Below are 71,044 nucleotides of genomic sequence, written 5' to 3'. Positions count from 1 at the left end.
ACCTAAAGACTATACATGGACTGACCCTGGACTCTGACCTCATAGGTAGCAATGAATATCCTAGTAAGAGCACCAGTGGAAGGGGAAGCCCTGGGTCCTGCTAATACTGAACCCCCAGTGAACTAGACTGTTGCGGGGAGGGCGGCAATGGGGGGAGGGTCGGGAGGGGAACACCCATAAGGAAGGGGAGGGGGGAGGGATGTTTGCCCGGAAACCGGGAAAGGGAATAACACTCGAAATGTATATAAGAAATATTCAAGTTAATAAAAAAATAATAATTCTTACACAAAATTTTATCTGAGTAAAAGCACATCTTCATAACATAATAGTGTAATCACTGTTTTTGGTAGTATATTTATTGATAATATAGGAGAATGAATCTTATTTGACCTTAATTATAAGAAGTCATATCAATAACCAATAGTTGGGGAGATATGAGTAGGGTTCAGTGAGTGAACCCCTCCCTGATTGCTTTTGTAGTCAAAGTTATCTACTAGAACATCATTGGTAAAATGAAATATGAACACTAAGTTCATGAAAACACATTTTCTATCTTTATTACTGAGAAAAGAAAACTAAAAATACATAAAATTTATATACATTAAAATTAATAAAATTAAAAGAAACTTGAAATCATGTTTCAATATTAAAAGTAAAACAATTGTAACTCTTATTCATGTTTAAAATCCACCTCCTTCAGAAGCAAGTTGGCAGTTTGACGAACGAATAAGATCTCACTTAACATAATTTACACGCAATTCAACTATATATTTGTTTATTGTGGAACACATAAAAACTGATAGCATAGAAATGAAAGTAATTCTATTTGTAAGAACTAAAAGATCCTGAGTGATCATTAACTACTCAGTACATGTACCACCATAAGTCAATTAAATAGTATTCTAAGCAGTAAAATTGAATGTGCAGATAAACATTTAAATGATTTTTATGAATAGAGACATGCTATGCACATATTAATAAAATTTCTATTTACTTGAAATGGTAGAAATGTCAGTTGCAAGTCTACTGTGACAATGTGGAAATCAGCGATTGTATATGTGCAGACATCAAAATAAGACATAATCAAAGATTTTTCTCTTGTCTTCAGCAAATGTTCCATAATTTATAAATATGTCAAAATTAATTTGTATTTTCTTAAATATGTGAAGCTTCATGTACTTCAACTACCTCTGAATAAATTACTGTAGGATGATGTTTCCTTAAAGTAAAAATAAACGTCTCGAATCAGAAAAACTAATGTGCAATTTTTGTTAGTGTCTTATTAAATTTAGTAATTGATTGAAAAAATTAGTGTATTTAAATATTGAGTCATTCTATCCAAGTGCAAAGCTTCACAAGTTCAAATCTTGTGAATCTCTGAAATTTTCTTTTGTAAAAATTCATTATTTTTTCAGTGCATGTACATGAATTCTGTCATCTCCTCACTGCTTTACAGTGGAGATTATGTCTTATAGCGTCACATATTTCCTTCTGAATTCTGCTCGCTTATCTCTCTATAACTTACTGAAGTCTTAGTTTTTTTTTATCTCTGATTCTCTAGGGATTCGGGAGTAAGTTGTTATATTGTCTACAGCTAAATATAATGGTTTCCCTTCTTTTCTCACCCTTATACTCCTAGAGCATTTATTTCATAGCTAGTTCAATAAAAATAAACTTAATAATAAATCATGATAAGCCAGATACAAGCTTCCTTGACCTTGTCTTAGTATAAGGAGCTTTTGACACATGAAAGTTAGGACCAGATGGATATCATGGATCTTTAATACTCTGAAGAGAATAAAAATGGTAAGTCATGCTACAGACTGAAACTGCCAATCTTTTTTACAACTGTTATTTTCTGAGTTTCTTCTGTGCATTCTTCCTTCCTCTGACAGATTAATGAGTGGGACCACAACCGAGATCCATGTTTATAAACATTAAGTATTAGTGAGCAGACCACCACCTCTCACATTATAGGCTTTCTTTTGAAAAAATAAAACTTGTTCTTTGACAGTTTCTAAAAGTTTGTCACTTATTTTGGTTGTTCTTAAATTCAGAATGTCTTATCTGCTCTGTTCTTTGGTATTTCCTCTACCCTTTCCTATTCATCCTTTTTCATATTAATCTATTTTTCACATAGTCTGTCTATATATGTTTTTATCTCCTGATTATAGCCAGGTCATAGTCTTAGGAGTTAAAACTATGAGTTACAGTCATGTGGGCATTGTGGTAACACAACTAAAAATGTTCTCCAACTCCAGATTCTATCAGTAGTCTGTATATACTTCAGTTATGAGAATTGCTACTTTTGATTATCTCAATGGACATATATCCAAACTACATTCTAAATATTTCTCAACATCCTCAGTGAAAAGCTATTCTCAACACTAAAGAAAAAAGCTTCCATTTATACTTACCAATGATTAATTGAGAGTAAGAATTTGAGAATAAGTGATAGATAAGGTCTTTTATCTAAATAAGTCATTTGTGCTACTATCCCCTCTAAGGCTCAAGAAACATTGCAGGTGAGGAAAAAGAAAGAAATAGAAGACCGATAGGGAGAAATGCAGTAAAATTGTATTATTCAAATATAACAATATAACACAGGTATTGTAATCATGAAATACAAGAAGATGTGCCTACTGAAAACAGAGCCTGCAGAAAACAGAACCATTCAGTTATTCATGAATCATGGAAAGGTTTATGGGACCACAACCCTTCCTACAGACATAGAAAGGGTTCAAGATACAACTAGATATTAGGAAGAGAAAACAAATACTAGAGAAATATTTGAATTATCATTTAATTTATATAACAAAGAAAGATAAATTTTCCTGTCAAAGCACTATTACCTGCTTTACAAAATCATCTTTCATTTTTCTGGGAAAGTTAAATCAATGATATATGGTAAAGCACTTCATATATATGAATACTAAATGGAGCCCCATGATATAGTGCTTGGCTAAAATTGCAAGCTGATTTGAGATTAATCCTAGCACCACAATCATAGATACGCTACATGTTTCAAGAGATAAAAGTAAATATAGTGGATTTTCATTGGAACAATTCACTTCTACTGTGTATTGTTTGCAAAAAGTAAGACTTAACTCCCTACTGAGATTCTACCCAGTGCTTTCTTCACATCTTTGTTCCTCAAACTATATATTAATGGGTTCAACATGGGAATCACTGTGGTATAGAACACAGAAGACACCTTCTCTTGCTCCAGAGAGTTACTTGAAGAAACTTTGGGGTACATGAAGGTGATAGAACCCAAAGAAGATCCCACAGCCATGAGATGAGCTGCAGGTTCCAAATACTTAGACCTGCCCTCTGACGACCTGATGTGCAGGATGCTGTAGAAGATGAAGACATAGGAGATGGCAACAGCTAGGGTGGGCACAAAGGTGTTGATTCCTACGATAAGAAATATGAGAAGCTCACTGAGATGTGTGTTAGAACAGGAGAGTTTGAGGAGGGGAAGAGCATCACAGAAGTAATGGCTTATGATGTACGATTTACAGAAGCTCAGATTCATCATAGCACTTGTGTGTACCACAGCAGAAAAAAGGCCTAGGGCGAAGGCAGCAAGCACTAACAGTGAGCAGATTCTAGAGGACATGATCACATTATAGAGCAATGGTCTGCAGATGGCCACATAGCGATCATATGCCATAGCAGTCAGGAGGTAACACTCAGCTACCACAAAGATTGCAAAGAAAAAGAACTGGGCCATGCACTCCGAATAGGTAATGAAATTTTTCTTCCCAAGGAAGTTCACCAGCATTTTGGGTGTAATGACAGTGGAATAGCAGAGGTCAACCAAGGACAAACTGCTGAGGAAATAGTACATGGGAGTATGCAGCAGTGGGCTGACTATGATGAGCAGGATCATGCCCAGGTTCCCCACTACTGTCAACGCATAGAGGACCAGGAACAGGAAGAAGAGGGGTAGCAGGAGCTTAGGCTGCTGTGTTAATCCCACCAAGACAAACACAACTACTGCAGAATGATTCCCAGTGTCCATCATTTGTAGATCTCTGGGGAAATAGAAAATAATCATTTAATTTTCTAACACAGCACATGCCTGCTCTCATATGCAACTAAAATTACATTTTGGAAGACTTTTAGTCAATTTACAAATGAAAGTAAAATTCCAAAGCGAGATTACCAAAGTGTCAATATATTATTCTCTGGTCCATGAATATCTCATGTATCACTTTAAATTTGTCTCCAAGTTGGGGGTAAATTCAGATCCCAAGATAAATTTCTTTCTTACTGATTTAAAATAACCTGTGTTTCATATTCAGAAATCAAATTAAATTTTTGCCCCAAGGAGGCAGGTTTTTATCCCCAACAGACAGAATTTTTACTGAAAGATGAAGAGTAGAAATTCTTTGTGATTTTGTTCATGCATTTAACACACAACTCAAGGAGTTGAGACATGACTGTTATAGCTTGAAGCAAATTTAAGCTACCTAACATACATTACCAACCTCATTTCATTGTTTAATCCTTTCTCAAAAATGCAAAAGAATCTCTGTGAACCAACTCCACATTTCAATGAAAGAAACTCAGCAAGAGTAGAAAGTGGAAACAATTTTGCACAGTTTCTCCAGAATCTTTACATAGATGTAAAGGTAGGTTGATGCTTCAGCTCCCCTGCATTGGAAATAGTTTTATTTTTGTTTTGTTTTTAATCTCTAGCTGAAGGTGTGGTTGCTATTATACTTGTGTCAAAAGCATTGAGTCATTCTAAGAAGGAAACTGTCTCTAACCAAGAATATTCACCCAACACCCTTGGATAGTTACTATGTTGATAAAGCCTGAGACACAATCCTTTTCCCACTGTGCCATGGTAAAAGACAGCCGTCTTTGCTACAGTTGCTTAATCCAAGGTTCACAAGGTGTGTTTCCTCCCACTCAACCGTTCTCAAAAGTGTGAGGTGCTTAGTATCCTAATCATTACTAAAAATCTAATACTTATGAATCCATTAAATACAATGGACAATCACTATGAGACAAGAACATTTGCTTTTGCACATACTACAAAAACAATGCTGTAACTAAGTACCTGACCATTTTACAAGTGGAATCCCAAGGATGTTTTAATACTGCATCTAAAAAATAAAAGCATGTGTTGCATTTCTTTCCCTCAAGAAATACCACAGTCTAGTACATTCTTTTTCAGCTCGAAATGATTTTCTCATATAGCCTTGTTAGACAACAGTATGTGTAGTCAGGTTATAGTTATCGCTTCCATTTTGATGGTGATATTTATTTTCTTCTCTTTCCTTATTCTCTTTCCCTCTTGCCTATGAAGTCTTTTCACACATGTTACATATTGATTCCATGTGGTTTACCTAAATTATGACATTGAGTTCTCTAGGACACTTGAAGGAGTATATATTTCTGATGTAGAAATCCAAGTTAGAAAACTTGAGGAATAAATTCAAGAATTGAGTTGAGGGTATATGGTTCCAATAGAACACTTGCATTGGTTTTACCTAAGAGATAGTTGATATTTTACTATCATCCAACTAAATTACAAATCTGAGAGTATGAGAGATTGCCAGTATGAATTATTTTAGATATCAAAGGATGAACCAGATTTCTAAGCTCCCTTAAAAGGATAATTCTAGATGAAGTACATGAGGAGGGGCCTGGAGACTCCTTCCAGTAAACATAAAAGTCATCCTACATAAAACAGCAAGATACCAAATCCAGCAAAGGGTACATTAGCTCATAATTGTATCTATTCAGAGAAAATTAGAATAGGAGAAAAATAGAAAAGGGAAAATAGATGTTCCTGTGTTTAACAGAGATATTAAAGGTAATATTAAATATTTATGAAAAATGGTGGATATTAAATATTTATGGAAAAAACAAATAAGAGAATATACTCCCAAGCCATCCTTCAAAAAAGAAAAGCCCATGTGTGAATAGCTTTGAACTATTTTCACATATTATAATCTCAACTGATCCCTGAAAGCAAAGAACCAAATCAATGAACTGTTATTTATGATTTCAACTGAGTGTTTCCATTCTACTCCTATAGACATTCAGAAACAACCTATGTGGATTGAAATCATGTAACAGTCCACGTATAAATAAATTTCTCAGGAATTCCCATAACTTTTGGCAACAAAAAGATATATTTTATTAAGAAGCTGAAATTTTGGATAGATTTATCATAGAGAAAGGCTTAATTACAAAGGCCAAGTACATTGCTAATTGGATTGTGACTTCCAGTTTGTTATTTTGTGAGTTTTAATGTGAACTAAGCAGGAAAATATAGCATTCTGAGAATCCCTATGATGATCAAAATTTGTGAGTGCAAATATTCAGTATATAGAAGAGTAATCAATTCTTTATATAGATTTAAAACTTAAATATGGTCATTCAGTGTGGTTAGGTAAAAATAAACCAGCTTGGGATGAAGTATATAGTTTTGTATATTTCTTCTTCTTCTCAAAATCTTCTCCTAGATGTGGGTGATGGAAATATACTAATATTTAAGAATAGTTGGCTTTTATACAGTTTCAAACTATGGAAGTTCAGAGTGAGGTTAGAGGTACCAGGCACTATTCTGGAGGCCTGGGAAAAATTGTGATATAGACCTTTACCTTGTAGGGTATACCCTGACTGGTGCTTTTGAGGCAAAGGGGAAACTACGAAGTGGTACATGCAGTAGATAAATTAATAATCAATCTTCTCACGCTCAGGGATGATTCCTTCAAGTTAAAGGAGAAAGCAGGAATTTCTGTTTACCCAGATATATTTGGTATTGATTTTTCCTTTGCTTTCTTTCTTATGGAGATGTGTGTAGGTTAATGTGCAAGACACAATGTCCTAGTAAAAACATCCTATAGAAATATTTTTGGAAATTAAATGCTTCAGGCATGGATTCCCAGTAAGCTGGGACACACTGGTTAAATCTGAATTGGAATCTTTCTGTCAGATTGTGGGACCCAATCATAGTAAAGCAAGAGCAAAGAATGATAGAAAAGAGACAGGAGATATTCACTACTACAGAGAATACTGAAACAAATACTCCCAGGTAAAACTAAGATGTTGCATGTGCACACAAACGATTGTCAAGCCAACTGCTTCTCCACAAAGTATTATACTGCTGTCATAAATGACAATGAGAACTTACCTGGGTCTGGCACTGAAAACAAAGTTCTTATAAATTCCTTTGTTTCTTTTTCATGTAACAGATAATTATTATGATATTCAAGGAAATGCCCCCCTGCTTTCTTAAACATGCTGTGCCAAGTGCAGAAATAAAAATTTTGCCCAATTGGCTTATCAATATTCATCTAACTATCAGAGTCTTAAAGAAGATCACTTCTAGCTTCCCAGACCTATGAATGTGTTGTAACTTGGAGACTTTATGCAATGTTCCTGAGACTTGGGAATTATTATGAATTGAAAACACTAATAAGTTCACAAATCCCCTATAGACTAGAGCACTTAACAAGAGCCTCCAAGAATGACTTCTGAGTCTAGTGTTACCCTCTGTCCCAAGAGTAATGGTGATAGCTTCAAAGGAAACTGTTATGTATTCACACATCCTCTATCAAGATGGAAAACTAAGTAAGATGGCATTTTTTACTAAGTTTTTTATTGATTTAATTTATACAGAGAATTTCTTTTGTTTAGCTTTAGGTAACTCAAAAATATTCAAAAAACAAAACAAAAACTGCTTACACTGTAAGTGGGCCGCTTAAGAGAGGCACGATGTTTATGAGGAGTAACTAAACATGGTCTCATGTACTCAGGAACTCATCAATCACCATATGGCTGAGTCAGACATATGCGTGCTCTCCCCAGACTCAACCCCATATATTCCGTGTTCTTGAAGATGTTCTTTCAACAATGTATTCAGGGATTTGCCACCCCACCTTTAGATACAGAATTTCTTCAATTCCCTTATTCCTTCATGCTTTGTTTTGTTTTTGTTGTTTACTTTTGTTTTTTTTTATTGTTTGTTTGTTTGCTTATTCATGAGGTAGAATCTTGTTGTGCAGTCCAAGGACTCAAATGTACAGTCTTCTTACCTCAGTGAGTAGGAATTTGATCATACATGAGCCAACTGCTTTGGTTCTTCTTTAAAATTTCCATTTACTAAAAATATACTTTTCCCCGTATACTATATCCTGATAATGGTTTGCCTTCCCTCTGATCCTCTAAGTTCCTCCTCATAACCTGTTCAATCTGTATCTAATCACTTTCTGTCTCTCATTAGAAAACAACGAGTTTTATCAGGATTAATAATGAAATAAAATAACTTAGAAAAAACATAACACATCATATGAGAATAGGACAAAGTAAACAAGAAAGGACAAAAAAGAGAAATATACACTTGAGAAAGAGATATATACGCATAGATCCACTCAATTGCATACTCTGCATTCTCATAAAAACACTAATGGGAAGCTATAATATATATGCAGATGAACCATAGGGTAAATATATTATTGATTTTTTAAGATTAAAAAAATGCTGTCAAAATATAAGACAAGAATTTCTCAGATTTGCCACTGAATTTTTTTTTTATGTTGACCATCCAGGATGAGGCATGCAGCCTACCCTTAAAAGTAGTTTATTTTCCATTTGTCCATTGACAATTCCTTGAGGGTGGGAAACAATTTTCATATGCAAGCAGTTGTTGGTTGATAGCTTCTTAATTAAGTACAGAGACACATGTCCACTTCTCCTTTGAACTCTAGGACATCATCTATTGTAGACTGTACATGTCCTGTACATGCTACCTCATATTCTATGGTTCCACATGTAAGCCAAACACATTTATTTAGGGACCCCTGTCTCCTTGGAGTTCTCCATGCCCTCTGCATAATGTTCCACTTCCAAGATATTCTCCTAACAAGATTCTTTTTCGTGGTGTAAAGAGATATTTTATAGATATAGTTTTCTTAGAAAGCTTGGGGGGAATATTCAGTCTTAAATATAATTTTATTTGCAAAAATTCTGATTGAGTTTAACCAAAGTATATGCATACTTTTTCATTTTAAACAGAATTAGATGTCTTGTAAAACTGCAATGCATAACTCAAGTTAAACAACAGATATCAGATAACTAACAGAAAATTAAAGTATGTATTTGGTGAGTAATTTAACTTTTCTCAGTGTAAGGGATGTAGGTGTCCAGAGTCTTTTGATTTTGAGGACATCAAGATATTTTCCCCATATTTACCATTTCAATGTCATTATGTTGTATAATCTGTGAAGAATCTTCAAATATTGCAGCTGTTTTTGCGTAGACAGCATATATCAAGCTGTAAAATGAGAGAGAAACTACTTTTCCTAAGGAGTTAATGACAAAATGACAAGCATTCCCTGAATCTCTGCAGTGATTTTTTAGGGTTATTGTAATTATTTCCATAAATGGAGTGACTTAAGGTAACAGGAACTTGTTAAGTTACTATTCTATAAACATTATTTACAATAAATTTTAACCAACCCAATGGATGCCTGCATTGGACTTCCAGAAGTTCTAATAAAAAGAGATACTAATTGTTCTGAACTCCTTGCCACTCTTTGCATTCCTTTCTGTGTGCAGGCATCATCGCATGTTCTACATTGTAGACAGAAAGGAAAAAGTATGTGTATGAATTAGTTCATGTCCCCAATATTCAGGAAGATGTTTGTTCAAAAATAGCTCTTCTGTCTTTACCTTCCAACCAGTGATAGTAGGTTTTATTATGATCGTAACATTTTATTATATGTGAACCCTTCCTCTTCCACCATTTTCATTGCTCTTAACCATTTCCTCAAGAGACAGGAGGCCCCAGGGAGTTTAGATGTCCAGTGGAGTAGGGTTGAGGGAATAGGGACATCCTCATTGAGACAGGGACCTGAGGAGGAGGGGTATGGGATGGGGAATAGTTGGAGGGGTAGACTGGGAGAGGGGTAAAATCTGGAGTGTAAAATTTAAAAAGAGTAAATAAAACTTAAAATAATAAAAATTAAAAAAATCTGCAAAAACTCATTTCCAAATATACTACCCTTCAAAAAAGTGTATTACTTGATAATCTACAAAATATAAAAGGTAAAACAATCATTTCTCAAGAAGCAGGGACTATTTTCTCTGCAAGAAAGGAAGAATACAAAGAACCTATGAAAATATGTCATATTTCACTTTTTTCTTGTTTGGATTACTGCCTTTCCCCCACCATCTTCTTCAGTGCGTTCTTTACATCCTTATTACTCAGGCTGTATATGAGCGGCTTTAGCACTGGGAACATGACTGGCATATAGTATAGAGAGGACACTTTCTTTTGTTACATATTATTGCTAGAAGGTTGCTTGAAATACCTTAACATTATAGATCCGAGAGAAGATACCCACAGCTGTAATGCTGGAGCTAAATGTGACAAAAGCTGACAATGTGGTTTACAAAATGAGACCTACAGAAGGACAACATTGTTATATAGGTCGTACGGACAGTGGCACCAAAGAAACCCTATAAGTAAACCACAGCCATCATTATGGAACAGATCCTGTGGGACATGACAATGTTGTACAGCAGTGGGCTACAGATGAAGGAATAGCAGTCATATGCCATAGCTGCCAGCAGGTAACCTTCTGCAATGACAAAAATGAGGAAGAATTAGAGCTGAGTCCAGGAAAGAATTCGCGTTCTTCTCACGTACAAAATTCACCAACAATTTATGGGTAATGATAGAGGAATACTAGGGGTCAATGAAGGGTAAATGACTCAGAATAATACAGTGCAGTATGATGTTGAGACCTGCTTTTTTTTTTTTTTTTTTGGTTTTCTGTTTTTTTAAAGAATCATGCCCATGTTTCCCACCACTGTGATCATATTTATTACAAGAAACTGAGGAAGAGTTGGAGCTGAAGTTCTAGACATTTGGTTAGTCATTCAAAGATAAAGTCACGAGCTAAATGATAGCCTCTTTTTAATAAAATATTATCTATAAGCAAAGGTGAGGAAAAGGGTTAATGGTTTCTATTATATTCTGATTGTATTTTGGTGTATTCCATCTCTGGTAACCTTCTTTCCCCTGCCTTTCTGACATCCATTTTGTAAAATTACTTTTTATCCTTTGAATTTATAATGTAATGACACCAAATAGTATGTGAGACTGGGGTACTCCAAATCCTTCTAAGAAATATGACTGACTCATCTTTAGACTACTGTGGAAAGTTCCAAGGTAGATAAGGTGACACCTATCTGCAATTCCAGTGTCTATCACAAGTATTTTATGTAGATCAGCAGGGAGGGTTCTGACCTAAACTCAAACATGTTGGTGATGTACTTTAGTGCTATACACTTGTCTAATATGTCAAAGCCACTGGCAAGGACATTGAGGAACAAAGAAACTGTTCCCCAATTTTGGAGAAAAAATGGGAAAGTGTTTTTATTTTAACACTTTAAGTGTTTTCTCCTCTCAGTCTCATACTCACATGCCCTTCCCCCTATTGCCTGCTCCCTCTCTTCTAAAAGAAGGGGATGCTCACATCATAGGTACCAATACATGCTAGCACATCAAATCACAGCAGGACTAAGTTCATCTTCTCCCACTGAGGCCAGACAAGGCAGCCCAACTAGGGGAAGGGATCCAAGGAAACTTAACAGAATCAGAGAGAGCCCCTGCTCCAATCGTTAGGGAACTCACATGAACAGCAAGGTGTGCATCCATTACAAATGTGAGTGAGTTTGTGTATGTGTGTGGGGGGGTGGAGCTAGGTCCAGCCCACGCATGTTTTCTGGTCCGTTGGTCAGTCTTTCTAAGACCCCATGAACTCAGTTTAGTTTACTCTGTAGGTTTTCCTGTGGTGTCCTTGAACCTTCTGTCTCCCCCAATCCTTCCCTACAACTTTTCCACAAAACTCAAGAATTCTGCCTAATGTTTGGCTGTGGATCTCAGCATCTCTTTCCTTTAGCTGGTGGATGCAGCCTCTCCAAAGATAGTTTTGCTAATCTTCTGTCTGTAAGAATAGTAGAATGTCATTAATAGAGTCAGGGGTTGACACTTTCCTGTGGGGTGAGTTTCAAGTTGGGCTAGTCATTGGTTGGTAATTCCCTTAATCTCTGTTCCAATGTTATCCATGCAAGTCTTGAAGGAAGGACAAATTCTGGGTAGATGTTTTTGTGGGTTAGTTAGTATCATGTTCCTTCCACTCGAGTCTCACCTGGCTACAGGTGGTGACCATTTTGGTCTTCTTATCTCCAGTAGCTAGGAGTCTCAGCTAAAGTCACCTCATAGACTCCCAAGATCCTCCTTCATCCCAGGTCTCAGGCTAGTCTGAGAGATGCTCCTACCCCCAATCAATTTTTGTTATCTCTCCTAGCTCTCTCCCTATATTCCCCCAGCTTCTCCCCACTCCTATGTCATTGCAGTACCCACACAACATCCACTTCTGATATCTATTTTATATTCCTTTCTAAGTACTGTTCAAGTATCTTCACTTTAGTCCCTCAGTTTTAATTAGCTTCTTTGGGTCTGTGGCTTCTAACATGGTTATCGTCTACTTTACAACAAATATTCACTTGTGAGTACATACTATATGTATTTTGGAGGGTCTGGGTTATATCATTCAGGATGATATTTTCTAGTTCCAACAATTTGCCCACAAATTTCATGATATCTTTATTTTTATTAGCTATGTAGTATACTGTTATTATATTACCACATTTTCAATAAAGAAATTTCTACTGGCAGAAAAACACATAAAATATATAATATCCTTAGTCATCAGGGAAATGCAAATCAAAAACAACTCTGAGATTCCATACTACACCCATCAGAATAGCTAAGCTCAAAATGTCAAGTGACAGCAGATGCTGGTGAGGTAATAGGTCAATGGGAACACCCTCTCACTGTCGGTGGAAGTGCAAACTTGTACCATCAATTTGAACATCAATTTCGTAGTTTCTAAGAAATTTGCGAATATTCTTCATCAAGACCTAGCAACACCACTCTTGGGCATATACACAAAAGATGCTCCACTATACCACAAGGATATCTGTTCAACTATGTTCATAGAAGTTTTATTTTTAATAGTCATAAATTGGAAAAAAAGTAGACGTCCTATAGTTCTTAATTGTTTTGAGTTATTTTCCTAATTTTCATGACCTTTGCAAAATATTTTAATTTCAACTCTATTCAAATTATCCTATTGAGAGAAAATAATGAGTTGCCAGTAGGAATATCTAACAAACCAAGGTTACAAAGGAATGATTATTTTAATGATCAGAGAAATTGCATATTTTATATAAGCTATTAGGTATGGATATATAATGATTTTTTCTTTTACAGATGTTTAATTGTTCTAGAATTAAGGTTGAAAAGAATTTGTTGGTTGTGCAGGTTTTCAAAAGTCAAACATGTATTTGTAGGTATGTTCCAGAGTTTTCTATTCTTTTTTTTAAATTGCATTTATATTGTATACATTTATTTACATTTCAAATGTTATCCCCGTTCCTAGTTTTTCCATTCATAAACCTCTTATCCCATCCACCCTTCTGCTTCTTCAATGAGGCTGTTCCCCCTACCCAACCACCAACCCCATCCTGTCTCCCTGCCCTGACATTCCCCTACACTGGGGGGAGGGTTAATCCAGCCTTGGCAGAACCAAGGACTTCTCCTCCTATTGGTGCCCAATGAGGCCATCCTCTGCTACATATGCAGCTGGAGCCATGGGTCTGTCCATGTGTACTCTTTCGATGTTGGCATAGTCCCTGGGAACTCTGATTGGATGGTATTGTTCTTATGGGATTGTGAATCCCTTCAGCTCCTTTGATTCTTTAACTCCTCCAATGGAGACCCCATTCTCAGTTCACAGGTTGGCTGCGATCATCTGCCTCTGTATTTGTCATGCTCTGGCAGAGCGTCTCAGGGGACAACTATATCAGGCTCCTGTCAGCATGCTCTTCTTGGCATCAGCAATATTTTCTGGGTTTGGTGACTGTATGTATAAGGGCTGGGTTTCCAAGTGGGACAGTCTCTTGGTGGCCTTTCCTTCAGTCTCTGCTCCAAACTTTGTCTCCATATCTCCTCCTATGAATATTTTTGTTTCCCCTTCTAAGAAGGACTAAAGCATCTGCACTTTGGTTGTCCTTCTTCTTGAGCTTCATGTTGTCTGTGGATTGTATCTTGGGGAAACCATGAGTTTTCTAATATATCATACCTCTTCTTTCAGCAATGACATGTAATCTTAATAACTATATCATAGAAATATTAAAATATGATGATGTAAGCCTAAAGAAACTTTGTTTTATAAAGCTTCATTTCATACTATTTATTTCAGTAGAAACAAGAGAATCAGCTTGACGTTAACATTAATAACTGCACTATCTCTTAGCTTGGAAAAAAACTGATTTCTTATGAAAATTTAATTTTCTAATCCATGAACACTGCCTTCATTCCATTTGCAGAACACTGCTTTGGTTTTTGCCAAGATTTTAATATATGCTGATTCTGAACACATTTCTCCTCCTATTAACCAAAGAATCTTTTCTATACAAATTAATATAAATACAGGTTTATCTCCTTCTTCTCCTCTAATCTCCTCCCTGCTTCCTCTCTCCTTAGAATCCACTCACTTTTTGTTTCTCATGAGAAAATAGATAGGCTTTCAAGAGCTAGCAACAGAACATAACAGAATACAGTATAATAAGATAAAGTGAGAAACATCTTATCAGTTTTGGTCAAGGCAAGCCAACCAAAACTCAAACTCTTGGTGAAGAGAAGAGACAAGGGTAGGAGTCCCAAGAAAATTATGGAAGATATTTTAATATCTTTATTAATACTAACTTCTTTTAAAAGTTTCTCCATGTTCTTTTACTACAGAGCCAATAATATTTTTAGTTAATTTGTTTGTTTCTACACTGAATAATATCCATAAACTTGTAACTTCTCATATTATGTTACCAAGACTTCAAATTATGTAAAGATTTTCCAGAATAAAATAACCTATGTTTGTTTTTATGTTTTAATCAACACAATTTAAATCAAGCAAGCAGTTTGTCTCCTGGTTTCTATAGAAAATGATTCTAGATCAAACTCTAAGGTGTTAATATTCTGCAATATGCTTTTTCTTCAAGTGTTTCATTGTGAGGCTAGCATGAGACTTAATTGATATTAACATTCTCCGAATTTCTATAATAATACTTTTATGCCAATTACACAGGTGTGATGATGCTTAGAGTGAACCAGCATTGTTCACTTGTATGATTCCTTTGTCTATTTGCACACGTACATATATACATACACACACAAGCATAATCACAGCAGGAGATACACACTCACATACATACACACACACACATAGATACAGAGATAGATGATAGGTAGATAGATAGATAGATAGATAGATAGATAGATAGATAGATAGATAGATATTTTATAAAGCTGGAATTGTCTATTCAACAAGGTTCTATACAGTTTTTTACTTATATTGCTTTCATATTTCCCAAACCTATTTTGTTCCTAGAGCACAGCTGTGGGAAGAGGAGGGAGAAAATGAAAAGAAAAGTCGGTAGTATCTAACTGAGAAAAGAGTGAGAGAAAACAACATGATTCCTTTATACTATGGAAAAATGAAGCTTATAGTATCTAAGCACTGCTTAAATATTAGAGGGCCACTATTCTGAGCAGCCATGACATAGTTTATTTGAATGTCTTCATCTAAAAAAGCAAAACAAACAACATACAAGAAAAAACAAAACAAACAAAACAAAAATCAAGAGTACTGTGGATGGCAAAAGCAGATACTTCTGTATGTATAGGGTTTTTCCCTAGATTTTATTCTGTCTGCTTACTTTGGCATTCTAAGAAAAATAATGTTTGTTTCTTATCTAAATTTTTTATTATAAGCTATAAAAAATACAAACTCTACTGATCTTAATCTAATTTACTAAAAGCATCAAATTCTAAATTATAACCTGAAAGTGCATTGTGCTTATGTTTTATATCGAATGGCTGCATATAAAAAGATTAATTTTGAAAAAAAATTAAATAAATCCTTCCACTAGAGAGCAACTGCTTTTGACTTCAGGGTTTGTGTTCCTGGAATGTACATCTGTGTTCTGCTCTGAAGTCAGAGATTCTTAAAACTATGAGGAATCTCACAGTGATGATTCAGCTAATCCTGTTTGGCATTCTACATACAGAGTTTCCAGGGAACAAGCTCTTTGTTTTGTTTTTGTCTTTCTATATCTTACCCCTAGTAGTTAACTCTCTCATATTCTCATTTTCCTAATAATTGTCTTTCCCACTAGATTTCACAAACTCACATATTTCCTTATGTGCCAGCTGTCCATGTGTGACATATTTTCCCTTCAGTGAACTTCCCCCAGATGCTGTTCTGCATCTCAGGAAACAGTCATTCTGTAACATTTGCTGTCTATCCTCCGTAGGCTGGAAAAAATGCAGGCTCAAACAAAGTCTTGATTGGAACAATCGGAAAGGCTGTACCTAGTGAGCAAGTTGCTTTGAGGTTGTCCTGGAAGCAAGTTTTGATGAAATAGCAGGTGATGTAGTCTCTCCCGTGAGGCTGTATCACCTGGGCTTCATGTTTTGTCCTCATTGGTGACTGGTCTTTTTGCACTGAAAACACATAAACTCTCACTATATATATGAATATATATACATTTCTGTATTGACATATGTAAGGAGTGTTCAGTGTACGCAGATCAGTTAAAGATTAACTTCTGCTCTTTGAGTATGTGAAAGTTATCTATCATTCTTTAGTTTAGACTGTATAACCAAACTGCAATATAATTTTCCATACAGGACATATGAAAAGATGGCATGTAATAACAAGTCAAAAGAGCTCTTTAGCAAACAAGATTTATTGGCTGTATACAGATATTTAAATTTCAGCCAGTCTCAGAGCCATTGAAATGTAGATAGATCAGCATGTACATTACCTGCCTTGCTGATTTTGCAAATTTCTTTCTTCCTGTCTATAGCTAAGATCTTCAAGGTGTCTATCACTGTTAAATTTGATTCCCAAAAATTCTAATGTAGAACCAAACGTTTCTTTTCCTGTTGGAACAAATGCAATTATCTCCTCTTCAATGCAACAAACTTCCTTTTTGAATTCTGGAATTAGGACTTGTATAGGCCGAATCCCAAAATATTTGTAGAATTGAAGGGAAAAAGTTGACATGCTGCCCCAGGCAAACACTTTAATATGTGAGAAGGCAATAGACATTGTCTAGAAGTTTACAGTCTGAGGTTAGATACTCAGGCATACTGGCCCATGGGACATGTCTATTTCCAGGCTTCTATTGTTTTAAACTTGATGAGGAATGTAGTAAACCTGAGTATAATTGGTTCCCAGTAAAGCCAATGACTAAATCAGGAAAAATCCCCATGGGTATTTGAAAGAAATGATGGAGGGGACAATGAATGTGTTCAAAACTTCACAGCATGCACATGCCTTGAACATCACTATACAAACACCACATCTCAGATCCTGAGGTTGAGATACTTTGACTCGTCTTAATACCAAAATTAATAATTTTATTTTCCTTTGCAATACAGTAAAATACCCCATGTTGGGTAAAGTGGGAAGTATGTCCAGTTCCAATGTTCTTGCAGAGACTAGGTTGGACATCATCAGTAAGCGGGTGAAAGTGGATATCTATGTTTTGTGTCATTTGGTTTTCTCATTGTGAATTTTAACCTGAAGGTGCATAAGAGTGTCCCATTGAAATTTAATTTACATTTTTGGTTGACAGTGTTGAATATCTCCTATAACTATTTGCCATTTATTTAACAGCTTTGATGAAAAATGTATTCAATTAATTGCTTGCTTCTTTGAGCTAGAGGAATTAGCTGGGTATTATTTTGCATTAAAAATATTAAGGATATTATTTCCTGTTGGATATAAAACTTATAACATTTTTCTCAAGGTGAACTGAGTTTTTATATTTTTCATAGAGAAGAATAACAAAGTTTTTTTTCCTTCTGTGAATTCTCCCAAGATGCAGTTCTACTTCTCACTAAACGTGCCAGCCGTCTGCTACACATACAGTGTATGCCAGCAATTCTAGCATTTCCTGTATTGCATTGATTGTTTCCTAGACCCAGTAATGGCCTCGGATTATTTTGGTACCCTCTGTCACCCTCTAAGTTACACAATAATCATGAACCACAGAGTATATATTATCCTGGTCATGGGGTGTATTTTTTATATGTATGAAGGCAAAGATTTTAAATACTCCCACTTTTCAGTTTCACTACTTGCTTCAGTGATGTGGCAAATTCTCTTTGGGATGTGCTAGTGTTATTCAAGATAGACAGTGTAGATAAATCTGCTCTCGAAAGGTGGGATTCATCAGTCTTAGCCAGAGGCCTATAAGCTGCTTCTTATTTATCCTCACCTCCTACAACTGTACAGTCTATACTGTCCTGAAGACCAGCTATGCTAATAATAGACACAAAACTCTTCCTACCTGCAATGTCTTCCTCACTGTCATCCTGATTTACTTTGAGTCAATGGTCCTCATTTACCTAATAAAAACCTTAAGCCCTTGTTTATATGCAGCCATTTGAGTCTTTAACAACTTGGTTGCGCCCATTGCTGAAGCCTTTGAGCCACAGTTTAAGGAATAAGGAAATAAAAGTTTTTTTTGGATAAAGTTCTATGGAAAGTGCTATTCTTGAAAATGCTAAAGAAAGTTTCAGAAAATCATACTTTAATGTTGCATTTACTACACCGGTCATTTTATTTTGTGAGACACAGAACACAGATATTAACATGGCCTCATTCTCCCAATAATCAGAACTTTATGATCAAGGTCAAGTCACTAAAGATCATTAAAGTCACTAAAGTTACTAATAAATTCTGCTACCAGAAAAATATTTTTCTTTCTTTTCCTCTTCTTCCCTTAGGTTCATCATCCTATACATATTTTTGTAATTAACATGGTAATAATGCCTTAGACGTGTAAAAAAAAATAATACCTTAGTCAGGATCCCCAAGACACTGAAGTTTGTGCCTAAACCAGAACTTAGTGATATCACTCACTCAAGAAAATGAGACACTGTCCTGGAACACCACCTATGTAAGCAGAAGCCAATTGTGCACTTGTACCAGCAATTTAGGAGTCTTCCCCTTTCTTAATGTCCTCAGTAGGGTGAATTGTCTCTTCGGTTTTCGAGATTAGCCATTTTGAAGCCTGTGAGGTAGAACCTCTTAGTTGTTTTGATTTGCATTTTCCTGATTAATAAGGACTTTGAACATTCCTTTATGGGTTGCTTAGCCATTAGAGAGTCTTCTTGTGAAAATTCTCCCCTCAGCTTTGTACTCCATTCTTTAGTTGGGCCATTTTTGGTTAACACCTTCAGTTCTTCATATATTTTGGATATTAGGCTTCTGTGAGATGTAGGTTGGTGAAGATCTTCTTCCAATTCCAAAGCTAACATTTTGTCCTGTTGAAATTTTCCTTTGACTTACAGAAACTTTTAATTGGCATGAGGTCTCATTTACTAATTGTTGATCATTAGTGTCTGAGCCAATGCTGTTTTATTCAAGAAGTTTTCTCCTGTACCAATGAGTATAAGGCCATTCCCCAATTTCTGTTATATTAGATTTATTGTATCTAATTTAATGTGGAGGTCTTTGAAACACTTGGACTTGAGTTTTGGCAGGGTGATAAATATTGATCTATTTGCAGTCATCTACCTGCAGAGATCCAATTAGATCGGTACCATTTGTTGAAGATACACTCCCATTTCTATTGTATGTTTTGGGTATCTTTGTCAAAAATCAAGTGGCTATACGTATATGGGTTTATTTCTGGGTCTTTGATTCAATTCCATTCATCGACCTCTCTGTTTCTGTACCAATACCATGTAGGTTTATTACTATTTTTCTATAGTATAGCTTGAAGCTAGGCATGGTCATATATAAAAAATGTCTCCCGTTTTACATGATTGTTTTAGCTATTCTGGGTTTGTTTGTTTGTTTTTCAATATGAAGTTGTTTAACTAATTCCTTTCTCAGCCTATTTATTCCTTTATTAAGGAGGGCTACTGACTTCTTTCAGTTAATTTTGTATTCAGCCACTTTGTTGAAGGTGTTTATCAGCTGTAATAATCCGCTGGTAGTATATTTGGGGTCACTTATGTACACTGTATATCATCTCAGAATAGTGATACTTTGACTGGTTCCTTTCCAATTTGCATCCCCTTATATTCCTTTAATTGTCTTATTGCTCTGTCTAAGATTTCAAGTACCATATTGAAGAGATAAAGAGAGAGTAGACAGCCTTCGTCACTTCAAGACTTGAGATAATGAGGTACGGGATTTTACTAAAGACTTTTTTCAGCATCTACTCAAATCATCATGTATTTTTATTTTTTTCGGTTTATTTACATGGTGGATTATGTTGATGAGTTTTTATGTACCGAACTACCCCTGCATCTGCAGGATGAAGCCTATGTAATCAATATAGGCAATGTCTTTGATGTATTCTTAAAATTAATTTGCTAGTATTTTATTGAGTGTTTTGGCATGTTCATAGGTGAAATTGTTCTGAAATACTCTATTTTCTGGAATCTTTGTGTGGCTTAGGTATCGTGGTGATTGTGACCTCAAAGAATGATTTGGACACATTTCTTCCATTTCTATTTTGTGGAAGAGTTTGAGGAATATTGATATTAGCTCTTCTTTGAAACTCTGCTAGATTTCTATGCTGAATCTATCTGTCCCTGGGCTTTCATTGGTTGGGAAACTTTCAACGAATGTTTGTATCTTTTTAGAGATTATAGGCCTATATCGTTAATCAGTTAATTCCTGGGAATTCCGGGGGATCTGGTTGATTGATATTGTGGCTCTGCCTATAGGGCTGCAAACCCCTTCAGCTCCTTCAGTCCTTTCCCTAACTCCTCCATTGAAGTCCATATATTTAGACGAATGGTTGGCTGTGAAGATCTTTCTCTGTATTTGTCAGAGTCTGGCAGAGCCTCTCAGATGACAGCTATAGCAGGCTCCTGTCAGCAAGCACTTCTTGGCATCAGCAATAGTGTCTAGTTTGGTGTCTGAATATGGGCTGGATCCCCAGGAGGAGTAGTCTCTATGTGGCCTTTCCTTACGTCTCTGCTTCACACTTTGTCCCCATATTCCCTTTAGACAGGAGCAATTCTGGGTTAAAAATTTGTAGATGAATGTGTGGCCTCATTTGCAAACTGGAGGCCTTGCCTAAGCTCTAGATATGGTCTCCATAGATTATCATTCCCACTTTGTTGGGTATTTCAGCTAATCTCATCTGTGTTAGGTCCTAGGAGCATCTTGATTTCTTGGCATCTAGTACTTTTTGGTGGTTCCCACCAGTTCTTTATCCCCCATTGCTATGTACCTCTGTTCAAATTCTTAACCTCTATATATCACTTCTATCTCCTCTCATACAAGATTATAGCCACCTTTAATCACTACCACCTCCTCTCTTCCTTAGAAGTTACTATCACCCTTTCTTCCTTCCTCATTCTAAGAAGGACTGAAGCATCTACATTTTGAACTTCTTTTTTCTTGAACTTTATATGATCTGTGAGTTGTATCATGGATGTTCTGAGCTCTTAGCTTGATATCCAGTTTTCAGTGAGCATATACCATGTGTGTTCTTTTGTGATTGGGTTTCCTCACTCAGGATGCTATTTTCTAATTCTATTTATTTGCCTGCAAATTTCAAGAAGTAATTGTTATTAATAGCTGGCTTTCAGCATGTAGGAAAATGCAAATTGATCCATTCTTAGCGCCTTGTACAAAGCTCAAGTACAAGTGTATCAAGGACGTCCACATAAAACCAGATAACCTCAAACTTATAGAAGTGAAAGTGTGGAAGAGTCTCAAACACATGGGCACAAGAAAATTTTCCTGAATAGAACACCAATGCCCTAAGAACAACAATTGAAATTTGGGATCACATAAAATTGAAAAGCTTCTTTAAGGCAAAGGCCACTGTCAATAGGACAAAATGGCAACCAACAGATTGGGAAAAAATCTTTAGCAACCCTTCATTTATTACAGGGTTAATATCCAAGATATACAAGGAACTCAAGAAGTTAAACTCCAGAGAACCAAATAACCATATTAAAATGTGGTACAGAGCTAAACAAAACTTTCAACTGAGGGATCTCACATTGTTGAAAAGCACCTAAAGAAATGCTGGACATCCTTAGTCATCTCCTATGGTGTCTTCTATACCCGAGATACTCCTTTCTATCTTGAGAATTCTGCTGGCAATACTCCTGTCTGTATATCCTGTTCTCTTCACTAGGTTTTCTGTCTTAAGAATTGCTTCAAATTATGTTTTACTACCACTATTTCCTTTTTTCTATCTGGAAAAGTTTTATTCATTTTTTTTCCTGATTGATTATATTTTCCCATTTTCTTCATATTTATTCATTTCTTCTTTAAAGTTCTCTACCTGCTTGATTGGATATTATTCTAATTCTTTAAGAGTTTATTCATCTTCCCTTAAACTCCTCTATTATCTTTGTAACATTCAAGGTAATTTTTTGGGATTCTGGTGTGTTAGGATATTCAGGGCTTGCTGTAGTAGAATAGTTGGGTTCTGGTCATGCCACTTTGCTCTGGCTTTTGTTGATTATATTCTTACCCTTATACCCTTTAGTCTCTTTGTTCTTCCTAGTGTTGCCTAGTCCTGGTAGTCTCTCATGGGAATAGACCTGTGTGACTGCAGGTAGAGGATGTAGTTTTAGGTGTCATCAGACCTCTGGGACCACAGGTGTAGGTGCTTGTCCCTGGTGGTACCCAGCTTCGAGGAAAACAGACAGAACTGGAAAACCCCGTTGGCTTCAGGCTACTGGTCGTTCTGTGTGGGTGCAGACCTCTAGAGATGAAGATAGAGTTCTTGGTCCTTGATGAGTGAAAGCTTTTGTTTGTCCCAGAGAGCAGCTCTTCAGCACTCTTCCAGGGAAGTTGGTGTTGTGGTCCCAGAAATGGAGTTCAGGATATGAAAGGTGGAGCTTGTAGCTAATGGGGATACTTGGGGGAGGGGGGATTCTATAAGCAGGGTTTATATGGTCTCATGTAGCGGGTGATGATGTCTGTAGGTGTCCGGAGTTGTAGTTAAATGCATGGAACTGTAAAGTGGACTCCAAAGGATTCAGGGTAGACCTCTCTGCTCCTGGGCTTACAAGGAACCCAGAAAGCAGGAGTTTGGAGATTGGAACCAGAAGACAACAAAAGGAGATCAAAGAGATCGAAATTGACAAAGACTATATTTTCTGAATTCTCTATTAGGTCCTGCTGAGATACCTCCCTACCTTCACTGGTATACATTAACTCAATAACGTAAAGCTAAAATATTAAAATTTGCTGCTTTCAGTTTTGCCACTTTCTTCTGTATATGGAAGGTAGAAATGATTAATTGTATTTTAATTATAATAAAAATGAAGAAAATGAGCTTTCAGTCATGATCATTTTATGTCTGAAACCATCTAGGAATGGTTTTATGAAGTGAGATTTCTGGAGATGACCCACCATTTTGCATGGCTTGTAACGGGTGAGCTCTTAGATGCAGGGTTCTTAGAGACCTCATCCTAGGATTGTATCTTGCTGCTGATATGCCTTTTTCTGTCATCATTACATAGTTTTTTGATTCCTGGGCATCAAACTCTTCTAATGGGGACATTTCCTGCAGATGTACATGAAGTTGTACTTTCTTGTATTAATACCATATAGAGAAATTGATGATTTCACAACTTCTGATAATGACTTCATAGCACTCTTAAATTGATAGAAGTAATTTTAAGCCCCATACATTATGGAGCTGAAAATAGAGCTCTGTAAACCTTTATATATCATAGGCTAATTGTGCCTATGATATATATGATAAGAAAGTTGACTTGAAACTAATTTATGATCAGGGAGAAACATTCATTCTAGGTCAGGTCCAAGATTACAGCCATAGATGTGAACAATGATAAAACAAGGAAGGCCAGGAGAAATTGTTGCTTTTAACTTTTAGTAGGCTTATAGAATGCCACACAGTTTTGAACTTACTTTCAACATACTTCATCAATTCTCTTTTATGTAACATTATTTCATTTATGAGGTAATTTTAAAAAGAACTTTTGTCTAAGAAGGTATAAGAAAGCCAGAGGAAAGAAATAAAATGTAGCATTTGGTCTCAGTCCTATTGGGCAAATGAAAATGTCTGTAGGCATATGCACATTATGTATGTAGGTGTGAACTCTTACGGAATTGTTGAGATAGGCAGTGGGGCCTGCCAAAGGGAGTATATTTGTGCATGTCTATGTGTGTACTTAAATTCTCCCTTTCTTCCTTTTCTTTCTGACCCAGGGGTGGGGAGAGAGAGAGAGAGAGACCTCAGAACAGAACCTCTTGCCTAATCAACAATGGGCCTGAGACTCTAAGAACCAGGAACCCAAGTGGTTAACTTCTTTTTTTTTTTTTTTTCCTTTTTTTTCTGGGAGCTGGGGATCTTAACTTATTTTCTTAATCCCTTGCTGCTAACAGCAGAAGTCAAATTACTGAAAGCCAGCTGTTTGGGCCATGAAATAGCAAAGAGTTGAAGAAAAGAAAAGAGAAAACTTACTAAAAATAAGCTACTTTTGCTGCTTCAAGTACAATTGTTGTCCCGACTCCCATGGATGCCACCCATTACTGACTTTCTCAGGCTACATAGATGCTGGACTTGTCACCAGCACTCTTGTTTTGTTGTAAGCAATAGAAATAACTTTTTAGTATCATCAAATATTCTAATATGTTGCATATGGGCATTGTATAGATTACATAGTTTATTTTGGAAAATAAATTTCTTAGCAAATTATGTGTTTGAATCTATGAAAGAATTATTTCTTTTGTAAAACTTTTCTACAAAATTGTGTTTAAAATGATGAAAATATACACGCTGGTTTCTGAGTATAGAATTGAGAATGTAGAAATTTTTTTCAAATTAATTCAAATGAAAGATTTATGTATCTATTATAATTTTGTTTCTCCATCTGTTGTGTGCCTGTGTGTGTGTGTGTGTGTGTGTGTGTGAATATTTATATGTGACATATGTGTAGTAACATGCAAGTTGTGTGGACATGTGCTATAGTGAAGGCTTGGAGAAGGAAAGAGGATAACTAGTCTAAATATATATATATTATAATCTCAAAAATAAGAGAAGGTAAATCAATCATCAAGTTGTATCATGATAGTTCAGAATAATCAAACTAGAATGAATAATTTAACCTATATTTTCACTGAGGAACCAATGTGATAGACCTATGTCTATAGTAAATAATTTTATTCTTCAATCCCCTTTCCAGTAGTTCCTTCTGTTTTTTTCTGCCTTTTCTCTCTCTGTACCCTTAACAAGTATTAAAAATGTATAAACAACATAAGAAAGAAAACTTGTCGATAAAATTTTCGGACTAAGGATCATTACAAAGCCCCCCTCTTTCTTTGTGTGTGTGTGTGCGTGCGTGTGTGTGTGTGTGTGTGTGTGTGTGTGTGTGTCTTGGTGGAGTGTGTGTTTCTATAGCCAAGGATATTATTGAAGCAAACAAACCAGGGCTTACTTTTAGGCTTTATTTTTAAAATAAAAGTAAGGTTCATTACAGACATAAAGCTTCCTGTAAAGTCTCTACATTTCCCTGTATTAGTTTCTTTCCAAGCATCCCATGGAAAGCTCAATATGAGTCACATGGTTTGAGATTTGCATATGTCTGTAATGTGCTTTCTTCAAGCACCAACGTTCCACTAAATTTTTATCAAGATAAGAATACCTATGAAAAATTTTACCAAAACACATATTTTGTAACATAAAAGAATCACAATTGTTATTGGTAGTATATTTACTGATAATGCAAGAGAATCAGTCATAATTGATTTTAATCAAAACAAATCTTATCAATAACTAATATGAATAGATATCAGGTATCAGCAGATATGAGTAGAGTCCAATGAGTGAAGCACTATATAGATTGCATTATGAGTGAGTGTTATCTATGTGAACAGAACAGGTCTGATGAAATATGAACACTAAGTACTTCAAAACATGTTTTTAATCTTTTATCAGTGAAGAAAGTGAATAAAAACATAATAAATGCATGAAATTAAAATAAACATGTAATCAATTTTGACATTAAAATTAGAACAAATGCAACTCTTATCAATAAGTGTAAGATAATAATATGTATGAGAATCTTATACTAGCATTATGAAGTGATAGCATATTTATTTTTAATAGAATAAAAGACCCTGTATTCACCAATAACTAGGTGATTATACTGTCACATATATATGGCACTATGTGAAACAATAAAAATGAATTCATACATAAATAATAAAATGACTACTTTATATAAAGAAATAAATACATATCTATAAAATGCCCTTTTATATGAAATGATCAAAATGCTAATCACCACTCTACTCTGAAAGTCCACAATTATCTATGGGCAGAGGTCAAACGAATACTCAGTAAAAATAGATATATGTTATTTTGACTTCAAGTAAATTGTTCCAAATTTATAAACATGTCAAAGAAAAATTTGAGAACCTTAATTGTGTGCAGTTCCATGTACTTTAGATACTAGATACTATTGGATAAATTTGTGCATAATGAGATTTATCTAAATTAAAAAATGGATATCTAGAAGCATAAAAATTACCTTGGGCATTTTGTTAGTGTTTTGTCAAATTTGTAAACTAATTGTGGAAAAGAGTGTCTTTAAATGATGAGTCTTTCTATTGGATTATTAAGTTTTCACTTATTCAAATCTACTTTGGCTTCTCTTGAGAGTATTTGAACATTTCCTTCAAATAAATTCTTTATTCTTTTTGTTCAGTATATGCGCATACAGTCTGTCATCTCCTTCTTTACAACGGGTTTTATGTCCTGTAGCTAATTATATTTCTGTCTAAATTCTGCATGTTATTTATCTCTCAATACCTTACTGAAATCCTAAGTTAATTTTATACAAAATTGTCCAGGGATTTTCGAGTAAGCTATTATGTTGTCTGCACTTAAAATAACTATTACCTTCTTTGCTCATTTTTATACTCCCAGGGAATTTATTATATCACAGACAATTGAGCAATTTTATACTTAATTATAAATCAAGATAGGCTGGGTTCTAACTTCCTTGACCTTGTCTTTGTAAAAGGAGTTATAGACTCAGGAGAGTTACAACCAAATGGAAATCAAGGGAAAATGTTTAATCACATTGAGCACAATTTGCTATCTGAAACTGCTGATAATTTCTGCAACTGTTATTTTCTGTGTTAATCTTGATTTTTTTGTACCTTTGTCTTGTACTTGACACATTAATTGATGGACCCAAAATTCACTTTAATGTTGATAGGCATTCAATAATAGCACCCCACTACTTCTTATATTGCAAAATTATCATTTGACAAAATAAAATTTGTATTTTAACAGCTTCATACATGCATGTCATGTACTTTGTTTATATTTTGATTTTTTTTCTAACTCGATCCTCTTCATCTCTTTCCTTTGCCTGTCTTCTCCCTCTTTCTCTATTCTCCTTACTGTCCCCTGGTTATTGCCATGGGGTTAGAAGTATGTGTTGGAGTCTTGTGGGCACTGTGGTGATACAACTGCAGATAATTGCTCTCCAAATTCCAGACTCCATCACTAGTATATACTGAAGGAAATTCCTACTAATGACCATCTAAACAGATATAAATTGAAACTGCCTTCTAAATATCTATGTGTATGCCCTTAGGCAAAAACCATTTTCAACACTAAAGGAGTTTAAACTAAACAATGGTAAATAACCACTCACGGTTAACTAAGATACTGAGAATAAGTGATAAATAAGGCCTGAAGCCCAAGCTAGTCATTTGTACTACTATCTCCTTTAAGGGTCTAAAAACATTGCAGATGAGGGGGAAGGAAGGAATGCAAGAACTAGAAGATAGGGAGAAAGGCAGTAGAGTTGTGTCATCTGAATACAACAGAGTCATTATAATCATGCATTAAAGAAACCATGCCTGCATACTTATTCATGGATCATGAAAGGGTTCATGGGGCCACACCCCTTCCTACTGAACTAGATATAGAAAGATTTCTGTAAAAAATGTGAATATTAGGAAGAGAAGACTTGAATCAGGGAAACATCTGAATTATCATTTCATTTATACAACAAAAAGATCAGTTTTCCTGTCAAAACACTAATAGCTGCTTTACAAAACCATTTTCTATTTTATTGCAAAAACTATATCAATGCTATATAGTAAAGCACTATGCAGAAGATATATACTGGATGTAGACACTGTGCTATAGCGCTTCTTGAAAATATAGTCTAGTCAGAGACTTTATCTCAGCATCAGAAACAGATATGCTGTATATTTAAAAGTTAAAAATGAATATTAGAACATATTATAATTAGAACAATTCCTCCTCCCATTCAACATTCGCCAAAAGTAAAATTTATCTTCCTACTAAGAATCTCCCCAATGCTTTCTTCACATCTTTGTTCCTCAAACTATATATTAATGGGTTCAACATGGGAATCACCGTGGAATAGAACACAGAAGACACCTTCTCTTACTCCAGAGATAGACCCAAAAAAGATCCGTACAGCCATGAGATGAGAGCTGCAGTTTCCAAATGCTTTAGACCTGCCCTTCGATGATTTGATGTGCAGGATGCACATAGGAGATGGCAACAGCTAGTGTAGGTGTTGAGTCCTCCAATGATAAATATGAGAAGCTCACTGAGATGCATGTTAGGAGAGATTAAGCAGAGGAAGAACATCACAGAAATAATGGTTTATGGTGTACGATTTACAGAAGCTCAGATTCATCATAGCACTTGTGTGTACCACAGCAGATGAAAGGCCTAGGGAGAAGACAACCAGTTCTAGCAGTGAACAGAGTGTAGGGGACATGATCACATTATAGAGCAATGGTCTGCAGATGGCCACATAGCGATCATATGCCATGGCAGTCAGGAGATAACCCTGAGCCACCACAAAGATTACAAAGAAAAAGAGCTGGGCCATGCACTCTGAATAGACAATCACATTTTTCTTCCCTAGGAAGTTCACCAGCATTTTGGGTGTAATGGCAGTGGAGTAGCAGAGATCAACAAAGGATAAGCTGCTGAGGAAATAGTACATGGGGGTGTGCAGCAGTGGGCTGACTGAGATGAGCAGGATCATGCCAAGGTTCCCTACTGCTGTCGCTGCATAGATGCCCAGGAACAGAAGGAATAGGGGCAGCAGGAGCTCGGGCTGCTGTGTTAATCCCATCAAGACAAAGACAATTGCTGCAGAATAATTCCCAGTGCCCATTGTTTGGTAACTTCTGTGGAAATGGAAAATAAGTATGAATATGCCTCTTCTCTTATGAAAGTTAAATTACATTTTGGAAATCCGTTATTCCTCTTCTGAGTGAAACTAAAACTTCAAAGACAAATTAGCAAAGTGTTAGTACATTATTTTCGTCTCCTGTCCACGATCATCTAATGTGTCTCCTTTAAATTTTTCTCCAAGTCAGGTGTAAATTTAGATCACAAAATTCAGTGCTTCCTTGTTGGCTAAAAAAGATTTGACTCCTGAATTGGGGGAGGTCGCCAAGCCTGACAGTATTACTGATGGTATAGAGTACTTACCAAACAGGGTCCTATCATGACTGTCCTCTATAAGGCCCAACAAACAGCTGAAAGAGTCAGATGCAGACATTTACACTCAACCAATGGACAGAGGTTGGTTACCCCTATGGTTGAATTAGGAAAAAGCTGGAAGAAGCTGAGGAGAAGGGTGACCCTCTATGAAGATCAGCAGTCTCAACTGACCTGCACCTTTGATCTCTCAGAAACTGAGCCACCAACCAGGCAGCATTCACTACTTTACACGAGGCCCTCAACACATATACAGCAGAGGACTGCCTGGTCTGGACTCAGTCAGAGAAGATGCACCTAACCCTCGAGGGACTTGGAGCCCTAGGCAGTGGGGAGGTCTGGTGGGGTGTTGGGGGGCATTCTCTTGGAGACAGGTGGGGGATGTGGGATATGGAGGAGTCTGAGGGTGGACCAGGAAGGGGATTAATTTTGGACTATAAAAAGAAGTTAAAGAACATTTAAAAAATTCTCCTGTATTCAGCAGCAAAATGAACTGTTTACCCTATGGAAGTATTTTTTTTCTTACAAAGGCAATTTTTACTTTCACAAAGGTGAATAATAAAATATTTATATATTTTAAGTTTGTTCATGCATTTAACGATATACTTCAAGGAGTTGAGAAAGAATTGTTGTGGCTTTGAGGACATTTTTAGCGATGTATGGAATAATATCGACTTGGGTTTTATTTAACACTTTCTCAAAAACACAAATCAAACTATGTGAACAAACCAAACTAAAAATTTTTCAAAGAAATAATTCAAGCAAGAATGAAAAGGGGAAAAGATTGTGTAACATTCTCACACTGTTTCTCCACTTTCTTTACATAGAGTTTTTTGAAATACCCCAAAACATGCAACAAACACACCTCAGCCCCACTGCATTGAAAATAGTAATTTTTTAAAATCTCCAGCTGGAGGGAAGGTATAGATGGACATGTCTAAATACCACTGAGTCACTGCAAGAAACTATTTCTAGCCAGGATTATCACCCAACACCTGGAGACTTTCCTCCCACTCAACCATTTTCAAATCACTTAGTAATGTACTCATCATCAGCTAAAAAGTCATTACTTAGAAAACCAGTAAAAACAATGGGCAATCATTACAAGACAGGAGCATTTGCTACTTAACATGATAGAAAGGATGCATTATGATAAACTTGACCTATCTTTTAGTGGATGTTCATGGTTATTCAATGCTTGATCTGTACAAATAAAATATTGTGCTACATATATTTCCTCAAGAAATGACAATATAATGGGTCCTCCATTTTCAAGTGAGAAATACTTTTGTCATGGAGCAAGTTTAGGTGGCAGTGTGTTGTCAGAGTACAATTATTTCTTTCTTTAAGAAATCACTGCTGGAGATAATGGTTACTCTCTTCCTATCCACTCTTCTTCTTCCTCTCTCTTTTTCCTACCTCTTCCTTCCTCACAAATAACATGCACATTTCATGTTCTTTACCTACATTATGACATTGAATTCTTTAGCCATTGAAAGGTTATATATTTCTGATGAAGAAATAGAGTCTAGGACAACTTAAGTGTAGACTCAGAACTTGAGTCTATGATACATGGTTCCAGAACGACCCTTTCATGGATTTTAAATAAGAAATAGGTAACATTTTACATACATTTGTCATGTAACAACAAACCTGAGAGGATGAGAGATTGTCAGTGTGAGACAATTTATTTGTAAAAACGACAGTCCCAGTTTCTAAAACTTCCCAGGAGGGCAATTCTAGATGATGTGCAAGAGGAGAGGCTGAGCTCTCCTAGAAAATTTTAGAAAGTCTCTTAGAAATTCCTAGAAAGCAGCAGGAAACCAATTTCTGCAGGGAGTTTTTATTCAGAATTTTATCTAATTTGTCTAAAATTATGTAGACATTGTGTACAGATTTAGCATCAATAAAAACTTCATTTCAAAGGCTGACTTCATTGCTTCTTAGTTTAATATTTTGAGCAAGTCATTTAATTGATGGGATTTAATGTGAAGTGAGTATGAGAATATAACTTTCTAAGTTTCCCTATGACCAAAGAAAACCATGAATCTAAGTATTCAATACATAAACCAAAAATCCATATTCAACATACATTTAAACACTAGAGCATGGTCATATAATATAAAGATGTGAAAATATACCAGCTTGGAATGGGGACTATAGATGTGTATGTTTTTCTTTATCCCAAACTCTTCACCTATTGGTGAGTGATGGAAATATATTAACATTTGAGAATATTTGGCTTTTACACATTTTCTAACTTTTGTAGTTTAGAATGAGCTAAAGTACCAAGCACTGTTCTGGAGGCCTGGGAGTAATTGTGACATTGACTGGATCTTTTAGGATGTACTTTGTCTAGTGCTTCCGAGGTCAGGAGGAAACAAAGGCAAGATAATGCAGAGGACAGATTAATGGACATTGAACTACCTGAGGATCCAGCTATACCTCTCTTGGGCATATACCCAAATGATGCACCAACATATAACAAAGACACATGCTCCACTATGTTCATAGCAGCCTTATTTATAATAGCCAGAAGCTGGAAAGAACCCAGATGCCCTTCATCAGAGGAACGGAGACAGGAAATGTGGTACATCTACACAATGGAATATTATTCAGCTATCAAAACCAATGACTTTATGAAATTCGTAGGCAAATGGATGGATCTGGAAAATATCTTCCTGAGTGAAGTAACCCAATCACAGAAAAACACACATTGTATGCACTCATTGATAAGTGGCTATTAACCCAATAGCTTGAATTGCCCTAGATGCACAGAACACATGAAACTCAAGAGGGATGACCAAAATGCGAATGCTTCACTCCTTCTTTAAAAGGGGAACAAGAAAACCCTTGGCAGGGAATAGGGAGGCAAAGTTTAGAACAGAGGCTGAAGGAACATCCATTCAGAGCCTGCCCCACATGTGGCCGGTACATATACAGCCACCCAATTAGATAAGATTAGATGAAGCAAAGAAGTGCAGGCCTACAGGAACCGGATGTAGATCTCTCCTGAGAGACACAGCCAGAATACAGCAAATACAGAGGCGAATGCCAGCAGCAAACTACTGAACTGAGAACGGGACCCCCGTTGAAGGAATCAGAGAAAGGACTGGAAGAGCTTGAAGGGGCTCGAGACCCCATATCAATGACAATGCCAACCAACCAGAACTTCCAGGGACTAAGTCACTACCTAGAGATTATACATGGACTGACCCTGGGCTCCAACGTCATAGGTAGCAATGAATAGCCTAGTAAGAGCACCAGTGGAAGGGGAAGCCCTTGGTCCTGCCAAGACTGAGCCCCCAGTGAACGTGATTGTTGGCGGGAGGGTGGTAATGGGGGGAGGATGGGGAGGGGAAGCCCATATAGAAGGAGAGGGGGAGGGGGATGTTGGCCCGGAAACTGGGAAGGGGAATAATAATCTAAATGTAAGTAAAAAATACTCAAGTTAATAAAGATAAAAAAGAAAAAGGTTAACAACCTATCTCCTCGTGGTCTGAAATGATCCTTTCAAGATAAACAAGAAAGCAGGAATTTCAGTACACGAAGAGATTATATATTTAAGGTTGGCTTGCCTGCCTGCCTTCCTTCCTTCCTTCCTTCCTTCCTTCCTTCCTTCCTTCCTTCCTTCCTTTTTCCTTTCCTTTCTTTCTTTTGGAGATGTGAAAGATACAGATTCCTGGTAAATACATACTACAAAAATGTTTGAGGAAATGAAATGCCTCAGATTCACGGATTTCCAGTTAGGTTCATTGATCTACCGCTGCTTACATTTGGACTGGAAATCATTCCTTCCGGGTGTATGACCAAAAATGTAACAGCAAAAGATGACATGAAAATAGAGATGTAGAAAGCTCCTGGAGAAACTAATGAAACAAATACTTCCCAGTAAAACTGAGATTGCATATGAGTGAAAATGATTATTATGATAGCTGTTCCTCTATGAGATATCATATTGCAGTAAAAAGTGAAATTGGGCATTCATCTAGGTACTGCACAAATTGCAATATTCTCATAAATGACTTGGTTTCTTTTTCACATACTAGATAATTATTATAATGTTTATGGTAATGCCTCCTTCTTTCTTACAGACGTTGTGTTAAGGGCTGAATTAACATTTTGGACTCAGGTGAATTATTAGTAATTATATAAAAGAACAAACTATCAGTGTCCTAAAGCAGATCATCTCTAGCTTCCCAAGACCTAAACTCTGGAGTGTGTTGTGATATGGAGCTTTTATGTGACACTCCTGAGACTTGGGATTTATTAAGAGTGCAAAACAACCATAAGTTAATAAGTCCCCAATAGTCCCCAGTATTTTACCACAGCCTCCAAAAAATGTCTTCTGGGCCTCATGTTACCATCTGTCCCAAGAGTAATGACGATGATTGGAAAGAAAGTTCTTATATATTCACAAGTCATCTATCAGGATGCAAAATTAAATCGTATGCCAATTTCTGGTTTTGCCTAAGATTTTATTGATTTTTTTTAATACAGAAGAGAATTTGTTTTGTTTGGTTTTGAGTAACTTAAACAAAAACAAACAAACACTTTGAACTTTATTGGGGCCCTTGAAAGAAGTGACATATTTATGTGGAGGAACTAAACAAGATCTCAGACACTCAGGAACTTATTATCATGTGACTGAGTCAGACACATGCATGCCATGTCTAGACTAAAGTCTAGATGCTCTGGGCTGAAGATGTTTATTCAATTTTATACTCAGAGATTGTTTTTTAACCTCAAAATTAGATACAGACTTCCTTCCATTACTTCCTTCTCTTGTATTTTGTTGTTTTTCTTTTGTTTTATTTGTTTCTTTTGAGGTAGAATCTTTCTCATAGCCTGAGGACTTAAACAAGCAGTTCTCTTTCTTTGGCCTCTAAGTGCTTGGGTTACATGCTGGCCCAACTACCTTAGTTCTTTTTAAAATTTATGTCATTTAGTGATATCTATTTTTCAGCATATTATATTCTGATCAGGGTTTCCCCTGCCTCTTATTCTCTCAGTTCGTCCTCATATCTCCTTCCTTCTGGATTCAACCCCTTTTGATCTCTCATTAGAAACCAAACAGGCTTGTTAAAGATAATAAAATAAAGTAAGGTAAGATGAAAACTTAAACATCAGAATAGGACAAAAAAAATGAACAGAGCCCAAGAGAAAGCACAAGAAACAGACACACAGACACATTTGTTTGTATTCTCAAGAATCTTATAATAAAAACACTAAAATGAAGACAAACCTGATATGCAAATGAACTATAGGTTATATATACTGAAAAAACAGTATGAGATGAGGAGCCCCGATAGATACCACTGAGTTCATTTTCCATTGACCATCTACTATTGAACATACAGTCTACCCTTAATCATAGTTTATTTACCCATTGAGAATCCGTTGGAAAAAAACAAATTTTCATTTGTAAGTAGTTATCAATAGGAGATTGTTCTGAGTTTGAGATGGTGGTACGTGTACACTTTCAGCTATAGAACTGCATCTTTTGCTGACTGCTACAGGCTGGAGCATGGTGCCACAGTCTCTATGAGTTCATATGTGAGCCAATCCCATTGATTTAGGATACCTCTCTCATTAGAGTTCTCCATTCACTCTAGCTCTTAAACTTATTCTGCATCCTCGCCTGCTTCTGGGATGCTTTCTTAATATGGTGTTTTATTAAATGTTACCGGATATTTTACATATCACTTTTTCCTTGGTACCTTGGAAAATCTTCAGACTTAAATAACTTCTTATTTGTTTAAAATCTGAGTATATTCAACCATACTGTATATATACTTTTTGATTATAAACTCAATGTGATGATGTTGTCAAACTGCAGCGTACATGACTCAGGTTAAACATTACAAAGCTGAAAAACAACAGATAATCAGAAGATAATATGAAGTATTCTTCAGAGGAACACATATCAATCAGTAATTTCAGGATATCTCAATGTAAGAGATATAGGTTAAGAAGATGTTTATACTTTGAGGACATTATGGTTTTGCCCACGTTTACCATTTCCATGCTGCTGTCTTGTATAAGCAATGATATATCTTCAATAACTGCAGCTCTTCTTGTGTAGACACAGTGTGCATAAAGATGTAGAATGCAAAAGAAACTACTCATAATAAACTAATGACAAATTGACAAAGCATTGCCTTAAATATTGCTTTGATTTATTTTAGAGATGTTATAATACTTTCCATAAATGTGTGGGCTTAAATTAAGAGGAGCTTGTTAAGTTACAACTTCAGACAGATAATTAAAATTAATTTTACCTGATGCAAAATGATACTTGGACTGCACTTCTCTACTTCTACACATTATTCTAAGATTCTTTTTTTTTTTTTTTTTTTTTTTTTTTTTTTTTTTTTTTAATTTTTTTTTGGGGACCTAACCCAGGGCCTTATGCTTCCTAGGCAAGCACTCTACCACTGAGCCAAATCCCCAACCCCTATTCTAAGATTCTTGAAGCTACTGGCATGCCTTGCTGTCTGTGTGCATGCCTCACCCCAGTTTCTATCTTGTGGCCATAATGAGACAAGTACGTGTATGAAATAGTTCATGTGGTCAACATTCTGGAAGTCCATTCTTCAAACATAGCTTTGCGATCTTTAGTGTCCAACCAATGATAATGTTTTATTATAATCATAATATTTTAGTATTTATACACCCTCTTCTTTTATGAATTTCTATTACTCTTAAAATATTTACAGAGATTACAGTATCTATCACATAACTAAATAGTTTGACAATTTACAAAAATGTGTCAGATATTCTCATACATAAAATAATCATTTCTAAAAAAGTGACAACTATTTTTTCTGGGAGAAAAAGCATGCAAAAGACATTCACAAAGGACCTATGTCCTCATATTTCATTCATTCTTCCTCTCAACTTGATAGGATTACTGCCTTCCCCCAACCACCTTTTTCAGTGCATTCTTTACATCCTTGTTCCTCAGACTATATATGAGGGGATTTAGCATTGGGATCACTGTGGTGTAGAACACAGAGGACACTTTCTCCTGTTCCATATTATTGCTGGAAGGTGGCTTGAAATACATGAAAGTTATAGACCCAAAGAAGATTCCCACAGCCATAATGTGGGAGCTGCAGGTGCCAAAGGCTTTGGAGCGTCCTTCATTGGAGCGGATGCGAAGAATGCTTGTTAGAATGAAAGCATAAGAGACGATGACAGCCAGTGTAGGTGCTAGAGTATTAATTCCTCCAATAATAAACAGCAGTACCTCATTGATATGGGTGCTAGAGCAAGACAGAGTCAATAAGGGTAGAATATCACAAAAATAGTGGCTGACAATATGAGACCCACAGAAGGACAACATTGACATACGGGTTGTATGGACAGTAGCCCCAAAGAAGCCCAGAGAGTAAACCACAGCCATCATTATGGAACAGACTCTGTGGGACATAACAACGTTGTAAAGCAGTGGGCTACAGATGGCAACATAGCGGTCATAGGCCATAGCTGTCAGCAGGTAACCTTCTGCAATAGCAAACATGAGGAAGAAGTAGAGCTGAGTCATACACTCCACAAAGGAGATCGTGTTCTTCTCACAAACAAAATTCACCAACATCTTAGGGGTAATGACAGAAGAATAGCAGAGGTCAATGAAGGATAAATGACTGAGAAAATAATACATTGGAGAGTGAAGTTGAGAACTAATGGTGATTAAGAGGATCATCCCCAAGTTTCCCACCACTGTAATCACATGAATTGCCAGAAATAAGAGGAACAATGGAATTTGAAGCTCTGGGCGTTTTGTTAGCCCTTCAAGGATAAAGTCAATCACTGAAGAATGGTTCACAGTAGTCATTATTAATAAAATATTATCTATAAAGAAAGGGAAGGGAAATGGTTGATTTGGCTATTATATTCAGAATTTCTTTTGATAGATTTCACCTCTGAAAATCTGATTTCTCCCATTTATTTGTCTACTCCATAGACCTTTTCAAAAATTACTTTTGTTAACTTTTGAAATTATAACATAATGACATGAATACCTTTTCATTTTCTCTCTCAAAGCCATCCTATATACTTTTCTTTGCTCTGCTTCAAAATCACTAATCTTTTTCACTATTTTCACATGCATGCATGTATATGTGTATATGCATGTAGTCCTTATTGCACCCTCTCAGTATGTTTTATGTTATTTGTATGCAAATTTTTAGAAATGAACTTTGAGAAATCATTATGTTCTTCCCTAGGTAAAATTATGCCTCCCACTTTCAGCATTTCTTAGTTGTCTATAATTCTTTATACAGGGTTGGTGCCCCATGGGCTTTGAAAGCTTATGGCGAAAGACTAAACTTAATAGGTTTTATGCACCGCACCTTATTGACTGCTTCTCTTAAGCCATGTCTTGTCTTGTTATTCATAAAACTTAACTCTCTAAGTACTACACATTAAAAGTAAGCAGACTCAGACTTAATTATTATTTGTATAATTAAAGTGAAACTACTTACCCTTTTCACTTCAGTACCTGTCAAAGGAACCATCAGTTTTATGAAATTGTAGCTTGCAATATAGCTCAGGTAATACAAAAATAGTCCCTCTCAAATTCTAAATCTGGAAGCAGAGGCACTTAAATAAAGAAACTTCTCAGTGTAAATGAAAGGATGTAATAATGGTTGTATTCACCCTAGATTTTCAATCTTTTCTATCTCTTCTAAGAATGGAAAGCTAGAATGGCTAAGGACAGTCTCCTACCAGGTAGATATAGAAGAAGAAAGAGAAATGTGGTGCTACAGTCTGGACATAAATAACACGTGAGGCAAGCTATATCCCTGAAAGAGCATATTACAGCTGACTTCCAGGTGTTATATCTAAACCACCAATAAATCAGTGTTTTCTTCAGGGACTTCCATTTCATGTACCATTTGAAGTCACTGTCTTACTAACTGTTCTTTCAATACTCCAAAATCACTTTTTGTTTATTTAGTATTTCCTAAAATCCAAGCAGTGTTGAGATAAATGCTTGTCTTAATGTTAATAATGTTGAGTAATTTTGTATGAAAGCATTCTTTATAGGCTGCAACAGTGGCACAGCAGTTAAGAGCACCAATTACTCTTCTAAGCGGAAGCTCTGAGTTCTTCTCCCAGTAACGACCAGCCAGCTTAAAACCATTTATAACTTCAGTTCAAGAGTTTCAGACACTGTCTTCTGGCCTCTGTAGATACCAGCATGCATGTGATACATTGACATACATTCACACAAAAGACCCATGCACATAAAATATCATACTAAGGTAAAATTGTTCTGAATGTTATGTCAGAGAAAAGTATATAGAGTCTGGAAATTGTTATGGCTGTAGATTATAATTTTTTCAAAAAGATATAAAAATAAATTGAGAAAACATTAATGCACACTTGAAATTTGTGTGAAAAATATGGTTAAGATTCAAGAACAGTAGAGTGTTTCAATATCCTTTTGTGAAGGTCTTCTACAACATGTTAAGAATATTCAGCATATCAGTGTCTTTAAGACCAGGATTTGATGAGATATTATGGCAAAGAATATTACAGAATATGATCTCCAAGAACAAAGTGATGAATCTGAATCACCAAAATAAAGTAGGGAGGGTTCCCCTCTACCCTGGGCTACACAGCCATAACCTGTTCCACAAACAAAATGAAATAGGTCACACTCTAAGGGACAGTTCCACAGTTCTAAGGTGTGGAGCCCTTTAAAAGTGATTGTGCAATTGGAGCACCATCAGGCGGATGCTCTAGCCATGTGAATCAGACTGAAAGACTTAATTGTCACAGATAGAAACTCATCACACCATGCAGCCCAGTTGAAAGAGACATACAGCTCTTTGTGAAACTTAGTAAGTTCCACAGTTTTGAATAGGTGCCAAAATAACTCCCTGAATTTTCTTTTCTAAGGAAGAGCTGTTCAGATAAACTACAGATGTTTTTGAGGTTTAAATTATTCATCAGATCAAGCAAATGGACACCATGATCATGTTTTTGGCAGAGCACAATATGAGATTAGCAGGAATACTTCACTTACCTGCAGAAACTTATTTGATGAGCTTTAAAATAGTACATCAATATAAAATTAAAATAGGGATCATAATATTTGCATATAAGACTTATTCTTTTATCAGATCATACAAGTCCCCTCCTAATGTCTTGCTTTCTTAGGAAATATTTTTAATTCGTATGAGAAAAGGTCAAAGAAAGGGCAAAATCAGAAAGATTTAGGAAGACATGTGAAGGCCATTAAGCCCAGCTGAGAATCACAGTAAGAGCAATTTCACAGCAAAAAAAAGGCAACTGCAAAATCAACCCAAAACTCAGTTAAAACCAAAAGTCCTCAAACTACAAAACAAAGTCATTTAGATATTAGAAAATGTGCATAAGTTGCATAAACGTAAGTTTGTCCATATAGTTCATGTAAAAAATATTTCAATGAATGTGTTTTGACATTGTCATCTCAAAAAGACAGGAGCACCTGACACAATGTATCCATTTCCTACCAAAGTAATCTAGTATACAAGTCACAGATGAAGAAAAATTAAATATTATGCATGCAATACTTAACTTAAAATTAAATATTAAATTTTCAATATACAACAAAGTTGAAAAAGAACAATTTTCAATTGCATAGGTCATGTACTGTTTCTTCCTGTTTTGTCCCCTATCTTTACTACTTAGACTTACATCATTTTTGTATTTGTATAATGTACAACAGTGCCAAACAAAACAGTTGTTTCTGCTATTCTTGATATGCATAAACGATTACCCAAGAAAAGTAAATGGTTACTCAATAGGTAAGAATACTGATGCTCATAAGATCTATTAATTTATCCATGATATGATCAGCATCTAAAAACACACACATTATATGTATATATATGTATATATGTGTACATTATATGTATATATGTATATATGTGTACATGATATGTATATATGTATATATATGTATATATGTACATTATATATACACATTATATGTACATATATGTATATATACACATTATATATATGTATATATATATGAAATGTGTGTATATATAAACGATATTTTGCTTCCTTGTTGAACATAAGCTATGAAAATCTTTTCTATAAACCCCTAGTTTTAATACATATTACTAGATCTGTGTGCATTCAGAAAGACAATAAAAATTAAGAATATATTAAACACATAGGTGACCTTTGGATTTTGATCTATGCTCTTTTTCCAACAGTTAGTCTTTTATGCACTGGTTATAGTTTAAGTCATGTAAAAAGTAAGTTTTAAGATAATCACAAAAGCAAACGCTATAGCATAAGGCTAAGAATTTTAATGTCGCTGTGGAACTATCCCACGTGGCATCAAATTGTGGGTGAATTCAGGTTAGTCATATTAGGTACACATTAATTTCCTCAGTGGTAAATACATTGTATAGGATTCCTTTCAGAGAATTAAAAAAGTAATGTAGGTCTTAAATTACATTTTTGGTTTTATATGTATAATATTATAGTTGGGAAGATGAATCTCCAGTATTGATGAACTAATTATTGTTAAGATCATTTGAACATTGACACTCAGATACCATCCAATAGTTATTCAAGTTCTGACAATTTAGGATATACCTACCTTAAATTGTGTGATTCAAACACTGGGATTCTATATTCTTTGGAAATTTTGTGCTAGGTCTTAGAAATACAGAAGTACTTCAACCCCAAAGGTGCCCAAACTCTCTGAAGATTTGGCCCATTTGCAATATACAATTAATGAAGAAACAAATAACATTTCACTACCTCAGGGATTCCACATTGTTAATAAAACTTAATAATAAACCCCCAGGCTATTTTTCTGCAATACTCCAGTCATAAATATATTTTGATTTGATATCTAAATTGTACCCTAGTAGATGTCAGTTAGTTCCCGTAGAATGATTGGATTTTTCCTATTCACTAGTCTATATCTTGAAGAATTGTTTGGAGCAAGAAATATAGAAAGCAGTCAAAAAGCTGTTCTGAGGCAGCCACCTTGGACCCAGGATTTGAAATCAAGTCTTTTTTTTCTGCTACTCTCGGACACCCCTTCTCTCAGAACTGCACTCCAAGCCGAGGCTCATCTTTGACATTATTTATTGTGCTTCTATTCAGCAGGCATATTTCACTTTAATTCTTTTTATTAAATTAAACATTTTTTGTTCATACTTCCTACTTATTTTCACATTTTAAAATTACACATTTCAGCAGTCACTCTAGGATTTTGTATTATTGAATTAGCAATGTTTAAAGCAAATCATGTACATTTGTTCCTGTCAATTAATTGAAGGATTAGAAACAACTATGACTCTAATCTACCCTCTTTTGTGTGTTCTGTATCTCTGATAAATGGATGTCTCCTTGTTGTGGTGAAATACACTCAATGTATCTGCTATTTTCCTGGTATATAGAAAATGCCTCTTTAAATATACCCACTCATTCGCCAACTGGTTTACCTTTTTTTTCATTCCTAACTTTGAATTCTAAAGTGCACATGTCTGTTCTTTGTTTTAGTGAGAAGTTCTTGTTAGTGAAATGAATATTCTAGTTTATGTTTTAGAATGTTTGTGTTTCATAATAATTAATGACTGTCAGCTTACCTGTATGTAGAATTTGAGGTCAATATCCCTATCAGAAACCTAATTACCTTCATTCTGTCAACAAAACAAAAGGACAAATGAAAAAAAGCAATAAGAATAGAAGGGAAACTAACTAGGAAGCGAAGATCCTTGGCAGTCAGAGGGGCATAAACGAGGGCAGCAGCTTGGTGCACAAGATCTAAATATACTATATACATGTATGAATAAGTGTTTTATTTTCTTTAAAATAGTACATTTTTCATATAATAGTTTAACTTTTCCATGTAAGAATCCACTTAATGTTTAGAATTATCTTTGGTCATGTGAATCCAGAAAGGACTTGCAAGTTCTCTTTCTTCAAATTCTCTTTGTCTTGAAATTTAGATCTCTCTGTGGTTCGTGTCTGTGTCTGTGTCTGTGTCTGTGTCTGTTCGTGTCTGTGTCTGTGTCTGTGTCTCAGTTCTGTGTCTGTGTCTGTGTCTGTGTCTGTGTTGTGTCTGTGTTTGTGCTGTTCAAAGCTCTGTGTCTGTGTCTGTCTGTCTGTCTGTCTGTCTGTCTGTCTCTCTCTCTCTCTCTCATTGTTTCTCTGTCTCTCATAAACACACACACACACACACACACACACACACACACACACACACACTTGCATTTTGTGTAATGTTCTGTTTTCATCCTCTAGGCACTCAGATCTATGTTCCTTTTGTGCAACTCAGGTCTGTGTTCAATTTGCCTGTCTACCTGACTCTAATATCAATGATTACACATTTCTTATCTCTTTCTATGAGTTCTCTTTGGTTCTTGTTACAAAAATCATCTGTTTATAGGTTCTTGGTAATTTTATTGCCTAATTATGTTTTTATAATGATGAGTATTTTATGTAGCAGAAATTCTAGAGCATAATAAATTACTTTTTCCTATGATTTGAAATGTGAGTTATAAGATACATTAAACATAAAATAACCCATTTTAATAGAAAATTTGTAGCAATGGTATTAACCTATTTTAAAATAAAGTTACTTTCTATAACTTTCAATTACATGATAAGAGTTGCTGATATTTACCATGGTCACCTCTTCCTAGAGCTAGACATGGGCTTTCTTTAGCAAAGTAAATTATTTTAAAAAATATTTTTAAAGTTATCCCTATTGAGATATAAAGTGGAACATAGCCACCTTTTTGCACAGTGAAGAAAAGGCCAGGAAAAGGGATTGGATGTGATTCATTTGATGCTCAAAATTACATCTGGCAAATCCACAATCAATTAATAAGTATTACTGATGTCCTAAGGCCTTCACTTTTTGCCCATATTTCTTATCACATAGGACAAATCATTTCCTGCTTTAAAAAATATTTCTTTATCTTTCTAGACACCTAGTTGAATGGAAATGCCGAAGAATTTATGATGGTGAAACCTAGCAATGGGGAATACAGACCCTTGGAGCTGGGTTTCAGCTCTCTTTGAGGGCAGCAACCTGAAGGACCTGCCCCTACTTCTCGGTCCCTGTGCACAGGGGATGCTGATGGTGCTAGGTGTTTTACTCTAGAGTCAGAAATGTGGGCAGAGCGTAGTCTCTTCTGGTTTCCCAGGCGCGTCTGCCCCTCTAAAGTCCTAGGTGTCTCTCCCATGGGATTTGGGTTCAGGGAGTTTTTTGCCCGGGTCCCTTCAGATCCAGGCGCAGTCTGGACCGCAGGGCTCCTGCAGCTTGAGTGCCCCTATCTTCCTGTTCCCAGAGGCTCTATACAGTTTCCTCTTGGGCCAGGGATGTGGGCAAAGGTGGGCAGACGTGGCGGTCTCTCCTGCCCTGCAGTGTCAGGAGTGCCCACATGTCTGGGGGATGAGATCTCTCTCCCATGGGGTTTGCAAGCAGGGAGCTGTGGTCCTGTAATTCTTTAACGGATTTTTGTGCTTTCTCTTTAAGCAATTCTAACAACTTATCTGTGTTCTCCTGCATTTCTTTAAGGGACTTATTTATGTCCTTAAAGTCTTCTATCATTATCATGAGATGTGATTTTAAATCCAAATCTTGTTTTTCTGATTAGTTGGGGTATCCACGTTTTGAAGTATTGGTAGGACTGGTTTCTGATGATGCCATGGAGGCTTGGTTTCAGTTGCTTAGTCTCTTGTACTTGCCACTCACCATCTAGCTCTCTCTGTTGATACTTGGTCTCTCTGTATCTGATTGGAGTCTGTCACTCCTGTGAGTCTGCGATCTTAGGTATATCAGCACTCCTGGGATGCTAGCTCTCTCCAGACAGAATTTGGGTTCAGAGAGCTATGCCACAGATTTAACTCTGGGGTGCAGATGGAGACTTGAAGGATCCTGTCCCCAGTTGCTCCTCAGTTCCTGAGCCCTGTGGTCTCCTGGCAGGTCTCTCTTTGGTCAGTTATTGGAGGAAAAGTGCCCACCTCACTTGTGAACTTAGCACTGATAGCATACTGGGAGGCCAGCTTTCTCTGGGTGGGATTTTGGTCCAGAGCTCCATGTCACAGGGTTAACTCAGGAGCACAGATCCAACTATAACCTTTATCAATAAGTGTTAAAAGTTTAAAATTTACCTTATTCAGAAACAGGTTCAAAATTAGATGAATAACTAAGACATCACTTAATATAGTAAGCAGGTATTTCAACTATAAGTATTTATGGTATCTGAATGACCATAACACTATGGAACTGATAGCATCTTTATTTGTCATAGACTAAAAGAACCTGGTAATCACCATTACCTAACTAAATACACTGTAAATCCATACATACAATAGTATTATAAATGATAAAAATGGATTTATAGATAAATAGTTAAATGATTAGTTTGGATAAAGAAAAGAGAAGCACATATTAATAAAATTTTATTTTAATGAAATGACAAAGCTGCCAATCACAAGTGAACTATGACAGTTTGAAAATAAGCTATTGTCTATGGATAAAGGTCAAAAAAAGTGTCATAAAACATGATCAACTATTTGTCATTTTGACTGCAACAATGGTTTCAAAATTTATAAATGTGTCCAAAGTAATCTTTGTGCTCCTTAAATATGTATAGTTTGGTGTACCTTAACTGTCCCTGGATAAACTTGTGTGTACTCACTCATGTTTCTCAAAATTAAAAAATGAATTTCTAAAACCATTGAAATTATTATGAGAATTTTGTTAGTGCTTTGTCAAATTTGTAAACTAATTGTAAAAACCATATTGAATCATTCTTTTCAAGTATTAAGTTTACACTTGTTCAAGTCTACATTTGGATCCATTGGTTGTATTTGAGATTTCTCTGATAAGTTTGTTACTCTTTTTATTCAGTACATGCATGTATATATATATATATATATATATTCTCTCATTCAACTTTGTTTGACAGTGGCAGTTTATGTGTTGTAGCTAGTTAATTTTGTACTGAATTCTGAGTGTCATTTTTCTTTCCATTCTTTACTATTTTTATCACTGATTCTCTAGGAATTTGGGAACATGAAACTATATTTTATATAATTAAAAATAAGTTTTTCTTCTTTCCTCACTCTTAAACTCCAGGGGATTTCTTAAATCACAACTAATTGAGTAAAGATTTAAAATTAATAATAATGAGTCACGATGAGCTTGGTACACACTTTTTTTTACCATGTCTTAGCATAAGGAGTTATTGACTCATGAGAGTCAGGACTGAATGCAAAACAAGAATCTTGAATACTCTGAATATAGTAATATATACATATATTTGTTAAATCACATTATACAGAAGCTATAGACTGAAACTCTAATTGTTTCTGCAACTTTTCATTTCCTGTGATGCTTTTGATTTTCTAGTGGATTTTTCTGGTCCTCTTAAGTATGAATGGATAGAAACCCAATCCAGTTTCACATTTATAAACATTCGATTTTACTGAAAAGCCTTCTACCTATCAAAATGTAGATTTTCTTTAAAAACAATTTTACTTTGACAGTTTCATATATGTGTATCATGAATTTGATTGTTCTTCAGTTCAGCCACTTTCATCTCTTTGCTTTGATATTATAATCCCCACTATTATATTAATATCTTTTCAAAGTGTCTATAAAGGTGTCCAAACCCTGGTTATGGCCAGGAATATAAGTGTCCTTGGAGTTAGAGAGTCCACTTATTTGTTGTTCTCTCATGGGCACAGTGGTGACACAACAGAAGATAGTAGCTCCCCAAATTCCAGATTCCATCAGTCTATAGACAGTTCTATGGAAGGAATTACTATTAATGATTTTCTCAATAGACACAAATCCAAACTGCCTTCTAAATATTTAGTTTTATACCACTCAACAAACATATTCTCACCATTTTATTGGAAAACTTGAATCAATGGTACATGGTAAAGCATTTTTTAAAATATAGATGTTGCATGCATACATGTAGGATACTGCTTGCCTAAAATACAGGATGCTCTGACATGAATCCCACCTCTACAAAAATATTTATGCTATATATGTCAAGGGAATATGTTTTCATTAAAGCAAATCACTTCTCTAATTTATCATTTGAGAAAACTAAGACTTACCTCCCTATCAAGAATCTGCCCAGTGCTTTCTTCACATCTTTGTTCCTCAAACTATATATTAATGGGTTCAGCATGGGAATCACCGTGGTATAGAACACGGAAGACACCTTCTCTTGCTCCAGAGAGTTACTTGAAGAAGGCTTGAAATACATGAAGGTGATAGACCCAAAGAAGATCCCCACAGCCATGAGATGAGAGCTGCAGGTTCCAAATGCTTTAGACCTGCCCTCTGACGACCTGATGTGCAGGATGCTGCAGAAGATGAAGACATAGGAGATGGCAACAGCAAGGGTAGGTACCAAAGTGTTGAACCCTCCAATAACAAATAAAAGAAGTTCATTGAGGTGTGTTTTGGAACAGGAAAGGCTGAGGAGGGGGAGAACATCACAGAAGTAATGGCTTATGATGGTGGATTTACAGAAGCTGAGATTCATCATAGCACTTGTATGTGCCAAAGCAGAAAAAATGCCTAAGATGAAGGCAACCAGCACTGAGATTGAACAGAGTCTAGAGGACATGATTACATTATAGAGCAATGGTCTGCAGATGGCCACATAGCGATCATATGCCATGACAGTCAGGAGGTAGCCCTCAGCTACCACAAAGACCACAAACAGAAAAAGCTGTGCCATGCACTCTGAATAGACAATCACATTTTTCTTCCCGAGGAAGTTCACCAGCATTTTGGGCGTAATGACAGTAGAATAGCAGAGGTCAACAAAGGATAAGCTTCTGAGGAAATAGTACATGGGGGTGTGCAGCAGTGGGCTGACTGAGATGAGCAGGATCATGCCCAGGTTCCCCACTACTGTCAGCACATAGATGCCCAGGAACAGAAGGAAGAGGGGCAGAAGGAGCTCAGGCCTCTGTGTTAATCCCACCAAGACAAACACAACTGCTGCAGAGTGATTCCCACTTTCCATTATTTGAAGATATCTGGGGAAGGAGAAAATAAGTCTTCAGCATGCTATTATACAACCATGAATTGAACTGACCTCATATAAAAAAATTGCATGAGAGAAGACCTTAACTCCTCTTCAGGATGAAACCAAAGTTTCAAATAGAGATTAGAAAAGTGCCAAGGTATTGTTTTCATTTGTGAATATAGATGACAAAGTAAAGTGCTTCCTTAATGACTTAAAAACATTTGCCTCCTGTATTTAGCAGCAAAATAATTTTTTCATACAGGAGCTATGTTTTTTCCACTGTAGAGGCAATTTTTACTATTAAGCAAAGAATAGTAATTCTGTGTCTGTTTTCTCATATATTTAACTACTGAACCAAAAACTCAAACCTGACTGGTAGCCATGAGGCCAGTTTTGACTATGTAGTGTATAGTACTAATCTGGCATCTATCCTTAAAACCTATTCTCAATAACACATAGCAAAAAGCTCTGTGGACTAGCAAAACAAATTTTTCATGAAAGAATCAAGCAATAATAAAAAGGGAAACTGATTTTGGAAGATTCTAGCACTCTTTCTCTAGGTTCTTTACATACAGTTATTTTGAAAATATCCACAAACAAGGAAATGATTAAGTCTCAGCCATGCTGCATTGAAAATAGTTTTGGCTTGGTTTATTTAATATCAACCTGGAGGGAGGTAGACATGTACTTGTTAAACAGTTATTGTGTACCTCCAGAAGGAAACTGTACCTAACCAGGATACTCAGCCAACCATATCCTCAATCCATATTATAATGGGAAAGGCTACTCAGCTGTTTCCTCACTGTGCTATGATGAAATGCAGCCTCCTGAGACATACAGTTGGTTTCATCAAGCTTCACAGAGTTTCTACCACTCAAACATTCTCAAAAGTAATTGCTGCTCAATATCTTAGTTATAAACAAAAAGCCCATCACTCATGAAACCCCCCAAAACAGTGGACAATCATGACAAAAAAAGGAGCAAAGGGACCTTTTTGCTCCTGAACATGCTAGAAATGGCTGTAACTATAAACTTGATCCCTTTAGTAACTAAGGTCCACAGTGGTTTGAGCCTGGAACTAAACAAATAGAAGTATGTGCTACATTTCTTCCCTCAAGAACTATCACAATCTAGTGAGTCCAGCCTTTCCCAGTTAGAAATGCTTTTCTCACGGTGCCATTATCATTGGCAGTGTGAATTGGCAGAGTAGAGCTATTTTTCCATTTAGAAATGACTGCTAGAGATAATGGTTAGCCTCCTCCTTCCTCCTTCTTCCTCTCCCTTTGTCATACCTCATTCTTCATAACACATAACACACTGATTCAGTGTTGTTGTTTTTAAACTACATTATGACATCGAATTCTTTAGAATATTTGGAAGGTTGTATATTTCAAATGAAGAATTGAAGTTAGAAACGTAAGAGTAGATTCGACATTTGAATAAAGGTTATATGGTCCCAGAACAACCCTTTTACCAGTTTTACACATAAGAGATTGTTAATATTTTCGTGATATTTGTCATCTAACTAACCACAAACCTGAGCAGATGAGAGACTGTCAATGTGAACCATTTTAGATGCCAAAGGACGGTCCAGATTTCTAAATCTTCTCTGAAAGGGCAACTCCAGAGATGTACAAGAGGAGAGGATTGGGGTCTCCTGGAAGTGATAACCTGAGCATGGAGCTTACTCTAGAGAGGCTTAAAACAATGAGTCTAACTCCAACAAAGAGTAATTTATCTCACAGTTTTATCTAATTTCTAGAAAGCTAAGACTTGTCAAAACATAAAAAAAGGGAAAATAAAAAATTCTGGCCTTAATAAAGCTTATCAAAAGAAGATTCCTTTTTTGGAAACAAAACAAAGCAATATTCTTACAAAGCACCCTGCAAAGAAATAAGCACTATATGAATAGCTTTGACATATATTTCCTACAATACAGTATTCTGAGGATCATTAAAGACAAAGAACAAGACCAACAGACAGGTAATTATGATTTCAAGTGATTGTTTCCATAGTCTTCTCATAGACAGGTGGAGTGAACAGAAGTGTATTGAAATCACGGAATAAAGTGCACCTGGAAACACAGTGCTCCATAACATCAGTTTTTCTCATATATTTTAGGAAAAAAAGACAAATTCGATTAAAACACTGAAGTAGTGCATATATTCAGCATTAATAAAATCTTCATTTCAAAGGTTGACTTCATTGCTGTTCAGTATAACAGTTTGGACAAGTCATTTGGTGAGTTTAATGTGAAGAATTCCTATAACTAACCAAACTGTGATTGTAAATTTTCAATATGTAAGAGCAATCAATACTTAATACACATTTAAAAATTTGAATATGGTCATACAGTTTGAAGATGTAAAAACACAAAAGATTGGAATTAGGAATATATATTTGTGTATTTCTTCTTCATCCCAACACTTAACCCAGGTTTGGGCAATGAAAATATATTAACATCTGGCAATATTTGGCTTTTATACATTTTATAAGATTGGAAGGTCACATTGAGGTTAGAAGTAAACAGCTTTATTCTGGATGCCTGGAAGAAATTATGGCATTGACTCTTTATATTATAGGGTATATTCTGGCTAGTTCTTCTGAGGTCAACATAAAGCTAAGAAGGGATACATTATGTGAATAGATTAATGGTCTATCTCTGCAGGTTCTGAAATGATTCCTTCAAGATAAATGCGAAAGCAGGCATTCCTCTTTACCAAGAGATATATTGAAGGCTGCTTTGTCACTTGCTCTTTCTTTTGGACATGTGTGTAAATTAATGTATAAGAATCAAAGTCCTTGTAAATGCTGCAGGAAAGCTTTAGGAAATTAGGTGCTTTGGCTTCTATATTCCCAGTAAGTTACTTTGTACCAGAACTGGTTAAATCATTCCTCCAGATTTTGTGACACAGTCATAAAATATATAACAGCAAAAACTATTAGCTTCTGGAGAAAATAGTGAAACAAATACTGCCAGGTAAAGTTGTCATGTTGCAAGTGAATAAAGGTGATTATTATGTTAACTATACTTTATAAAATATCACATTGTTGTCATGAACGACACTGGGAACTTACCTAAGTCCTTCATATAAAATGAAGTTCTTATAAATTGATTGGTCTCTTTTTCATGAATCAGATAATTATTAGGACGTTCAAAGAAATACCTCTTGCTTTCTTCTATATATTGTGCCAAGAACTAATTTACTATTTTTTGGCTCAAGTGAATTATTGATACTTATCTAGTAGAATAAACTATTAGTGTCTTAAAGCAGATCACTTCTAGCTTCCTAGGAACCATAATTATAAGTGTGTTGTGACATGGGATTTATTAGGAATACCAAACACTCATAAGTTCACCAATCCCCTATAGTCTCCAGCAATTAAGAACAGCCTCCAAGAATGACTTCTGGGCCTATGTTAGCATCTGTCCCAAGAGTAATGATGATGACTGGAAAGAATGTCTGTATTATGTATTCATAAGTCATCTATGAAGATAAAACATTAAGTTAGATAAAACATTGCTAGGTTTTGCCTAAGATTTTATTATTTTTACAAAGAAAATATTTTCTCTTGTTGGTTTTGATAAACATAAAACAAGAAAGAAAAACAAGCAACCTTTTCCCATTTTATTTGTGGCCCTTGAGATGGTTGCTACATTTATGAGGAGGAATTAAGCAAGTTCTCAGGCACTCAAGGTATTAGCACTGTGTGGTTAAGTCAGACACATGCCTCGTTTCCCCAACGTCTCAAATCCAGATACACTGTGCTTCTAAATATGTTCCTTCTCTAATATATTCAAAAACATTACTGCATCATTAGATTCATTAAGGTCAGATTCCCTCCCATTAGTGCCTTTTCCCATGTTTTGCTGAGGTTGTTGTTTTGTTTTTGTTTTGTTTTGTTTTTGTGTACAATCTTGTGTAGCCCAATGATTCAAATCAGCATTTCTCTTATTTCAGCATCCAAGAGCTTGGATCGCACATGATCCAAACACTTTGGTTCTCTTAAAATCTTTATAATTTGAAAAGGTATTTTTCTCATATGCTATATCCTGATCCTCTCCCTTCCTCCTTATCTCCTCACCTTTCTGGATTCAAACATGTTCTACCTTTTACTAGAAAATAAATAAGCTAAAATAAATAAAGACAGTAGTAAAATAAGATAAAATAAAAACTAAAATATCAGAATGTGGAGAGAAGGAAAAGAGCCTAAGAAATGAACCAAGAAACAGACACAGAAACATTTGTTTGTACTCTCTAGGATCTCATAAAAACACTAATCTCAAGTGTGTGTGTGTGTATGTGTGTGTGTGTGTGTGTGTGTGTGAAAGTTTTTTTTAAACCCCTTTAAGACATTCTGAAATCAGAATTCCCCAAAGATGCTACTGAGTTCTTTACCATTGTCCATCTACACCTGCACATGCAGTCCACCATTGATTGTAATTTATTTACCCATTGAGACTCCTTTGAAAAAAAATCAAAGTTTCTTTTGCAAGTGGTTGTCAATAACAGTTTGGAATGAGGCCTGATGTCCACTTTTCCTTTTGTCTCTAGGGCTGAATCTTTTGTAGACTTCTACTGGTGCTGTGCATGTAGCTTTAGTCTCTGTAACTTCCTATGGGAGCAAATTCTGTTCATTGAGGGCCTTCCTTCTTAGGAGTTCTCCATTTCCATTCTTTCTTATATTTTTTCTGTGTCTGTTCCAGTTTCAGTATGTTTTCCTACAATGATCCAGTTTCAACAATATGGCCATAAAGTGAAAAGTATATGTATGAATTAGTTCATGTGTCCAACATTCAGGAAGACCTTTCTCTATATATAGCTTTGCTATCTTTAGTGTCCAGCAAGTGATAGTAAGTTTTATTATAATCATAATATTTTAGTAGTATTTAGTAGTATTTCCTCTTTCATCAATTTATATTCCTCTTAAAACTTACAGTGATTATACTATCTTATTCATCAGAAAACTATATTGTTTTATAATGTACAAAAATAATCACATTCTGAAACATAAATAATCATTTCTCAAGAAGCAATGACTATTTTCTCTGGAGGACATGCAAAGAACCTGTGTGAATGTTTCATGTTTCATTTTTTAAAAATTTTTATTAAACATCCCATTCATTTACATCTCAAATGATACCCCAATTCCCAGTTTCCCCTCCACAAGATCCCCATCTCACAACATCCTTCTGCTTGCTGCTACAAGGCTGCTTCTCCACCCGTCTTCCCTCTCCCACTCTATTCCTGCAGCAACTACCTCTGCTGGACCATCCAAACATCCACAGGGCCAAGGACCACCACTCCTATTGATGCCAGACAAGTCCATTCTCTGCTACCTATATATTTGGAGACACAGATCACTCCCTGTACCTTCCTTGGTTGGTGGTATAATCTCTGGGATCAATGGTTACTCCAGGCAGCTGATGTAGTTCTTCCTATGGGGTTGAAATACCCCTCAGCTCCTTCAGTCCTGCCAGCTCCCGAGCCAGGATCCTTGAGCTCAGTGATGGTTGGCTCCAAGCATCGTCATCTAGATTGGTCAGTTGTTAGCTGAACCTCTCAGGAGCAGTTATACCCAGATTCCTGTCAACAAGTGCCTATCGGCAACAGTAAAAGTGTCATTTGGTACCTTCAGACAGTTTGGATCTACAGGTGAGGCAGACATCAGATGGCCCTTCCTTCAGTCTCTACTTCATTTTTTTTTTGTCCCTGTTTTTCGTTTGGACAGGAACATTTCTGGGTTAAAAATTTTGAGATAGTTATGTGGCCCCATCCCACCACCAGGAACCATGCCTATCTACTAGAAGTTCTATCTCCAGTTCTCTGATCAAATCAACCTTGTTGAATCTTGGAAGCCCCTCCCTTCCCTGGAATCTGGGACCAACCAGATAGTGATTACCACCAGTTCCTCACCCCCCACTACTATTTTTATTCGATTTCCTGGTCCTCTGTACCACCATTCTTCCCATCCAGTACATGTTACTGCCCTTTTATTTCCTCCCCCTCTTCTCTGCCACCAAAATCCACCTCCCTACATCTAGAATGATCAAACTGTTCCACCCTCAATGTAGGACTGAAGCATCCACACCCTGATATTTCTTCCTCCTAACCGCTCTATTTTCTGTGGGTTGTATCATGGTCATTGTGAGTTTTGGTGCTAATATCCACTAATTGCTGAGAACATACCAAGTGTATTCTTTTGTGTCTGGATTACCTCACTCAGGATAATGTTTTCTAGTTCCATACATTTGCCGGTGAATTTCATGAACATTGTTTTTAATAGGTGGGTAGTATTCCATTGTATAAATTTTCTGTATCCATTCTTCTGTTAAGGGACATCTGGATACTTTCCAGCTTCTGGCTATTATAAATAAGGGTGCTTTGAACGTAGTAGAGCATGTGTCCTTGTTATATGTTGGAGTATCTTTTGAGTATATGCTCAGGAGTAGGATAGCTGGGTCTTCAGGTAAAACTATTTTCACTTTCCTGAGGAACTACCAGACTGATTTCCAGAGTGATTGTACCAGCTTGCTATCCCATCAGCAATGAAAATGTGTTCCTCTTTCTCCACATCCTTGCCAGTATATGTTGTTACCTGAGTTTTTGAAATTAGCTACTCTGACTGTGGTAAGGTAGAATTTGAGGGTTTGATTTGCATTTCCCTGATGACTAAGGTTGTTGAACATTTCTTTAAATGCTTCTCAGCCATGCAAGATTCCTCAGTTGAGAATTCTCTGTTTACCTATGTAACCCATTTTTAATAAGGTTATTTGGTTTTCTGGAGTCTAACTTCTTCAGTTCTTTGTAAATTTTGGATATTACCCCTCTATCAGATTAAGGGGTGTAAAGATGTTTTCCCAATCTGTGGGTTGCTATTTTGTTCATATTGACAGTGTTCTTTGCCTTACAGAAGCTTTGCAGTTTTATGAGGTTCCATTTGTCCCTTCTTGACCTTAGGGCATAAGCCATTGTTTTATTCAGGAAATTTCCCCCTGTGCCTCATATGTTCAAGCCTCTTTCCCACTTTTTCTTTTATTAGTTTCAGTGTATCTGTTTTATGTAAAAGGTCTTGACCCACTTGGACTACCTGCCTGTCTCTATACCAATAACATGCAGTTTCTATCACTATTGCTCTGTTATACAGCTTGAGATCAAGGACAGTGATTTCCCCATTAATTCTTTCAGTGTTGAGAATAGTTTTCACTATTTTGAATTTTTGGTTATTTCGCATGAATTTGGAAATTGTTCTTTCTAACTCATTGAAGAATTTAATTGAAATTTTGATAGTAATTGCATTGAATCTATAGATTGCTTTTGGTAAGATGACCATTTTTATTATATTAACTGTGCCAATCCATGAGCACGGGAGATCATTCCATCTTTTGAGGTCTTCTTCAATTATTTTCTTCAGGGACTTGAAGTTTTTGCCATGCATATCTTTCACTTGCTTTGTTAGAGTCACACCAAGATGTTTTATACTATTTGTGACTTTTGTGACAGGTGTTCTTTTCATAATTTCTTTCTCAGCCCATTGATCCTTTGAGTAGGGAAAGCTACTGATTTGTTCGAGTTAATTTTATAGCCAGCCACTTTACTGAGGTTGTTTACCAGCTGTAGGAGTTCTCTGGTAGGATTTTTATGTTCACTCATGTATGCTTTCATATTATCTGCAAATAATGATATCTAGACTTCCTCCCTCCCAATATTTTATCCTTTTGATCTCCTTTTGTTACCTAATTACTCTTGCTAGATCTTCAAGCACTATATCGAATATGAGGGCAGGGAGTGAAAAGCCTTGTTTTTTGTCTGATTTTAATTGGATTGTTTTGATTTTTCTCTCCATTTAGTTTGATGCTTACTATTGGTTGCTGTATATTGCTTTTATTGTGTTTAGGTATGGAACTTGAGTTTCTGATCTCTCTCATTTTTTTCTTTCTCTCAATTTCTTAGGATGACTGTCTTTCCCCAACTACCAAAAGGGCAATCTTGTAAATTATTTAGGAGAAAAGTAAGTCCTTATACCATTATCCCCCAGAAGGTTAAATTGAGGAAAGATAATCTTAAGACTCTTAATGATTTTTAAAAATTACTAGGAGATATTATTTGGGTCAGATTTTATTTAAAATTACCAAATTATGAATTAAAACCATTGTATAATACTTTGGTTGGGGATTCGGCCTTGGATTCTCCTAGACAATTGACTGATGAAGCAAAGGAAGCTTTAAAGAAGGTAGAAAAAGGATTACAAGGCGCAATTTTACATCGATGGAAGGAGGGTGCAGACATTGTGCTGTGCATTCTAGCCACCTACATACAGCCCACAGGATTGTTGTGGCAAGATGGCCCTCTGCTTTGAGTTTATCCCAGAGCTTCCCCAGCTAGATCAATAGAGTATTATTCTACAGCAGTTGCACGATTAGCCCTGAATGGAATCCAACAGTGCATACAATTTTTTGGTGTTTCCCCAACCTCAATCATAATGCCCTATACAGGTCAGCAGATGAAGATCTTGTGTGGCACTGTGGATGATTGGGCTATATTATGCTGTGGATTCCATGGAGAGATAGATAATCATTATCCAAAACACCCATTGCTATCCTTCTTTAAGGAACATCCCGTGATCTTTCCTAAAGTTACCTCCAGTGTTCCTATACAGAGGGTGCCAAACATTTTTACAGATGGATCCAAAAATGGGTGTGGAGCCTATATGGTTGACCATCAAGAGCCAATTTTGTGTCAATATCAACTCAGCTCTCCACAAGTAATTGAACTCAAGATTGTGCTGGAAGTGTTTAAAAATTGTTCTTTTGGCTTTAATTTGCTCTCTGATTCATCATATGTTGTTAATGCAGTTAAGATATTAGAAGTGGCTGGCCCTATTAAAATTAGCAGCACGGTATGCCAGCTGCTGAGGGAACTTCAGGAATTGATCTGGAAAAGAGGTCACAAGTTTTTTGTCCAACATATTAGAGCTCATACAAGTTTGCCTGGTCCTCTCAGTGAGGGAAATGTTCTTGTGGATAGATGTACCCGAATGGAGTTTATCTTCTTAAGCTCATCATTGGATCAAGCCCGACAGTCTCATCAACAATTTCATGTGCCTACTAAAACCTTACAGCAGAAGTTTCATCTGTCTCAAGCAGATGCTCAACAGATAGTTTTAGGATGTCAACAGTGTATCACTTCTCACCATCCCCCTAGTGTAGGAGTTAATCCTAGGGGCCTCCTACCCCTAAAGATTTGGCAAATGGATGTAACTCACATATCTGGATTTGGGACTCTAAAATACATTCATGTTTCTGTGGATACTTGTTCAGGTGTCATTCATGCTACCCTTATGAGTGGAGAAAAGACACACAATGTTATTGGATACTGCCTAGAAGCCTGGGCTGCCTGGGGAAAGGCCCAACACTTAAAGATTGATAATGGCCCAGCATACACTGCCCAATCTTTCAAATCCTTTTGTAAACAGATGGATGTGCAGTTGAGCCATGGCCTGCCTTATAATCCCCAAGGAAAAGGTATTGTTGAGTGAGCACATCGTACTTTGAAGGAATGTGTAATTAAACAAAAAGAGGGAATAGGCCATGGCAGAACTCCTAAAGAACAGATATCCTTAGCCCTTTTTACTCTTAATTTTTTAATTTTGGATGATGATGGCCTTTCTGCCGCTGACCGACATCAGTGTCGGGTGGCATGTTGAAAGGTTATGTGAAATGGAAAGATGTGATCACTGGCTTATGGCATGGGCCAGATCCCTTGCTGGCGTGGGCGAGAGGGTCTGTTTGTGTGTTTCCTCAGGACCGGAAAGATCGGTTGTAGGTCCCTGAAAGATTGACCAGGAGGTGCAACAAGAATGAAGATCCTGCTGTTGCTCGGTGTGACCAAATGCTGGTCCAAACAGAGTCCCGGTGGGGGATACTATTGGTGTTCCCGAGACTCATGTCGATACGTCATGACCTTTAAGCCTACTCCTCTAATTTGTCTAAACAGTTGTCAAGTTATCCTTTAGGTGATTTGATTGGAGAATTCGATTTCTTAATGGATCAGCTATGTGTAGCCATCGTGACCTTGAACTCCACATGTGCGGATGATAGATTGGCTACGGGATTGTCATCTTGGATTGCTGCTGCTATGAATCATCTGAGGCAGTGGGCGGTTATGGGAGCCCTAGCTGGACTCTTGCTGCTGGTCTCCCTAGTGAGCCTGTGGTGTCTCTGTAGAATGAGGTTTGTTCAGAGGCGTCACGCGGCTATGGTGGTACAGGCCTTTGCAGCCATTGAAGCAGGACAGTCCCCTCAAGCCTGGCTTACGGTCATTCAGAAGACCTAGTTGCACCTTGCCCCTGATTATGTGTGAGTGACCCTGCCCAGTGATGGGCAACTTCCCTTCTACCTAAGGCATGGAACCTTGTGGGCGACGAGGTGTCCTAGGACGGGTTTAATGAAGGGATGATCCTAAGACAGTGGGGGTCGCCATGCTCAGCGGTGCCTTTGCCTGCTTGATTAATTAAACAAAAAGTGGGAACTATAGGGAGCTGCGACATGCCGCGCCTCAAAGATGGCGCTGGTTTCCGCCTTCCACCCTCCCAAAGGTGAGCGCTCCTTGTAGTAAACAACTCCTTATTTGGCTATGCCTGCCTGGACTGCTAGCTTCCACATAGTGACAGCCTATCTGCATGACCCACATGGCTTGCTAGGACTGACCAGCGCTAGCTATTTAAGTGTGGTGTGAGGGCTCCCCAGGGTCAGAATATCAAGGTTCCTGAGTAAAACTGCTTGCAGAAGATCTTCGCTGGTCTTGTCTTCCTTGCTGGTCAAGGTTGGGCGCGGCAGGTGCTTGTCCCTGGTGGTAACCACCTTCGAGGCAAACAGACAGAACTGGTAAACCCCATTGGCTTCAGGCTACTGGTCGTTCTGTGTGGGTGCAGACCTCTAGAGATGCAGATAGAGTTCGTGGTCCTTGATGATTGAAAGTTTTTGTTTGTCCCAGAGAGCAGCTCTTCAGCACTCTTCCAGGGAAGTTGGTGTTGTGGTCCCAGAAATGGATTTCAGGATATGTAAGATGGAGCTTGTAGCTAATGGGGTTTCTTGGGGGAGGGGGGTTTTATAAGCAGGGTTTATATGGTCTCATGTAGTGGGTGATGTTGTCTGTAAGTGTCCGGAGTTGTAGTTAAATGCATGGAAATGTAAAGTGGACTCCAAAGGATTCAGAGTAGACCTGTCTGCTCCTGGGCTTACAGAGAACCCAGAAAGCAGGACTTTAGAGATTGTAAAACTCATCTGGTTGGCTCTAACACCAGCAGACCTCCAGGGTTGCAGGCAGATATGTGGCCATGTAAATGAAGTGTAAAGTTTGCAGGGAAGAGCTCACCACTTCAAGATTTAACCAGAAGAGTCAGCAGGCAGGTGACTGGTAGTAGGAGTCTTAATTGGTGGTTGCTTATAGCTTTGTCTCTCTGGGTTTCCAAGGGATGCACAGGCCTTTTGATTATTTTTTAACTAGAGTCTATACACAAAGTATCATTATGAATCTCCCTGTCCTATCTGACTCTGGTTCAGGCTATGTCTTGGCCTTCCCCATGGGATATACAACTCTTACTTCAGAATACATTTCAGTTAAAATGCTATTAAATTGTTTTTGTTGTAACTACTCCATGCAGAACAAGAATTATCATTTTAATGAAGACTAGTGCTTTCATATTTATGCAAAATCCCTGTTCTTAATAACAAAACAACAGAAACAGAAACATTCAAAAATCATCAGATCCTTCTGCAAAAGCTGATATTCAACAAAACTAGAAAATGTAGATGAAATGGATGATTTTCTTGCTAGATACCACATACCAAAATATCTAAACAGGCCCATATTACCTAAGGAAACAGAAGAATTCATTATGAACCTCCAAACCAAGAAAAGCTCATGGTCAGATAGCTTTAATGCAGAATTCTATCAGACTTTCAGAGAAGACTTAATACCAATATTCCTCCAATTACTCCTTAAAAAAGAAACAGAAGGAACACTACCTATTTCATTCTATGAAGCCAAAATTTTTCTGATAACTAAACCACACAAGGATACTACAAAAAATAGAACTTCAGACCAACTTTGCTTATGAATATCGATGCAAAATACTCAATTAAATTTTTGCAAACCAAATTCAATAACACATCAAAACCATCATTCACCTTGATCAAGTAGGCTTAATCATAGTTCAATAAATGAAAATGTATTCATGTAATCCACTACATAAACAAACTAAAAAATCACATGATCATCTTCTTAGATGCTCAAAAAGCATTTGACAAAATACAATACCCCTTCATGTTAAAAGTATTGGAGAAATCAGGAATACAAGACCCATACCTGAACATAATAAAAGCAATTAACTGCAAACCAGCAGCAGTATCAAATTAAATGGAGAGATACTAGAAGGAACCTCAGTAAAATTGGGACAAGACAAGGATGTCCATTCTCTCTGTATCTATTCAATATAGCACTCAATATTCTAGCTAGAAACAAAAGACAACAAAAAGAGACCAAAGAGATGGAAATTGAGAAACACTCTATTTTCTGAATTCTATATTAGGTTCTGCTGAGATACCTCCCTACCTTCGCTGGTGTACATTAACTCAATAACATAAAGCTAAAATATTAAAATTTTGTACTTTTAGCTTTGCCACTTTCTTTTTTATATGTAAGGTAGAAATGATAATTGTATTTTAATTATAATAAAAATGAAGAAAACGAGCTTTCAATCATGATCATTTTATGTCTGAAACTATCTAGGAATGGTATTATAAAGTAAGTTTTCTGGAGATGACCCACCATTTTGCCTGGCTTGTAACGGGTGAGTTCTTAGATGCAGGGTTCTTAGAGACCTAATCCTAGGATTGTATCTTGCTGCTGATATGCCTTTTTCTGTGATCATTACATATTCTGATGATTCCTGGGCATTAAACTCTTCTAATGGGCAAATTTCCTGCAGATGTACATGAAGTTATACTTTCTTGTATTAATGCCATATAGACAAATTGATGATTTCACAACTTCTGATAATGACTTCATAGTACTCTTAAATTGATACAAGTAATTTTAAGCCCCATACAGTATGGAGCTAAAAATAGAGCTCTGTAAACCTTTATATATCACAGGCTAATTGTGCTATGATAAGAAAGCTGACTTGAAACTAATTTATGATCAGGGAGAAATAGTCATTCTGGGTCAGGTCCAAGATTACAGCCATAGCTGTACACAATGATAAATGATAAAACAAGGAAGACCATGAGAAATTGTTGCTTTTAACTTATACTAGGTTTATAGAATACAACATAGTTTTGAACTTACTTTCAACATACTACAATAATTCTCTTTTATGTAACATTATTTCATTTTTGAGATAATTTTTTTCTTTTTTTTTTTTTTCGGAGCTGGGAACCAAACCCAGGGCCTTTCACTTGCTAGGCAAGTGCTCTACCACTGAGCTAAATCCCCAACCCCTTTTTGAGGTAATTTTAAAAAGAACTTTTGTCTAAGACTGTATGAGAAAGCCAGAGGAAAGAAATAAAATGTAGCATTTGGGCTCAGTACTCTTGGTCAAATGAATATGTCTGTCTGTAGGCATATGGACATTATGTACGTAGGTGTGAACTCTTATGGAATTGCTGAGATAGGCAGTGGGGCCTGCCAAAGGGAGTATGTTTGTGCATGTCTATGTGTGTACTTAAATTCTCCCTTTCTTCCTTTTCTTTTCTTTCTGACCCAGAGAGAGAGAGAGAGAGAACTTATTTTCTTAATCCCTTGCTGCTAACAGCAGGAGTCAAATTACTGCAAGCCAGCTGTTTGGGCCATGAAATAGCAAAGAGTTAAAAAGACAGAAAACTTACTAAAAATAAGCTACTTTTGCTGCTTCAAGTACAACTATTGCCCGGACACCCATGGATGCCACCCATTACTGACTTTCTCAGGCTACATAGATGCTGGACTTGTCACCAGCACTCTTTTTTTTTGGTGTAAACAATAGAATTAACTTTTTATTATCATCAAATATTCTAATATGTTGCATATGGGCATTGTATAGATTACATAGTTTATTTTGGAAAATAAATTTCTTAGCAAATTATGTTTGAATCTATGAAAGAATTATTTCTTTTGTAAAAATTTTCTACAAAATTGTTTCAAAAATGCTGAAAATATACACGCTGGGTTTCTGAGTGTGGAACTGAGAATGGGGAATTTCTTTTCAAATCAATTAAAATGAAGGATTTATGTATTTATTTACCATTTTGTCTCTCCAGTTGTTGTGTGCCCGTGTGTGTGTGTGTGTGTGTGTGTGTGTGTGTGTGTGTGTGTGTGTGTATTTATATGTGACATATGTGTAGTAACATGCAAGTTGTGTGGACATGTGCTATATGGAAGGCTTGGAGAAGAAAAGAGGAGAAGTAGTCTAATCATATATATTGTATATATTGTAATCTCAAAAATAAGAGAAGCTAAATATATCATCAAGTTGTATCATGGTAGTTCAGAATAATCAAACTATAATGTATAATTTACCCTATATTTTCACTGAGGAACCAATGGGATAGACCTATGTCTATAGAAAATAATTTATTCTTCAATCCCCTTTCCAGTAGTTTCTTCTGTTTTTTCTTCCTTTTCTCTCTCTGTACTCCTAACAAGTATTAAAAATGTATAAACAACATAAGAAACAAAACTTGTCGATAAAATTTTTGGACAGAGGATCATTACAAAGCCCCCCTCTTTCTGTGCGTGCGTGCGTGCGTGCGTGCGTGCGTGTGTGTGTGTGTGTGTGTGTGTGTGTGTGTGTGTGTGTGTGTGTGTATGTTTGTGTGTGTCTTGGTGGAGTATGTGTTTCTATAGCCAAGGAACTTATAGAAGCAAACAAAGCCACGGCTTACTTTTAGAATAAAAGTAAGGATCATTACAGACATAAAGCTTCCTGTAAAGCCTCTACATTGCTCTGTATTAGTTTCTTTCCAAGCATCCCATGGACACTCAACCTGAGACACATGGTTTGAGATTTGCATATGTCTGTAATGTGCTTTCCTCAAGCACCTATATTCCACTAAATTTTTATCAAGATAAGAATGCCTATGAAAAATTTTATAATAACACATTTTGTAACATAAAAGAATCACAATTGTTATTGGTAGTATATTTACTGATAATGCGGGATAATATGTCATAATTGACTTTAATCAAAACAAATCATATCAATAACTAATATGAATAGATATCAGATATCATCAGATATGAGTAGAGTCCAATGAGTGAAGCACTCTCTGATTGCATTATGAGTAAATATTATCTACGTGAACAGAACAGGTCTGATGAAATATGAACACTAAGTACTTTAAAACATGTTTTTAATCTTTTATCACTGAGGAAAGTAAATAAAAACATAATAAATGCATGAAATTAAAATAAACATGCAATCAATTTTGGCTTTAAAATTAGAACAAATGTAACTCTTATCAATAGGTGTAAAATAATAATAAGTATAAGAATCTCATTATGGAAGTGATAGCATCTTTATTTTTAATAGAATAATAGACCTTGTATTCACCAATAACAGTGATTATACTGTCACATAGATACAGCAGTACATGAAACAATAAAAATGAATAAATAGCAAAATGATTACTTTGTATAAAGGCTAAATACATATCTATAAAATGTCATTTTATGTGAAATGATCAAAACACCAATCATCACTCCACTTTGAAAATGTGAAAATCCACAATTGTCTATGGGAGGGGTCAAATGAATACTCAGTAAAAATAGCTAGATATATGTCAATTTTACTTCACATAATTGTTCTAAAATTATAAATATGTCAAAGTAAAGTTTGGGCATCTTAATTGTGTGTTGTTCCATGTACTTTAAATACTTTTGAATAAATTTTGTATAATAAGATTCCTCTAAGTTAAATAAATGAATATCTAGGAGCATAAAAATTACTTCAGGCATTTTGTTAGTGTTTTTTCAAATTCGTAAACTAATTGTGAAAAACAGTGTCTTTAAATGATGACTCTATTGGATTATTAAGGTTTCACTTATTCAAATCTACTTTGGCTTCTCTTGAGAGTATTTGAACATTTCCTTCAAATAAATTCTTTACTCCTTGTTCAGTACATGCGCATACAGTCTGTCATCTCTTTATTGCTTTACAGTGGGTTTTATGTCTTGTAACTAATTACATTTCTGACTAAATTCTGCATGTTATTTATCTCTCAATATATTACTGAAATCCTAAGTTAATTTTATCACTAATTGTCCAGGGATTTTCGAGTAAACTATTATGTTGTCTGCACTTAAAATAACCATTACCTTCTTTGCTCATTTTTATACTCCCAGGGTATTTATTATATCACAGATAATTGAGCAAAATTTTATACTTAATTATATATCAAGATTGGTTCTTGCTTCCTTGACCTTATCTTAGTAAAAGGAGTTATTGACTCAGGAGAGTCCAGACCAAGTAGAAATCAAGGGTCTTGAATGTTCTGAAACAAAAGAAAAAAATGTTTAATCACCTTGAGCACAATTTGCAGTCTGAAACTGCTGATAATTTCTGCAACTGTTCTTTTCTGTGTTAATCTTGATTTTCTTGTGCCTTTGTCTTGTCCTTAACACATTAATTGATGGACCCAAAATCCACTTTAATGTTAATACACATTCAATACTAGCACCCAACTACTTCTTATATTGCAAAATTTTCTTTTGAAAAAAATAAAATTTGTATTTTAACAACCTCATACATGTGTGTCACGTACTTTGTTTTCATTTTTATATTTTTCTAATTCCAGCCTTTTCATCTCTTTCCTTTGCCTGTCTGCTCACTCTTTCTCTGTTCTCTTTCCCCATTTTCTACACATATTACTGTCCCCTGGATATTTCCCTGAAGTTAGAAGTATGTGTTGAAGTCTTGCGGGCACTGTGGTGATACAACTGCAGATAGTTGCTCTCCAAATTCCAGATTCTATCACTAGTATATACTGATGGAAATTACTACTAATGATTATCCAAACAGATATAAATTGAAACTGCCTTCTATGTTTATGCCTTTAGGCAAAAACTATTTTCAACACTAAAGAAGTTTCCTTTTAAACTAAACAATAGTAAATAACCACTCTCGGTTAACTAAGATACAGAGAATACATGATAAATAAGGCCTGAAGCCTAAGCTAGTCATTTGTACTACTATCTCCTTTAAGGGTCTAAAAACATTGCAGATGAGGGGGAATGAGGGACTGCTAGAACTAGAAGAGAAGATAGGGAGAAAGGCAGTAGAAATATATCATCTGAATACGACAGAGTCTTTATAATCATGCATTAAAGAAGCCATGCTTGCCTACTTCTAAGAATCTGCATACTTATTCATGGTTCATGGGGCCAGACCCCTTCCTGCTGAACTATAGATATGAAAAGATTTCTGTAAACAAATATGAATATTAGGAACAGAAGACATGAATTAGTGGAACATTGAATTATGATTTCATTTATACAACAAAAGATCAGGTTTCTTGTCAAAATACTAATAACTGCTTTACAAAATCATTTTCTATTTTATTGCAAAAACTATATAAGTGCTACATGGTAAAGCACTATGCAGAAGATACATACTGGATGTAGCACTGTGCTATAGTACTTGTTGAAAATACAGGATAGTCAGAGATTCCATCTCAGCACCAGAAACAGATATGCTGTATATTTAACAGTTAAAAATGAATATTATAACATATTATAATTAGAACAATTCCTCCCATTCATCATTTGCCAAAAGTAAAATTTATCTTCCTACTAATAATCTCCCCAATGCTTTCTTCACATCTTTGTTCCTCAAACTATATATTAATGGGTTCAGCATGGGGATCACCGTGGTATAAAACACAGAAGACACCTTCTCTTGCTCTAGAGAGTTACTTGAAGAAGGCTTGAAATACATGAAGGTGATAGACCCAAAGAAGATCCCCACAGCCATGAGATGAGAGCTGCAGGTTCCAAATGCTTTAGACCTGCCCTCTGATGACCTGATGTGCAGGATGCTGCAGAAGATGAAGACATAGGAGATGGCAACTGCTAGGGTGGGCACCAAGGTGTTGAGTCCTCCGATGATAAATACGAGAAGCTCATTGAGATGTGTGTTAGAACAGGAGAGATTAAGCAGAGGAAGAACATCACAGAAATAATGGCTTATGATGTACGATTTACAGAAGCTCAGATTCATCATAGCACTTGTGTGTACCACGGCAGATGAAAGGCCTAGGGCGAAGGCAGCAAGCACTAACAGTGAGCAGATTCTAGAGGACATGATCACATTATAGAGCAATGGTCTGCAGATGGCCACATAGCGATCATATGCCATAACAGTCAGGAGGTAGCCCTCAGCTACCACAAAGATTACAAAGAAAAAGAGCTGGGCCATGCACTCTGAATAAGCAATCACATTTTTCTTCCCAAGGAAGTTCACCAGCATTTTGGGTGTAATGGCAGTGGAATAGCAGAGATCAACAAAGGATAAGCTGCTGAGGAAATAGTACATGGGAGTGTGCAGCAGTGGGCTGACTGAAATGAGCAGGATCATGCCCAGGTTCCCCACTACTGTCAACACATAGATGACCAGGAACAGGAAGAAGAGAGGCAGCAGAAGCTCATGCTGCTGTGTTAATCCCATCAAGACAAACACAACTGCTGCAGAATGATTCTCAGTGCCCATTGTTAGATAATTTCTGTGGAAATAGAAAATAACTATTTAATTTAAGGTCACACCATCATGAACATGCCTCTTCTCCTATGAAACTTAAATTACATTTTGGAAGTCTGTTTTTCCTCTTCTGAGTGAAACTAAAATTTCAAAGACAAAGTAGCAAAGTGCTAATACATTATTTTCATCTCCTGTCCATGAACATCTAATGTGTCTCCTTTAAAATTTTCTCCAAGTCAGGTGTATATTTAGATCACAAAATTAAGTCCTTCCTTATTGATTAGAAAAGATTTGACTCCTGAATTGGGGGAGATCCCAAAGCCTGACAGTATTATTGATGGTATAGAGTACTTACAAACAGGGTCCTATCATGACTGTCCTTTATAAGGCCCAACAAGCAGCTGAAAGAGTCAGATGTAGACATTTACACTCAACCAATGGACAGAGGTTGGTTACCCCTATGGTTGAGTTAGGAAACAGCTGGAAGAAGCTGAGAAGAAGGGTGACTCTCTATGAAGACCAGCACTCTCAATTGACCTGGACCTTGGGATATCTCAGAAACTGAGCCACCAACCACGCAGCATTCACTAGCTGACATGTAGCCATCAACACATATACAGCAGAGGACTGCCTTGTCTGGACTCAGTAAGAGAAGATGCACCTAACCCTTGAGGGACTTGGAGCCCCAGGCAGTGGAGAGGTCTGGTGGGGTGTTGGGGGGCATTCTCTTGGAGACAGATGGGGGTATGGCATATGGAGGAGTCCAAGGGTGGACCAGGAAGGGGATTAATTTTGGACTATAAAAAGAAATTAAAGAACATTTTCCAAAAAAAAAATATTTTTTTCCTCCTGTATTTAGCAGCAAATTAAATTTTTCACCCTCTGGAGGTATTTTTTTCTTACAAAGGCAATTTTTACTTTCACAAAGGTGAATAACAGAAATTTTATGTTTTTTCATACATTTAACAGTATACCTCAAAGAGCTGAGAAAGAATTGTTGTGGCTTTGAGGGCAATTTTAACTATGTATGGAATAGTATCAACCTGAGTTTCTTAAGAACACAAATCAAGCTGTGTGAACAAACCAAACTAAAAAAATTTTTTTCAAAGAAATACATCAAGCAAGAATGAAAAGAGGAAAAGATTGTGTAACATTCTCAACTGTTTCTCCACTTTCCTTACCTAGTGTTTTCTTTGAAATACCCCCAAAACATGGAAAAACCACACCTGAGCCCCACTGCATTGAAAATAGTAATTTTTTTTAAATCTTCAGCTGGAGGGAAGGTAGAGATGTACATGTCTAAATAGCACTGAGTCACTCCAAGAAACTATTCCTAGACAGGATAATCACCCAACACCTGGAGAATTTCCTCCTACTCAAACTTTGTGAAATGTCACTTAGTACTACTGTACTTACTCATCATCAGCTAAAAAGTTATCACTTAGAAAATCCCTTAAAACAATGGGCAATCATTACAAGACAGGAGCATTTGCTACTTAACATGATAGAAAGGATGCATTATGATAAACTTGACCTATCTTTTAGTGGATGTTCATGATTATTCAATGCTTGAGCTGTACAATAAAATCTTGTGCTACATATATTTCCTCAAGAAATGACAATATAATGGGTCCACCATTTTCAAGTGTGAAATATTTTTGTCATGGAGCAAGTTTAGGTGGCCATGTGTGCTGTCAGAGTACAATTATTTCTTCCTCTAAGAAACAACTGCTGGAGATCATGGTTACTCTCTTCCTATCCTCTCTTCTTCTTCCTCTCCCTTTTTTCTACCTCTTTCTTCCCCACATATTACATGTTGATGTCACGTTCTTTACCTACATTATAATGTTGAATTCTTTAGCACTTGAAAGGTTATATACTTCTAATGAAGAAATAGAGATTAGGACAATTTAAGAGTTGACTCAGAACTCAAGTCTATGGTTTATGGTTCCAGAACAACCCTTTCACAGGTTTTAAATAAGAAATAGTTAACAATTTACAGACATTTTTCATCTAACAACAAACCTGAAAGGATGAGAGATTGTCAATGTGAGACAATTTATTTGTAAAAAGGAAAGTCCCAGTTTCCAAAACTTCCCAGGAGGTCAACTCAAGTTGATGTGCAAGAGGACAGGTTGGGGTCTCCTAGAAAGCCATAAAGCAGCAAGAAACCAATTTCTGCAGTAATTTTTTATTCAGAATTTTATCTAATTTGCAAAAAAATGATGTAGACATTGTGTACAGGTTTAGTATCAATAAAAACTTCATTTCAAAGCTGACTTCATTGCTCGTCAGTTTGATATTTTGAGCAAGTCATTTAATTGATGGGTTTTAATGCATAGTGTGTATGAGAATACAACTTTCTAAGCTTTCCTATGACCAAAGAAAACCATGAAACTAAACATTCAATACATAAACCAAAAATCAATACTCAACATACATTTAAACACTAGAGCATGATCATATATAAAGATGTGAAAATATACCAGCTTGGAATGGGGACTATAGATGTGTATACTTTTTTCTTCATCCCAAACTCTTCACCTATTAGTAAGTGATGGAAATATATTAACATTTGGGAATATTTGGCTTTTATACATTTTCTAACTTTTGTAGTTTAGACTGAGGTAAGAAGTACCAAGTACTGTTCTGGAGGCCAGGGAGAAATTGTATCATTGACTCAATCTTGTAGGATATACTCTGTCAAGTGCTTCTGAGGCCAGGAGGACACAAAGGAGGGATACATGCAGAGATTAGATTAATGACCTTCTCCTCATGGTCTGAAATGATCTTTTCAAGATAAACAAGAAAAGAGGAATTTCAGTACACCAAGGGATTATATATTTAAGGTTTGATTTTCCTTCCCCCCCCCCCCTCTCTCTCTCTCTCTCTCTCTCTCTCTCTCTCTCTCTCTCTCTCTCTCTCTTGGAGATGTCCAAGATACGGAGTCCTGGTAAATACATACAAAAATGTTTGAGGAAATGAAATGCCTCAGATTCATGAATTTCCAGTTAGGTTCTTTGTACCACTAGTTAAATTTGGACTGGAAATCATTCCTTCCTAGTGTATGATCAAAAAAGTAATGGCAAAAGAAGACATGGAAAGAGAGATGTAGACATTAGTTCCTGGAGAAACTAATGAAACAAATACTCCCCAGTAAAATTGAGATGTTGCATATGAGTGAAAATGATTGTTATGCCAGCTGTTCCTCTTTGAGATATCATATTGTTGTAATAAGTGAAATTGGACACTTACCTAGGTACTGCAAAACAGCAATATTCTTATGAATGGCTTGGTTTCTTTTTCACATACTAGATAATTATTATAATGTTTATGGTAATGCCTCCTTCTTTCTTACAGACGTTGTGTTAAGGGCTGAATGAACACTTTGGACTCAGGTGAATTATTAGTAATTATATAAAAGAACAAACTATCAGTGTCCTAAAGCAGATCATCTCTAGCTTCCCAAGACCTAAACTCTGGAGTGTGTTGTGATATGGAGCTTTTATGTGACACTCCTGAGACTTGGGATTTATTAAGAGTGCAAAACAACCATAAGTTCAAATATCCCCAGTAGTCCCCAGTATTTTACCACAGCCAAAAATTGTCTTCTGGGCCTCGTGTTACTATATGTCCCAAGAGTAATGACGATGATTGGAAAGAAAGTTCTTATGTATTCACAAGTCATCTATCAGGGTGCAAAATTAAGTCATAGGCCACTTTCTGGTTTTGCCTAAGATTTTATTGATTTTTTTTAATACAGAAGAGAATTTGTTTTGTTTGGTTTTGAGTAACTTAAGCTAAGAAACAAAAACAAACAAACACTTTGAACATTACTGGGGCCCTTGAGAGAACTGACATATCTATGTGGAGGAACTAAACAAGATCTCAGACACTCAAGAACTTTTAATCATGTGACTGAGTCAGACACATGCATGCCATGCCTGGAATAAAGCACAGAAACTCTGTGTTCTTGAAGATACTTCTTCAATTTTATAATCAGAGTTTTTTTTTTTACCTCAAAATTAGATATAGACTTCCTTCCATTACTTCCTTCTCTTGTGTTTTGTTGTTTTTGTTTTGTTTTGTTTGTTTATTTTGAGGTAGAATCTTCCTTCTAGCCCAAGGACTTAAATAAACAGTTCTCTTTCTTTGGCATCTAAGGCCCAACTACTTTAGTTCTTTTAGTCATTTAGTCATTTAGTGATATCAATTTTTTCAGCATATTATATTCTGATCAGGGTTTCCCCTGCCTCTTATTCTCTCAGTTCGTCCTCATATCTCCTTCCTTCTGGATTCAACCCCTTTTGATCTCTCATTAGAAACCAAACAGGCTTGTTAAAGATAATAAAATAAAATAAGGTAAAATGAAAACTAAGACATCAGAATAGGACAAAACAAAAAGAATGAACACAGTCCAAGAGAAAGCACAAGAAACAGACACATAGACACATTTGCTTGTATTCTCAAGAATCTTATAATAAAAACACTAAAACGGAAGACATACCTGATATGCAAATGAACTATAGGTTATATGTACTAAAAATTCCTGAAAAAACAGTATGAGATGAGGAACCCTGAAAGATGCTACTGAGTCATTTTCCATTGACCATCTACTACTGAACGTGCAGTCT

The 71,044-nt window shown here is 36.1% G+C and overlaps 4 protein-coding genes and 2 pseudogenes across 4 annotated transcripts; all 6 read right to left on the bottom strand.

Moving 5' to 3' along the window:
* Positions 1–3,103: 3,103 nt before the first annotated feature.
* LOC116908047 (olfactory receptor 8D1-like) lies at positions 3,104–4,063 on the bottom strand. The gene has a single exon (XM_032911322.1). The coding sequence runs from the start codon at positions 4,061–4,063 to the stop codon at positions 3,104–3,106; it is 960 nt and encodes a 319-aa protein (XP_032767213.1).
* Positions 4,064–10,389: 6,326 nt separating this feature from the next.
* Positions 10,390–16,583, bottom strand: LOC116907339 (annotated as a pseudogene).
* An 11,860-nt stretch (positions 16,584–28,443) lies between these two features.
* LOC116908130 lies at positions 28,444–29,308 on the bottom strand (annotated as a pseudogene).
* Positions 29,309–36,547: 7,239 nt separating this feature from the next.
* Positions 36,548–37,477, bottom strand: LOC116907696 (olfactory receptor 8D2-like). Its single transcript, XM_032910809.1, has one exon. It carries the CDS (start codon positions 37,475–37,477, stop codon positions 36,548–36,550), a length of 930 nt encoding a protein of 309 aa, XP_032766700.1.
* Positions 37,478–46,745: 9,268 nt separating this feature from the next.
* LOC116907892 (olfactory receptor 8D1-like) lies at positions 46,746–47,675 on the bottom strand. The gene has a single exon (XM_032911090.1). The coding sequence runs from the start codon at positions 47,670–47,672 to the stop codon at positions 46,746–46,748; it is 927 nt and encodes a 308-aa protein (XP_032766981.1). The 5' UTR covers positions 47,673–47,675.
* A 17,820-nt stretch (positions 47,676–65,495) lies between these two features.
* LOC116907792 (olfactory receptor 8D1-like) lies at positions 65,496–66,422 on the bottom strand. The gene has a single exon (XM_032910934.1). It carries the CDS (start codon positions 66,420–66,422, stop codon positions 65,496–65,498), a length of 927 nt encoding a protein of 308 aa, XP_032766825.1.
* Between the last annotated feature and the right edge of the window lie 4,622 nt (positions 66,423–71,044).

The sequence above is a fragment of the Rattus rattus genome, chromosome 8, assembly GCF_011064425.1.
Source record: "Rattus rattus isolate New Zealand chromosome 8, Rrattus_CSIRO_v1, whole genome shotgun sequence".
NCBI lineage: Eukaryota > Metazoa > Chordata > Mammalia > Rodentia > Muridae > Rattus > Rattus rattus.
Note: the sequence above shows the minus strand (reverse complement) of the source record. Positions and strands in the feature narration are given on the sequence as shown.

Bases quoted from the DNA above. Each gene is read 5' to 3' on its own strand.
- LOC116907892 (XM_032911090.1), bottom strand. From the start codon at position 47,672: ATGGAAAGTGGGAATCACTCTGCAGCAGTTGTGTTTGTCTTGGTGGGA.
- LOC116907792 (XM_032910934.1), bottom strand. From the start codon at position 66,422: ATGGGCACTGAGAATCATTCTGCAGCAGTTGTGTTTGTCTTGATGGGA.
- LOC116908047 (XM_032911322.1), bottom strand. From the start codon at position 4,063: ATGATTATTTTCTATTTCCCCAGAGATCTACAAATGATGGACACTGGG.
- LOC116907696 (XM_032910809.1), bottom strand. From the start codon at position 37,477: ATGACTACTGTGAACCATTCTTCAGTGATTGACTTTATCCTTGAAGGG.